This window comes from Dreissena polymorpha, chromosome 3 (assembly GCF_020536995.1).
Source record: "Dreissena polymorpha isolate Duluth1 chromosome 3, UMN_Dpol_1.0, whole genome shotgun sequence".
Classification (NCBI taxonomy): Eukaryota; Metazoa; Mollusca; class Bivalvia; order Myida; family Dreissenidae; genus Dreissena; species Dreissena polymorpha.
In genome coordinates, this window is record NC_068357.1 from 50934589 (window position 1) to 50995599 (window position 61011).

General features: G+C 35.8%; 2 protein-coding genes and 2 long non-coding RNA genes across 4 annotated transcripts; 3 read left to right on the forward strand and 1 right to left on the reverse strand.

Moving 5' to 3' along the window:
• Positions 1-15328: 15328 nt before the first annotated feature.
• Positions 15329-16517, forward strand: LOC127874629 (uncharacterized). The gene is made up of 2 exons (XR_008047029.1): positions 15329-15913; positions 16072-16517. It is a non-coding gene; the product is annotated as an uncharacterized LOC127874629 (long non-coding RNA).
• Positions 16518-24472: 7955 nt separating this feature from the next.
• On the forward strand, positions 24473-30573 carry LOC127874999 (uncharacterized). Its single transcript, XR_008047210.1, has 2 exons — positions 24473-26261; positions 27146-30573. It is a non-coding gene; the product is annotated as an uncharacterized LOC127874999 (long non-coding RNA).
• Positions 30574-31133: 560 nt separating this feature from the next.
• On the forward strand, positions 31134-60742 carry LOC127872223 (zinc finger protein 665-like). Its single transcript, XM_052415552.1, has 7 exons — positions 31134-31371; positions 34056-34165; positions 46295-46374; positions 51907-52055; positions 52530-52688; positions 59109-59261; positions 60338-60742. Exons 1-7 carry the CDS (start codon positions 31146-31148, stop codon positions 60511-60513), a joined length of 1053 nt encoding a protein of 350 aa, XP_052271512.1. The 5' UTR covers positions 31134-31145; the 3' UTR covers positions 60514-60742.
• On the reverse strand, positions 36398-41497 carry LOC127874117 (toll-like receptor 3). The gene has a single exon (XM_052418253.1). It carries the CDS (start codon positions 41160-41162, stop codon positions 38601-38603), a length of 2562 nt encoding a protein of 853 aa, XP_052274213.1. The 5' UTR covers positions 41163-41497; the 3' UTR covers positions 36398-38600.
• Positions 60743-61011: the final 269 nt, after the last annotated feature.

Genomic DNA, 61011 nt, shown 5'->3' on the forward strand with positions numbered 1-61011 from the left:
GAAGCAGTAAAATGGTTTTCGGATTATAACTCAAGAATGCTTAGGCCTGGGATTATGAAACTTTATAGGGACATTGGTCGTGACAGGCAGATGACCCTATAGATGTTCAGGTCACTAGGTCAAAGGTCAAGGTCACAGTGACCTGAAGCAGTTAAATGGTTTCTGGATGATAACTCAAGAACGCTTAGGCCTGGGATCACGAAACTTCATAGGGACATTGGTCATGATCGGAAAATGACCCCTATTGATTTTCAGGTACTAGGTCAAAGGTCAAGGTCACAGTTACCTGAAGCAGTAAAATGGTTTCCGGTTGATAACTCAAGAACCCTTAGGCCTGGGATCACGATACTTCATAGGGACATTGGTCATGACTGGCAGATGACCCCTATTGATTTTCAGGTCACTAGGTCAAAGGTCAAGGTCACACAATGTCTGCCACTACAACTGACAGCCAATTTGGGGGCATGCATGTTTTACAAACAGCCCTTGTTTCATTTTTATTTTGTTTTATGTTTTACAAAAAAGTGTATTAATACAGTGGACAATATACTAAGAACGCACTCACAGTGTACTGAAGCGTACTTATTTTAAGTTAAAGTGCACTTTTCGCATAAATAAATACACCTTGAACGCACATAAGTGCAAGAAAAATACAAAAAAAAATACACCTTTTTGTTGTTGAGTGTCAGTTGTGTGGGTAAACATTCAGTGTGAAGTGAAACTTGAAGGCTCACATGGTTAAACACTTTGGAAGTCAACTGATGATGTAACAGAAATTCATGTGGATGAAAAATGTAAAAAAAAATGGGCTCCATCTTTATCATTGGTTATGATTGCATTGTTATTGTAACATGAAATCTTTCTTGTATTAGGTTGTTTTATTATCTTGTAATTTGTGATGATTTTTTCATTGACGTTGAGGGAAACGCATTATGCTTTTAAGTGGTGTATTCAATCGTGCAGGGAATACTGAACACTAGTACAATGTAAATGTTGTGTACCACACTCAACATGTTTTTAAACCGCTCATTAATAGCATGCAAAAAATCAATTAAAGTTCTACATGTGATTATGTGACTTCAATTGTTGTACCGTGTGACAATGTTTTTTTTTGGTAATTTTCAGACATGTTTTATTAAAAAATTATTTTTCAACTTGAACATTTGCTTGTAATAAGTAACTGTGCTGCAACCTGAGGTCTTGGCTTGTAATAACGTGACTTTGTGAAAAAAAAATTAAGTTCTTTTTCCAGACATTGTTATCAATCTACGCAAAAAGCGTTAAAAATATTTTTACGTTCTTTTTCCAGACATTTTTTTTGCAATCTACGCAGAAAGCGTTAAAAATATTTTTTAAGTTCTTTTTCCAGACATTTGCATCAATCAACGCAGAAAGTGTTAACAATATTTCTAAAATTCTTTTTCTATACATTTTTATTAAAACTCAACTTATTTTGCAACTTGAACATTTCCTTTTTAAAAGTCACTTGGTTGCAGCCTGAGGTCTTGGCTTGTGTGAGGACTCTTGTTTGCTATTTGATCATTAATTGTGCCTGTTATTTTATTTGAAACATATGCATGGTAAGGAGCTAGGTATAAGACATGGAAGCCACTTTTCAAGACCTTGAACTTAACAAGATATTTTTGTAACATCAATAAAAGGCTTTCTGCTTTTACATAATAACTTTAGGGTAAATTTGTCTATTTGAATAAAATCATTGTGCAATATACAGGACTTTGGGGTTTTGGTATATAATCCCATACCTTAACCTTATTGTATAATTAAGTAAATAAGCCTTGCTCTAGGAAAATGGGGTTAATGCATGTGCATAAAGTGTCATCCCATATTAGCCTGTGCAGTCGGCACCGGCTGATCAGAGACCACACTTTTCGCTTTTTAAGGGAATATTTTGTTGAAAGCAAGTCTCTTCTCCCAAGCCAGCGTAGGCGAAAAAGTGTTGTCCCAGATTTGCCTGTGCGGACTTCACAGGCTAATCTTGCATGACATTATGCATATGTATCAAGCCCAGTTTTCCTAAAGCCAGGCTCATATATAATTTTCCTATGTTTAACGTCTACATAAAAGAGTTAAATCGCCATACACGTAATAAAAGCCGGTTAGCGAATGCATCTTGTATGGGATAACATAAGACTACAAAGTACAATACAACACTTATCATATAACATGGACTTACAGTTCTATTTATTTTTTCAGACTTCGTGCAAACTAACCGGACCTTTATCAACAAAAGCAAAACGAGTACTTTGCTTCCTTACCGCAAGCATAAAAGTGGGAAACCTTGCAGCGCTTGCGGTGTGCCCAGTTGTGGTGGGATGAAGAAACGTTACACGCCATCGAAGGAACAGGTTGCGAACAGTACACAAAAGATTTTCACCTACTGTCCAACTACAAGGAAGTCCACCACACCTGGATTTTATAACACATATGAAAGCTTCGAACATTTCAAACAACTTGTTGACCAGTTTTTGCAGGGAAAAAAATAAAAAAAATCATGTTTCACATCGTATTGTAACAAGGCTGTAACATCAATTGCATTTAATAAGCGCTAATCGCATTGGCTTTATGGTAATTGGGATCACTCGTCATAATAGCTTTACAATTTTATTGTCAAATCCACAAACGCCCATACAGAAGATCGCATGGCGCACATGCGCCAAGGGAATTGTGGGACAATAAAAAATCCCTTTGTAGTGGTGCTATGATTTAAATGAAATCCATGAGAATTCTCTCTGTGTCAGATCAGTTAAGAAATAATTGTGTGAAATAATTTGTTGTCATAACCTTTACTAGTTTATTCATAATTATATTAATAATTTCGTGATTTTCTATTGAATCTTGAAACTTTTTATTTAATTAAATGTTGTGACAGCCACTTGTATTATAACATTATACTTTCTAATTTGCTACTGTACATTTTTATGCCCCCTTTTAAAAAAAAGGGGTATATTGTTGTTGGCCTGTCTGTCTGTCTGTCTGTTATTCTGTCTGTCCAAAACTTAAACCAAAATTAAAGTTTTGTGATAACTTTTGCAATATTGAAGATAGCATCTTCATGTTTTGCATGCATGAGTATCTCATGGAGCTGCACATTTTGAAGGGTGAAAGGTCAAGGTCATCATTCAAGGTCAACAATCAAAAAATAATCAAAACGGTGCATTAGGGGGCATTGTGTTTCTGACAAACACATCTCTTGTTGTTTATGTTCATTGATTCTTTGCTCAAATGATCTCTACTGTGTTTTTATTTCAGTATTTGTCTTAGTCAGTTTTATTACAAATTTGTGAGAGTTTTAGAGCCAAATATATAATTTTGTTATGCTTGATTGTAGGACATATGTTGCTGATATATCTAGCATTATCTGTGGAATTCTCATACATATATATATATTAGTGTTTTATCCAGGCCGTTTTAGCGTGGCGCGGCGCCACGCCGCTTTTTTGAAGCGCCTCGCTGCCCCTTTCAAAGCAAATCAGCGCCACGCTGCCCTTTTCAAAGGCCGCCGCCCTGTTTTCCGCCGTGCGCGACCTTATTGATAACATCTTAATTGCCTCTTAACCAAGCTTCTAAGCCAACTATTATCAGCGAAGATTCGCGCGGTTGTGAATACGTCATGCGTGAATAATGTGTCAATATCAATCGATAATTTCAGTGGCTTTGTAACACTAATCGGTCCGGATACAATCGTGCACAGTTACTTAGGACACTTGATGAAAACCTCGATGTTATTCACGTGGAAATTGTGCATTTCATGCATAATTCAGTTATATCAAAACATTTATTTTTACGCGTAATTAAATTTAAAAAAAAACACCAGTTGTATCTGTAAAATATTGATTTGATTTCAATTTAATGCAAATAAAATAATATTAATTTACAGGGCTTGCACTAAGCGGCGTACGGCCGTATATTACGCCCGATAATTGTTTCCATACGCCGATTACAAAACCCCAAGACGTCCACTGTACTTCCTGAAAATTGGCCATACGCCGAAAAAAGCAACCCGTGACATATTAAAGCTGTCGATTAAAATAACGCTCCGCCTCCTATCCAATACAATTGGCGCAGGCTCATATTAAAGCTGGTGATTAAAATAACGCTCCGCCTCCTATCCAATACAATTGGCGCAGGCTCACAGTAGATGTGTGTTGATGAATTGTAGCAGACGACAATCTTAACACGTTTGCTGTTCACGGTTAGGCAGACCGCGCTTAATTGGAGCACGTGCTTGTTTATTGTCACGATGTTTTGATTACAATAACGTGTGAATGTCGGCAAAGAAGTTGAGACCCCGTCTTGGACCCTGTTTGGCCAAAAGTTGTTAATTGTTGTAACAGTAGTAGGCCTGCACCATTGGTTCAATTAAGAACATTATGACCCGTTTGTAACTTGTCAAAATATGTTAATTGCCAAACACAGATATGAATTTTACAAAAATATTTAACTGGTACCACTTATCATTCGTGTTTAGAATGTCGCAACGTACGCTGTCCGATTTTGGCATTCCACTTTCGACGAAACGTAAATTAGAAATTGATGCAAATTGCTTTGTAAGCAAAACAAGTTTATATCGGAGACCAATTAACGTGTATTGAATTAATTGACAATGAACAAAAGACAGTACGGCGCCGTTCCTAGTTACACTTTGTGCGAAATAAAATGTACACAATACATCACGTGGTCATGAAAACAATGTCATTACGCAGAACTTTCTGACTATTCAACAAAGTGTTAGTGTTTGTGAATCTCCAGTTAAGATGCATATAAAGGACTTGTTTGTGCAATGTATGTAACGTTTTAAATATAAATAATTGTTTAAGAGGGTAACTCATTTAACAGTATTCTAAGACTTCTTTGAAAAGCTATAGTTTGTATAAGATATATATCCTATGGTGTTTAATCTTGTTTTTTGTTACTACATGAAAATATAAAAACACATAATAAAATATACATTCTGGATTTTGTTGGTTTAATTATTCAACAATAAATCTCAAAACTATACATACAATGTTTGTGTGTAACAAAGCTTGTTATTAAGTCACTATACAGATATATTTGTGCCCTTTTTATGGATGTCGCGCGCTAAAGTGCCCTTTTTTGAAATTTTGCACCACGCCCTTTTTCCTTCCTGTATAAAACACTAATATATATATTATGAGCAATCTACATTTACTTCTTTTATAATGATATTCCTACATGTACATACATTTGTGTCTGATCATCAGACATTATTTTCCATGATGGTATTTTATTCATATTGCATATTCTGAGACATGTGCCTTACATTCTAGACAGTATTATGGCAGCATTGTGTTATGGCAGCACGTATAAAGTCACTGTTTAACTATGTTTTGCCATTAACAATTTTTGAAATGCATATTATGTTAATACTCAGTATTATGGCCTGCCCATATTGTCAGAAACACTTCAAATGCAAACTCCACCTGGAAAACAATATTCGCATACACACAGGAAAAAAACTATTCGAGTGTCGAATGTGCAGGGAAAGCCTCAATGTGAAGGGAAACTTGAAAGGCACACTTGGTTACGCACGTTAGCAGTCAACCCATGATTTGATACAGTGTTTTCTTTGAGGCCGTTTTTCGGCCCGATTTACAATGTCAAAAAGTATATTTTTTTCCCAAAGGACAGTCTTTTATTCCCAATTGAAGGTTTAAGAACAAAAAAATTGTGAATAAAATGCAACATTTAGTTAATTTCCTTATGCTTTTTATGGTCGAACCTTTGTTATTTTTTTGCAAAAAAACAACAGCAATTTCCCAATTTAAGTCAAAATGACGTGATGTTTTCGACTCCAAATTGCCCGTCTCCCATTTCCAAAATGGAGAATAAAAACACTGTGATAAGGTGACTTCAATTGTTATTCAGTGTGACAATGTGTGTGTTTTCAGACATTTCTATAAAAACTCATCTTATTTTGCAACATAAACATTTGGCTGTAATGAGTCATGTTCCTGTTATAATATATGTATAAATATATACTAAAATATATTTAAAAAATGGCTCTCATCTGGAACAGACAGAACACGCTCAATCTAAGCAGACAGTTATTAAAAATATGTCTTAAGTTATATTTTCCAGACATTACATTTGTATATCAATCTAAGCAGAAAGTGTTAAAAATATGTCTGAAGTCTTCTTTTTTAGACATGTTTATTAAAGCTCAACTTATTTTGCACCTTGACTTTTTGCTGTAATAAATAACTAGGTTGCAGCCTGATGTCTTGGTTTGTGAGAGGGCTCTTGTTTGCTATTTGATCATTAATTGTGCATGGAAGCCACTTTTAAAGACCTTAAAATTAAAGATATTTTTGTAGAATAAATAAAAAGCTTTCTGATTTTACATAATAACTAATGAGTAAATTTATTGATTTGAATAAAAGAAATATGCATTATACATGTCTTTAGAGTTTTGGTATTGAATCCCAACCCTTAACCATATTGTATATACTTTATAATTTTTCAATGTTTAATGTCTACATAATTTTGAAGGCCTTTGCAAACAGTTTGGATCCAGATGAGACGCCACAAAATGTGGCTTCTCATCAAGATCCAAACTGTTTGCTAGTCTGATAGTATTCTTTGAAAAAAATGGAAGAAAACGCTAATTTTAGAAATTCAGCAGACAACATTTTAGCAGACGACAAATTTCAAGGGTCAAACAAGTAATAAAGCCTGTCAGCTTAAGTATGTAAAATATGGGATGACATGAGTCTACAATACAACACTTATCATCGTATGTTGACATACAGTTCTATTTGCTCATTTCAGACTTCGTGGGAATTAACCAGACCTTAATCGACAAGAGCAGCACAAACGCTTTGATTACTTATCGCAGGCATGCCTACGCCTGCCCGTATTGTCAGAAAAACTTGAAATGCAAACTTCACATGGAAAACCATATTCGCATTCACACGGGAGAAAAACCATTCAAGTGTCGAATGTGTGCAAAAACCTTCAATGTGGAGGGAAATTTGAAGGCGCACATGGTTACGCATGTTAGCAGTGAACAGATAATGTGATACAGTGTTGTCTTGTGAGCCGTTATTCGGCCTCATTCACAATGTCTTGATACAGTGTTGTCTTGTGAGCCGTTATTCGGCCTCATTCACAATGTCTTGATACAGTGTTGTCTTGTGAGCCGTTATTCGGCCTCATTCACAATGTGATACAGTGTTGTCTTGTGAGCCGTTATTCGGCCTCATTCACAATGTGATACAGTGTTGTCTTGTGAGCCGTTATTCGGCCTCATTCACAATGTGATACAGTGTTGTCTTGTGAGCCGTTATTCGGCCTCATTCACAATGTGATACAGTGTTGTCTTGTGAGCCGTTATTCGGCCTCATTCACAATGTGATACAGTGTTGTCTTGTGAGCCGTTATTCGGCCTCATTCACAATGTGATACAGTGTTGTCTTGTGAGCCGTTATTCGGCCTCATTCACAATGTGATAAAGTGTTGTCTTGTGAGCCGTTATTCGGCCTCATTCACAATGTGATACAGTGTTGTCTTGTGAGCCATTATTCGGCCTCATTCACAATGTGATACAGTGTTGTCTTGTGAGCCATTATTCGGCCTCATTCACAATGTGATACAGTGTTGTCTTGTGAGCCGTTATTCGGCCTCATTCACAATGTGATACAGTGTTGTCTTGTGAGCCATTATTCGGCCTCATTCACAATGTGATACAGTGTTGTCTTGTGAGCCGTTATTCGGCCTCATTCACAATGTGATACAGTGTTGTCTTGTGAGCCGTTATTCGGCCTCATTCACAATGTGATACAGTGTTGTCTTGTGAGCCGTTATTCGGCCTCATTCACAATGTGATACAGTGTTGTCTTGTGAGCCGTTATTCGGCCTCATTCACAATGTGATACAGTGTTGTCTTGTGAGCCGTTATTCGGCCTCATTCACAATGTGATACAGTGTTGTCTTGTGAGCCGTTATTCGGCCTCATTCACAATGTGATACAGTGTTGTCTTGTGAGCCGTTATTCGGCCTCATTCACAATGTGATACAGTGTTGTCTTGTGAGCCGTTATTCGGCCTCATTCACAATGTGATACAGTGTTGTCTTGTGAGCCGTTATTCGGCCTCATTCACAATGTGATACAGTGTTGTCTTGTGAGCCGTTATTCGGCCTCATTCACAATGTGATACAGTGTTGTCTTGTGAGCCATTATTCGGCCTCATTCACAATGTGATACAGTGTTGTCTTGTGAGCCGTTATTCGGCCTCATTCACAATGTGATACAGTGTTGTCTTGTGAGCCGTTATTCGGCCTCATTCACAATGTGATACAGTGTTGTCTTGTGAGCCGTTATTCGGCCTCATTCACAATGTATTGATACAGTGTTGTCTTGTGAGCCGTTATTCGGCCTCATTCACAATGTGATACAGTGTTGTCTTGTGAGCCGTTATTCGGCCTCATTCACAATGTCTTGATACAGTGTTGTCTTGTGAGCCGTTATTCGGCCTCATTCACAATGTGATACAGTGTTGTCTTGTGAGCCGTTATTCGGCCTTATTCACAATGTGATACAGTGTTGTCTTGTGAGCCGTTATTCGGCCTTATTCACAATGTGATACAGTGTTGTCTTGTGAGCCGTTATTCGGCCTTATTCACAATGTGATACAGTGTTGTCCTGTGAGCCGTTATTCGGCCTCATTCACAATGTGATACAGTGTTGTCTTGTGAGCCGTTATTCGGCCTCATTCACAATGTGATACAGTGTTGTCTTGTGAGCCGTTATACGGCCTCATTCACAATGTGATACAGTGTTGTCTTGTGAGCCGTTATTCGGCCTCATTCACAATGTGATACAGTGTTGTCTTGTGAGCCATTATTCGGCCTCATTCACAATGTGATACAGTGTTGTCTTGTGAGCCGTTATTCGGCCTCATTCACAATGTGATACAGTGTTGTCTTGTGAGCCGTTATTCGGCCTCATTCACAATGTGATACAGTGTTGTCTTGTGAGCCGTTATTCGGCCTCATTCACAATGTGATACAGTGTTATCTTGTGAGCCGTTATTCGGCCTCATTCACAATGTATTGATACAGTGTTGTCTTGTGAGCCGTTATTCGGCCTCATTCACAATGTGATAAAGTGTTGTCTTGTGAGCCGTTATTCGGCCTCATTCACAATGTCTTGATACAGTGTTGTCTTGTAAGCCGTTATTCGGCCTTATTCACAATGTGATACAGTGTTGTCTTGTGAGCCGTTATTCGGCCTTATTCACAATGTGATACAGTGTTGTCTTGTGAGCCGTTATTCGGCCTTATTCACAATGTGATACAGTGTTGTCTTGTGAGCCGTTATTCGGCCTTATTCACAATGTGATACAGTGTTGTCTTGTGAGCCGTTATTCGGACTCATTCACAATGTGATACAGTGTTGTCTTGTGAGCCGTTATTCGGCCTCATTCACAATGTGATACAGTGTTGTCTTGTGAGCCGTTATTCGGCCTCATTCACAATGTGATACAGTGTTGTCTTGTGAGCCGTTATTCGGCCTCATTCACAATGTGATACAGTGTTGTCTTGTGAGCCGTTATTCGGCCTCATTCACAATGTGATACAGTGTTGTCTTGTGAGCCGTTATTCGGCCTCATTCACAATGTGATACAGTGTTGTCTTGTGAGCCATTATTCGGCCTCATTCACAATGTGATACAGTGTTGTTTTGTGAGCCGTTATTCGGCCTCATTCACAATGTGATACAGTGTTGTCTTGTGAGCCGTTATTCGGCCTCATTCACAATGTGATTCAGTGTTGTCTTGTGAGCCATTATTCGGCCTCATTCACAATGTGATACAGTGTTGTCTTGTGAGCCGTTATTCGGCCTCATTCACAATGTGATACAGTGTTGTTTTGTGAGCCGTTATTCGGCCTCATTCACAATGTGATACAGTGTTGTCTTGTGAGCCGTTATTCGGCCTCATTCACAATGTGATACAGTGTTGTCTTGTGAACCGTTATTGCTTTCATACTTGGAACACTCGCAAACTATCATAAGGGTACAGTAAAAAGACAAGTTGCATAACTCTGGTTGTCATTTTTACGGAATTATGGCCCTTTTTGACTTAGTAACTTTGAATATATGGTTAAATTTTGTGTTTCGATCCACTTTACTTCTAAAGTATGAAGGCTATTGCTTTTAAACTTCTAATACTTTCATGCTATCATGAGGTTACTGTACCTGGCAAGTTGAATTTTACCTTGACCTTTGAATGACCTTTACATTTCAAGGTCAAATTATTAAATTTTGCTAAAAATGCCCTAACTTCTTTATTTATGATTAGATTTGATTGATACTTTGACAAAACTACTTTTACCTGACATACCTCAATAGACTCCACCCAAACCATCCCCCGTGCCCTCCCCCCTCCGCCCCCCCTATTTTTTTTTGTTATAAGATCATCTCACAAATGACCACCACACCCTCACACTATACTATACCCCCCCCCCTTAATCCCCCCCCTATTTTTTTTAAGATCATCTCACAAATGACCACCACACCCTAACACTATACTATAGCCCCCCCCACCCCCGAATCCCCCCCCCTAATTTTTTTTTAGGATCATCTCACAAATGACCACCACACCCTCACACTATACTATACCCCCCCCCCACCCCACCTCCCCAATTTTTTTTTTAAACTGTTAAAAAACACAAATATTTATTTTTATTTATTTTATGTTTCAAATACCGTCCAACCATCGCACCAAACAATACCCCCATCCCCCCAAATTCCCCCCCCTAATTTTTTTTTAAGACCATCTCACAAATAACCACCACACCCTCACACTATACCCCCACCCCACCCCACCTCCCCCCCCCCCTTTTTTGTAAACGGTTAAAAAAAACAATTTTTTTTAAAATTATTTTATGTTTGAAATACCGTCCAACCATCGCACCCAAAAATCCCCCAAACCCCCCCCCCCCCCGATTTTTTTTTTTTTGGCATTTTTTTTCCGCATTTTTGGAAGATAATATAATAAATGTCCACGCCCCCACACTATACACCCCTCTTCACTCCACCCCTCCCTTCTTTGTGATTGAAAATGAGAGTCCCTTCACCTTTAAAAAGAAATAGATGAGCGGTCTGCACCCGCAAGGCGGTGCTCTTGTTAAATCTCGGTCTTTTCTTGTGTGTTATTTGCAATTTTCATTTAATAAAACTAATCTTCTACTTGTTCATGTATTTCTTTTGTTTCGAAGATGCGTAGGTTCATAGTAGGTTCAATTTTGTGAAAGTTATTTCGGGCTTTTGCTATACAACGATTGTTATCCCCAGCCAAAGGCGGAGGGATATTGTTTTGGCGTTGTCCTTCCGTCCGTCCGTCCGTCCGGCACTTTTGTGTCCGAAGCCATATCTTGGAAGTGCTTTGGTGGATTTCATTGACACTTGGTATGAGTATATATATGGATTAGAGGATGATGCACGCCAAATGCCATTGTACACCATCTGTTAAATATGGAGTAATGGCCCTTTGTATATATTCTGTGTCAATGCAGCATGTGGGGGTATACGTCACGTCTGTTACAAAGCTCTAATTTTTGCGGGGGATATCAATTAAACGAATTGGCTTGTTTTCATTGCTCTTGACGTCGTTTTAAAGCCGCTATCTGCTTACAGTACATTTATATGTACACATATGATATATTTAAGTCATTATGTAGAGTGAGCAAAATAAATTACTGTCCTACCAATCTTCAATTTATATTTACACACTCATATGTTTATATTTATTTCAGTTATAAACAACACATGCGGGGTTTCCAGTTCAGCCACCAAAGTATTCATATGTAGCTTCTGCGGCAAGGCGTTAGCCAACAAGTGGAAGCTTACAGAACACGTCAGAACTCACACCGGGGAAAAAACCTTTTGAGTGCACTGTGCGTCACAAACGTTTGGCCTCGAAAAGGTCACTGACATATCACATGGGGATGCATAGTTCGTGAATGAAGTACGAAACAGCGGTGCACGAGTGAATTTCGTCATTTTTCTTCCCAATTTCTGTGTTTGTTACAGGCAGTTGTTACTGGTATGCTCAAGTGTTTTTAAACACTAAACGCGAGGTTCATAATGACCGAATTAAACATGTTGACCGCTGTTCATTTTTTTTAATCTCGGTCATTTTCTTTTGTGGTATTTGCATGGACGTTGTCAGTAATCACGTATTAGTAATATAACTAGTCTTCTACTTGTTAATGTTTGTCTTTTGTGTCAAAGATGCTTAGGTACAACTATTGTGATTTTATTCGGGCTTTTGTTGTACACCGATCGTTTTCGTTGCACTAGCCGACGTTTTAAAAAGTCTGTTTTCATTACATTTATATGTAAACATAAAATATACATGTTATATAAATAAGAAATAATGTAAATGTAGCAATGTAAATACATGTCCCAGTATTGAATAACAGGTACTCATCAAACCACTTATTAAATACATTCAAAGCATATTTATACTTTTATTACACGCATTATTCCTATGTTAACCACGCTATTTTTCGATTATGCAAACAAAAATGTTCGAACATTACAATATCGCAAACAGATTAACTCTTGTTGAGATAAGGCTAAGGATATGTATATCTTTCGCCTTGATATCGCTTAATATAAACAATATTAACATAATTAAAATAATGATATTGATGTAGCCTTTTATGCGGCATAATACAGGTTAATGAAGCGTTAAAACAATTTTTAATATATTTTTATTTCCTTTTTAGTAATAAATATGCATTTACATGTTTATTCAGATTCACAATACGTCAAACATAGTTCATCCCGCCTTTAATATACAATACAAAATGTAGCTTATCGGTAGCGCCACAATATAATTGTTTATAAGTATAAAAACTATTTATATAAACAATCACCATATGTTTATATTTCTTCAGCTATAAACAAACGCGGTGTCCCAGTTTAGCCACCAAAGTAATATATATATACAAACACTAATCAAATGTTTATATTTCTTTCAGTTATAAAAAACCCATGCGGGGTTTCCAGTTCAGCAACCAAAGTATTCGTATGCAGCTACTGCGGCAAGATGTTACCTAACAAATGGAAGCTGGCAGACCACGTCCGGACCCACACCGGGGAGAAACCGTTCGAGTGCACGGTGTGTAACAAACGGATGGCCTCGAAAGGGTCACTGGCCTATCACATGAGGACGCAGCATAGTTCGTGAAAAACGTACGAAACAGCTGTGCAAGTGTGAATTTTAATTCATTTCTGTGGTGGTTACAGAAAGTTGTTACTTATATGCACATTTGTTTAGAAACATGTCGATTATGACCTTGTTTAAAATGTTGACCGCTATACGTTTTTTTTAAATCTCGCACGTTTGCGTTTTGTGGTATTTGCATGGACGTTATCAGTAATCATGTATTAGTAACATAACTAGTCTTGTACTTGTTAATGTTGTTCTTTTGTGCCAAGATGCTTAGGTACAATTATTGTGAGCTTTTTTTGCGCTTTTGTTATACAACGATTGTTTTCGTTGCTCTAGGCGACGTTTTAATGAATTTATGTGTTCATTACAAAAATATAAAACATATGTTATACAAATAAGTTATAATGTAAATGAAGCAATGTAAATAAAACTCCCAATATTGAATTACAGGTACCCACTAGACCACCTATTTAATAAATTCAAAGCATATGTATACTTTTATTCCACGCATTTTTCCTATGTTAACCACGCTATGTTTTTGATAATGCAAACAAAAATGTTCGAACATTACAATATCGCAAACGTTTAACATTTGTTGAGATAAGGCTTAGGATAGGTATATCTGTCGCCCTGATAACAATAAATATAAACACTATTGACTTAATTGAAATAATGATATTGATGTAGCCTTTTAGGCGGCATAATCATGAAATGAAACGTTTAAACAATTTTAATATAATTATTTTTATTTCCGTTTAAGTAACAAATATGCATGTTTTTTCAGATTCACAATACGTCAAACATAGTTCACCCCGCCTTTTGTATTATCAAACACATCTGTTGTTTTTTTGTGTGTGAAAACAACAAAAAACAACGGATGAATAATGATGTCTATGCATTTATACCCACATCTATTGAGTTCACTTGCAAACACAATATCACTTATACATTATTCATGTTCAAATAGGAAGAGGCTAACACTCCATTTGAAAAAAAAAGTTTCTTGTAAACACAAATACGGAGTTAACCGTTTCCAAGGCGAAGCTTATCCGTAGAGATACAACATAAACTTGAACTTTAAGACAAATTTAATGTAGCTTAACTAAAAGATATATACAGTCTAACCTGTCAATAAAGACCACCTAAGGGATTTGGTCGTTGTGGTCTTTGTTCACAAGTGGTCTTTATTCGCAGGGTCGATTGAAAGGAATTGGAAGGATTGGGAGGAAATCGTTGTGGTCTTTATGGACAGATGGTCTCTATTAAAAGGTGGTTTCTAGGAGAGGTTTGACTGTATACATATATAAACACTCAAAATATATTTATATTTCTTTTAGCTATAAACACAGGCGGGGTTTCCGGTTCAGCCACCAAAGTATTCACATGTAGCTACTGCGGCAAGATGTTAGATAACAACAAGTGGAAGATAGCAGAGCACATCCGAACCCACACCGGGGAGAAACCTTTCGAGTGTACCGTTTGTCACAAACGCTTGGCTTCGAAGAGGTCACTGGCGTATCACCTGGGGTTGCATAGTTCTTAAACAAAGTACGAAACAGCTTTGCAAGGGTGAATTTTAATTAATTTCTGAGGTGGTTACGGACAGTTGTAACTATTATGAAATATTGTTTTTATTGTGTCGATTATTACCCAGTTTGAAATATTGACCGACACACGCTCATCGTTTTTAATCGGTGTCATTTTTTCATCGGTGTTATTTGCATGGACGTTATCACGTATCATTTAATAAAACTAGTCTTCTACTCGTTTGTGTTTTTCTTTTTGTGTCAAATATCCGTAGGCTAAGCGTAGGTTCACTATGTTAAATTTATTTCGGGCTTTTGTTATACATGTACAATGATTGTTTTCATTGCTCTAGCCGATGTTTTAAAGCAGCTTTATGTTTTACCGTATATTTATACGTAAAATATACTACATACCTTATATAAATAAGTGATTATTAAAAAAGCGCAATAATAAACAATCATAATAGTTTTATATTTCTTTCAGCTACAAACGCACGCGGGGGTTTCAATATAGCAACCAAAGTTATATAAGTATATATAAATACTAATCATATGTTTATATTTATTTCAGCTACAAACGTACGCGGGGGTTCCATTATAGCAACCAAAGTATTCGTATGCAGCCACTGCGGAAAGCTACTAGCACACAAGTGGAAGCTGGCAGATCATGTCAGGACTCACACCGGGGATAAACTTTTGAATGCACCGTGTGACACAAACGTTTGGCTTCGAAACGGTCGCTGACATATCACATGGGGATGCATAGTTCGTGAAAAAGCGTTGCAAGTTTGAGTTAATACTTTGTGGTAGATAACAACAGAGACATTACGAATTGTTGAAGCCAGGTCCGGCATCGCACTGGGAAAAAAAAACTTTTGAGTGCTCAGTGTGCTGACACGGTCGTGCAAGTGTGAATTTTCAGACATGTCTATGGAAGTTAAAGACAGTTGTTAACTAGTTACCTATATGCAAAAGTGTTTTTGAACGTGTCGATCAAGACCAAGTTTTAACTGTTGACAGCCATAAGATCATCTTATTACAATCTAGGTCATTTTCCGTTGTGTTATTTGCAAGGACGTTATCAGCAATCTCTTATCGCTTATAAAACTAGTCTTTGTTTTGCTCGTGTATTTCTTTTGTGTCAAAGATGCAATGGTTTGGCGTAGGTACAACTTTGTGAAACTTTGTGAAATTAATTTCGGGCTTTTGTTAGCCATGAAGGGCTGTCGGTCTTACTACACAAACGGGTGCATAATGGCTTCCAAGGTATCATATGCTCTAAATAATTATAGATTGACAGTTCTGTCGTCTCTGTTCCAGAAAGGGTTCCAGTGGCATCGTCAACTGGCGGCGTCAGCATCAACGTGTTCAGGTGTCCCGTTCGTGACCGCATGACTGCCAGTAAATGGGCACTGGATCGTCACTTGAAGACTCACTCTGCTGATAAACCCTACGTCTGCCACATTTGCTCGAAGACCTTCAAGTATAAGGACTCGTGGTCAAACCATACGAAGATGCACAGCATGAATGAGTCCTTGTAGAAAGGCGTTTCAATTTCATCCGAAATGTTTTTGGATTATAGTGCTTTTGTTTGTGTATTTTTTGTTGTTTTTTTTTTTGTGTGTGTGGAAAACGGTCGTATTCTTTACGATTTGTACTTTTCATATGACCCTTTCCAAATTTTGTATAAAATATGAATATAAGTTATCAATAAGTAGATATCTTTATGAATATAAGTTATCAATAAGTAAATATCTTAATCCATAGTCTTTGGTTTTTTTTCTATATACATTCAAACTAAATGCTTGTCTTGGTACAATTCAATGTCATGCAGTCTGCGTTTTAGTATCGCTCTGGAAAAAAACGGGCTTAATACATGTAAAGTTTAGTGTCGTCCCAGATGCAGTCCAGTTAATGATTGTAGCCCATAGTTTTGTGTTGTTTGCAAGCGTATACTATTTGTTAGAATTTGTTATACTTACACAACATTGTTATAAAAATAACGTTGTTCATTTTTTATTTTATTCTTAAAGTGGGTTATAAAAATAACGATGTTCATTTTTTATTTTATTCTTAAAGTGGGTTGGATGATTTCTTTTCACCGCCGAAATGTAAATCCTGTGTACATCATACATGTATGTCATCTCTCGGTTAGTTATGTGAAAGAATCCAATTACGTGTATATGTTCTCATTGTTTTTCATCAGTCAATTTGAAGAAAAAAACCCAACTAATTATCCATTCGCCTCATGATTTTGCGTCATTTTGTTGACTTTTTCTCACATTTTTGCCTAACTTTCTAAAACACTACCTTCCTGTGTCATATCTTGCCCTCTTTCTAATAAATCCTCCCTTTCTCACACATTGCCTCCTTTGTTTTCAGTTCCTCCAGACAAGGTAAAGAACTGCAGTTTTTGCGGCAAGGCGTTCCCCAGCAAGTCGAAGTTGGATCGTCACATGGTCATACACACGGGAGATAAACCGTACGAGTGCGCCCTCTGCAGTCGCCGCTTTAGCGTGAAATCAAACTTGAAGAGGCACATGGCTATACATTTTTCATTGCCGCAATGTGATGCCACTCTTTGAGACAAAAATTTGGTGCGAATGTATTTTGCAAGTCTTTGTGACAAACATTTAGTGCAAATGAAAATTGCAAGTCTTTGAGACAAACATTAAGTGCAAATGTACATTGCAAGTCTTTGGGACAAACATTAAGTGCAAATGTAAATTACAAGGCTTTTAGACAAACATTTAGTGCGAATGTACATTGCAAGTATTTGAGACAAACATTTAGTGCAAATGTAAATTACAAGTCTTTGAGACAAACATCTAGTACGAATGTACACTGCAAGTTTTTGAGACAAATATTTATTGCAAATTTTAATTGCAAGCATTTGATACAACATTAAGTGCGAATGTAAATTGCAAGTCTTTGAGACGAACATTATTGCAAATGTACATTGCAAGTCTTTGAGACAAACATTCTTGCAAATGTACATTGCAAGTATTTGAGACAAATATTTAGTGCGAATGTACATTGCTTGTCACGCATGGACTTTTTTTGGGACTATGGCGGACGATTTCCTGTACACGAAACATGTGCCGTATTGTAATATCATGGACGTAATTGAATGAGTGCGACATTGAACTCCTTCCTGTATTAATACATCTGAGTAAAGATTTGATTAACAGCGTCTCGAAATGAGCATCATTGTCAGTCTGTTAAAATGTACGTGTTTTTAGTATATTGTATTTCTTGATATTAATATATTTAAGTGTGAAAAGCAGAGCACTTACCCCAAGAAGGAGTTATTATCATATTGCACATTTTACAATAAAGAATCTTGTAATCAGAAAGCAATATACTACTAGTTTTTCTTCTTAGTTTGAGTAATCATTTAAATTGCTCGTAAAGTCATACATGTTTCTGGAAGAGAATCAAGCTTGTGCCATAGCAAGTGCAAGACTTGACTGTCTTAAAGTCATGGGCAATAAACACAAGGTTGATGTTTCATTATCGAAATTCTCAAGATCGTTTTTCATGTTTTAAATGCAACTTGCGCAATGTATACAGTTGGTGAAATATAATCCCGCCATTTTCGGTTTAGAGGCGATAATACATCTTTAATTTTTAGGCAAATGAAAAATAAATTTTTCGCATTTTTCAAAATCTTTGCTTGACTAACAGTTTTGAAACTTTCTCAAAGCGGTATGTAATTCTAATTAAGTTGACTTTAATGATAAGAATGTCCTATAATATACTCGTACTCATACACTATATACGCGTTGGTCCATACGTATAAGTTTGCAAATAATTCATATAATAATGATACATATCTGACGCTTCTTAGCCAGAAGCTGTTTCAGACAAGCAAAAATGACTTGTATTCTAAGGTTATCCTATTATTTGAACGTACTCATACAGACTTTAGGCGTTGGTCCAGATGTTTAAGTTTGTAAGTAATTCTAACTTGCTTGCTTATTCCTCTGCACTCCACCTGGGGCATAGCCCACATGTTTAGCGTATCCCCATGAAAGGTTCTCCTCCCTTTAGTTAGAACGGGGCGACCTCTTTTTTCTTGTTCCTCGACGATCTCATTTCAAGGCGTTCTGGGCTATATTGGGCTGGTTTATAAGTAATTCACGTTTTAATAAATATCTGACCCATTTTTTCAGAAGCTGGTTCAGACAAGCAGTGTCCGTTCTGCCTGAAGGTGTTCCAGTCGCCCTCTCACTGCCGACGTCACGTGGTCGTACCCACGAGGGACCGCCCCTTTAAGTGTCACGTGTGTGACCGGAGCTTCAACGTGAAGACTAACCTGGCGGCACATATGGTTACACACGTAAACATGACCATTTAGTGCCGGCATACAGGGGCACACACGTTAATATGACAATGTAGTGGCGGCACATATCGTAACATATGGTCACACAATCTAATCTGATCATGTAGTGATTACAATATGGCTCAAGAGGATGAGTCTTCTGCTCATATAATTAGCGATAATGATGATTAACATGGTGGCAGCACGTATTTTACTGATGCCAACCTGGTCATCTAGAGCTGACCTCAATCATAGTTGTGTTTACTTGGCGACTACATGAGTGTTTTCTTGGACTCCTTTCCGACCACGTGTACATCGCTTAGGACATGTGCTGGTTTATTCTTAGCTCATATATAAAAGGAACTCCTCTTGACATGTCAGCAGCATACATGGTACCTTATTCCAACCTTGCCATGAAGAGTGGCTTTCTCGACCCTTAATGGTTTACATTTCAACTGCACGCACTTGGCTTTGTGTACCCTGTATGACCTTTCTGGTTTACTGCTACCTCGAGCAGAACTAAAGCAAGAACATAGTATGTAGGAAATCTGACCGTTGTTGAAATGAAGTGACTAAAAACTAAAAAAGAAACGGCGCAAATCTAAACAATTGCTAATTTTGACATGACAATGTCGGTCAAGGACATCTATGTGGAGACTCACATGATGTGTAATTGATTTATTGTGCGAATGGTTACATTGCTGACTCGTTAAGATGATAACGTCCTTGTGAATGGGTTTGAAGTGTATTGTGCGGAACTTCCTGGTTTCATGAGAACTATATTAACATTTGTAGATGTAGATGATACGTTTGTTTAACAATAAGTTAATTGTTATGATGACATACTGATACTGATTTTATTGGGGTATTATGACAAATAGGTGAAACTAATCTTTTTTTAAACAATGTTTTTGGTCTAATCGTAAGTCTTTATAATTTATCACCCAACGATTTATTTCAAACAATAACCTCTTAGCGGAAAATTGTTGGACAAAAAGTCCATAATTAAAGGATTGATTATCTGCAAAAAAAGAATTATACCAAATGTAAACATATTTTGTTCTAAAATAACTTTGTGCAGTTTAAAATCCATATTTTTCCGAAAGTAATTCAATGCATTTGCAAAATGGATCAGTTCGAATGATAAACAATGCTGTTTATTTCACAGAAAACTACTTAAGTTATCAGATATACATTTAAATTATGTTTATGTCCAAAGCGTTATTCTATTATGACACTTTGCACGAATGTAGTACATTTTATTCTGCTGATGTTAAGACTTAAAAAATGGTCTGTTAGAATAAAAGCATTTTTTTTTATTAAATATAATGTGGTAAACACTTTGAACACTTGCAACAATCATTATAAGTTCACACTTTGATTGACATCTTCATAAAATTTTAATAAATTCCCAAACACGTGTCCATGCAATAAAATTCTTTATAAATGCAATAATGTGCAAGTTATTTTCTACGTCTTGTGTTATGTTAAGTACATTGCGCTGTACATGATGGTTGTTCTATTTTTAGATGTTACTAATATAAAATGTAACTTCTTGAATAAATCTCTTTTATCCCCGCTGTTTTGTGCGTCATTTACAGAGGCGTTATAAATTCAACAAAACACAAACAGGCTTATTGCTTAATGGTCCGTTAACAATAAATTCAAAATGAAATGGTTATTTCTTCATGCTTAGCTCAAATGTGCACATCGTGTTTATAAGGAGCTTTATGGATTACCGTCTTGTCCATCGTTGGTCCGTCCATGCTTGCTCGCTTTTGTGTCAAGTATTATCGTTTCAAACACATATTCGAGCTGCTATGCAAGAAGTAAATGCGATATTATCATGTTTATACGCGTGCAGTTTTGTCAGATTATTTACGTATTATATTCCATGTGGACTGATAGGAAACATGTTTCTAGACGAACTAAATTCCCCATTATTGATTGTCGTCAACTGAACTATTCAAGAAGTGTCTTATACTTCTTATTTAGACCATGTTCGTGACTTTTTATACACGCGTCTGTAATGACTTCAGGCCAGTGGACTTGAGAGCGGTACATATTATGTCTACACTTATTTCAATTTTGATCATTGCCCTGTGTCTTGTTCACGTTATTCAGTATTTTATGACCAGTGTCTATATCGCCCAACATTTGATGACTCATTAAGAAATATTGAATCTGATCCATGAACATGTTATAAAATTGAAACATATTTCAAAACTCGTGATTCGAACCACTCATTTATTACTTGTACATTGACCTTTCTCGATACATGTATGTCAAACATAAAATGTGCATGCGTTTGCAACGTTTTTTCTTGATACAATCCGTGAGTTCCTTATTATTATACCAACTACACGTTAAATGCCGTTGATATCTAAATTTCTATAATCAAGTGTGTTGAACAAATTGTACAACCCTTCAAACCTTTTTTTTCCAGACCACGGATTCCCGTGTGATGTATGCGGTCACGTGTTTCGCATGAAGCACAACCTGATGCAGCACATGCGCATCCACACCGGATATAAACCGCACAAGTGTGCAGTGTGCGGCAAATGATTCACTCGGAGCAGCGCAGTGAAGTCTCACATGCTGGTACACATAGCGCCCTCGGACCTGAACGTGTAGTCTGAGGTGAATTCTTCACAATCATGTTCAACCTATAAAATGGTCGAAACTAAGGAAATCCTAGCATTTTACTATGTTATAAACTTATAATGTAAAAAAAAAACGGATCCACGACGTCATATAACAAAACATAGTTATGCAAATAAAAAATGTATATCTTGAGCAGAGGCTGTAAGGCCTCGAACCATTGCTTTATAGCGAGATGACTTCTCAATTATGTTCGACCGATAAAATGACCTAAACCCCAAACCGGAACTCCTGTTTTTAGGCTTACATGCAGTCAGTTTGATACTTAGCACACATTGTTGAGTGCATGCTGCCTAGGATTTGTAAAATACTTTACAAATGGTTAGTGTTGGTATCAACTTAAAGGTATATTTGTAAGCAATAAGAAAATAAGCCATTTTTGTGCTCTACTTTTTGTGTTGATGGTTCCCGGCTTTGAAAGTAGGTCATACTATTTGAGCCCAAAATGGTTGTCTGCACAGCTGTCAAAACCGGTTTGCCTATTCTAAGGTAAATATTTTGAGTTAGCACACATAGAATTTAATAACATGCATTTTTCAAAAGATTATGCATTTATCTTTCCAATGATGTATGATGATAAAGTGTGTATGCGCTTGATCATGGTAAAATTTGATATCGAACTTCAACTATTTTATATGTAATATAGAAGGAAATTAATTGCGCATGCGTAACCTATAGGTCACAACATTTAATTTCTACGGATCGAATCCGGAAAGGCCGGTTGTTGCAAAATCCATATGTATCACCGAGTAATACAAACACGTGTCAAAGTCACATTTTGAAAGTAAAATCCCTAGAATTTGGTATGGATGTGGGTACTTTTATCAAAACCTAAGCCATTTTAAAATGTTAAACAGAACGGATCTAATACGTCATAAAAAGGTACATAGTAATGAAATTTAATTAAAAAAACAAACAAAAAAAAACACAATGTATTAAGGATTTTCCGTTAAGCCCAAATCTCACTAGTGCCGGTGTAGCCCCGGTTCATCCCGGTTTGATAGAGCCGGTCGACCTGCGACTACCGGGATGATCGATGGTTATTTGTTTTTAGCGCGGTCACATATATTCTTGGTGCTGCCCCGGTTTACATCCCGGCAGATTCCCGGTCAGCCCTGGTAGACTTACGGTTTATCCCGGTGACGACCCGGTGAGTCCCGTTCGTAGCCGGTAATGCCCCGGTCGAGTCCCGGTCGTGGCCGGTAGCGTCCCGGAGGAGCCCCGGTGAAAGCATTATGATATTATGCAAGCTGTGCTATCGATCACTTGTAAAACTCAAATAATTCCGAAGTTTTTTTGGCATTTAAAGCGCAGTTCATTTAATAGAAACCTAAATTAACTAGGCTCTGCGGGGTTACATTTTCTTTCGAAATACGATACGTATAGTACATGATGCCTTTGATACAGAACACTGTTATAAGGTTTTACATGATTGAACAACGAAATGTCTTAAATTTGGGATAAACAAAACTTCTCCGCGTACATGTTTTTCTACAGAAGCTTTCATAAATCTACCACATGCAAAAAGGAGTTGATATTTAACCCGTTGCATGCTGGGAAATTTGTCGTCTGCGAAAATGTTGCCTGCTGAATTTCTAAAATTAGCATTTTCTTCGATTTTTTTTTCAAAGAATACTATCAGAATAGCAAACAGTTTGGATCCTGATGAGACGCCACGTTCTGTGGCGTCTCATCTGGATCCAAACTGTTTGCAAAGGCCTTCAAAATTCGGTTCCAGCACTGAAAGAGTTAATTCACAACGATAGTGCAGTGACGCGATCATAGAGCACATGATCATGATTAACGAACAAGTATGTTTAATGCCTTTTTATGTCATTAAGCGTATATCAAAACAGTCAAAAGTATACAGCAATTAATATCCGACAAAAATAATAAATAAGAGTGATATTAAGATTAAATTTTGAAATACTGTTTTCCTTAAAACGAACCAACGTGTTCTGGGAGCAAAATGTGAATCATTCCTCTAGCCAATCAGGATTGAAAAGTAAACAACGTATTTTAACACAGTACTAAACGTAGTGTATAATTATTTTATTTATCACTTTTAATGAGTGTAAATAATTAAAAGATACGTTTCATATTTCTTTAGGAACATGAGTGATACATCGCGTGTTTGAATCTAATATACTAGTAATCTTCTTGTTTTTAAATCTACTACTTTTTTTTAAAATTGTCATTGTGCAATTCTGTTAACAAATCACTATAAAGTAGGCTATCAACGCTTATATGTTTTCCCTCAAAATTTCAATATTGGTGTGCACAATTTATTGCTTATCTTAAGATTGTCGATATCAGCAAATCTCCTTTTACAAGCTTTCAATCAAAATACATGTAGTTTCGACTATAAAGTAGGGTATAGGCGCGTATTTGTTTTCCCCTCAAAATTTCAATATAATTATGTGTGCCAAGTGTATTGCTTGTCTTAAGAATGCAGATATCAGCATATCTGTATGTTGTTCACAAGCGCTCAATCAAAACTTCGTCGACGGGAAGAAAAAGGAAGAGATCGGAAGTTACGAGATAAAAGTGACACGAATACCGGATGTGCCACAGTGCAAATTGTATTTTGTCCCATAAATTATCAAAGCTTTATCGAAGCCCAATCCTTATCTCTTTCCTTTGTTGCAAGTCCCCGTTTCGAGTGCTCTCACTAACAACTTGTCATGTGGTGTATATAAATTAAGAATTTTTTAGTGCACATTGACACTCGTAGGATTACCGGTATGTTTTTTGTATTTGCTTTATTCTTCATTAATTTTATGTCTCCCCTTCTGACTCACCCTTAAAACAGTTTATAGCCACTAAATCCTGCAGTTGATCAATATTCCGCATGAATAGTTTATTTACTGGAGTATCGTGAGTTTTTTTAAAAGATAAAGATCTTTAATTAGTTCTGAATTCTGAAAATAAAGACCTTTAAACGTCGGTAGGAGTAAATAAATTATTGAGTATTTCAATTGCAATTTAATCGACCTTATAATATCCTTTAATATCTCCTGTATTGCTTTTTTCATTTGAATTACGATGCTATCAGGGTAATGTTTATTTAACTTCTGCGTTATCTGATTAATTGTGGGCGAAGTGTAAGGTTTGTAAAGTTAATCAACCGGTGTTTACCACAAATACTTTGCATTTACCGTTCCAGGGCGATGATCCAAGTTGTAATTATTGTATGTTTTATGTCATATCGTATATATTGTATAGCACTGTAATAGCAATCGGTCGCTTACCTTAAAAGCTTAAAAATCCTGTTTCAGCCATAACTTTGCCATAGATGAATTCTAAAAAAATAGGCACACAGTAACATGTAAACCATCATAAGCCGACGTGTTGAGTGTAAGACCCGTGCCCATACCTCAAAGGTCAAGTCTCACTCTTAAAAGTCAAAATTGTCCATAAAACAGCGTGAATAATGTTTTTTCCAGCCGAAATATTGCTATATCTTAATTTGTTTAAAAATAACTTGACTTAAATGCAAACCATCATAAGACTTGTCGTGTGTTACACTCTTCTCCCTGCCACAAAGGTCAAGGCCTGTTTTAGAGGTCAAAAGTATTTTTTTTCTCCATAAAACGTCTTGAAACTTCCTGTCTTAGCATTCACTCTGCCGTAAAATGAACGATTTAAACATAACCTGTCAAACATGTTAACCATTATATGACGTAGTGTCGCGTATAACGCCTGTCATCCTCCCTAAAAGGTCAAGGTCATACTTACCGGTCATATGTACTATTCTGCCATTTAACAGCTTGTCCGTACTGAGACTTTGTCATTCATCATGCAGTTTTAAAATAACTTTTAAATGACAAATGACCACCATCAGGAAACGGCGTGTAGCGTGTATCACCTGTCTCCCTACCTCAAAGGTCAAGGTCACACTTAGTGGTCAAAAGTCAAATTTTGCCTAAAAACAGCTTGTTTTGACTTTGTGGAGTTTTTGAGACAAAAGTGGAATGGTCTATGATCTCATAATATAGAATGATTTATATACACGCGTTCTATGGTCTACTCTAGAATGATTTATATACATACGTCGGTGGTCTTTTCTGTAAAGTGTTTTTCTGGACACAAATGAGTGATATCCGTCTATAGTTGAAGTAAATGATTTATGAAAAGATATATTTACACAATGACATACTTTATTTCAACTTGTGTTTTTTGGTCTGTTAAATTCCCCCAACGTAAACAGCATCACATAAGTAATTTTAAAATAAATAATTACTTTTTACGTGCGTATTGTTGACTATGAAAATCTTGGCAATGTAATTCCTTTTTCGAAGATGCATAGAGACGGGAAAGCATAGAGACGGGAAGTAACATTAGTATGGCTTATTTCGAAGTCACGCGAAACAATTAGATATCTTAACACATGCAATTATCGATTAAATCGATTGCACGTTTTTATACCGTCAATATTGTTACTTTCAGACAGGAAGAGAGTCCGAACAATCAAACATCAGATAAGCAAGACCAGCGCTATAGATAACTTTTGGGGGTATATTGGGTAATCACTCCCTGTTTTTGACAACAATAGGGTTTTTGTAAATTCAGTATTGTTTAAGAAAAAAAAATTCACCCGCTACTTTTGAGCTTAATTGGGTTTTTCATCCCCGGTTTTTATCTCAGTTGGGTAATTTAAGTAATGCCATATATAATATAATAAAAGTCTACTAAGGTTACTATATTATTTATACAAATGGAATTTAAAAAGGTACCTGTACATAACAAATAACAATTACTGAATTTCTAATCAAAGTCTGGTCCTTAAATTGTTCACTACAAGATCTGCCTGATAACATTTTCATGTGAAAAATAAATCAACATTTGTAGCAACATCTCCGATAATAACGGGCGAACTACATTCTCGCGAGTAATGATCACATCTTGCAACAGATCTTTCAGCAAAGTAGCACAGAAGTTTTCGGCTTCCCCAATATTCTGGGGTAAATACCTGTCTAAAGTGTTTGTTTGTGTAACGACTCCCGTTTTACGTCCACGAGTGGCCATTTTGATTTTTCAGAAAATGAAAGTAGAAATCGGACGGGTCTACGAATAATTACAATACTACCCCAAAGATTGATAACCGCTGAAAAGACTGCATTCTTTTCATCATAGGGCGGGATATAAACTATCCAGTACATTTTTGTACGGAAAATAACCAGTCTAAAAAATACGCCCGGGTTTCGTAAGAATTGCGTTTCGTGACGCAAGGTTTTTTACGGGAATTACGTTATTAAATTTGTATTTGCGTTTTTGTAGGCTTTATTTTGAATTTAATTACGTTTTTGGTTATTTTCATCGCGTATTAACGCAAATAAGCTTGTTATCTATAGCGCTGAGCAAAACACATATTCATTTAACTTACACTGTCAATCGTGTTTCTTTCAGATCGTCATGGCGGCTTCCCGTGTGACGTATGCGGTCACGTGTTCCGTCAGAAGGGCAACCTGAATCAGCACATGGCCACTCACAGCGGGGACAAGCCCTTCCGGTGCGACACGTGCGGCAAGAGTTTCGCCAGGCGCACCTCGCTGAAATCTCACAAGCTCGTTCATCTACAAATGATTGTCGGCGATTATATGCAGCACACAGTACCTTAGGAATTATGTAATTGAGCCGCGCTCTGTGAACAGGGGGTTTAATGCATGTGCGTTAAGTTTCGTCCCAGATTAGCCGGTGCAGTCCGAACAGGCTAAGCAGGGACGACACTTTCGGCTTAATAGGATTTTTGTTGAGAAGTGACTTTCTTTACCGAAAAATATAAAAGCGGAAAGTTTCGTCCCTTATCAGCCTGTGCGGACTGCACAGGCTTATCTGGGACGACACTTTACGCACACGCATTTAACCCCCTTTTCACAGAACGAGGCTTAATTTGATTTGTTAAATTCAAGACAATCTTCAATTTTGATTCTTTAAAAGGCGTGACCTTCAGGAAGCACAGTAGAAAGTTAAGTAATAGAAACGTAAATGATACAGTTTTGTGTTAAAGATTCATTGATAGTTTGTATTGAACGGTTTATTTCCATGTATTGAAAATATTTTAATATACAACATGTATGAACAAATCCATCGTTTTCCCACTTGTGTTACTATTGGCTACGAAAGGTATTTTTGTTTCCATTAAAACATATGTTAGCATGCTCGTTAATATTATATCGTGACAAATAGTCGTGTTTATTTGGTTTTGTAGATGTTTATGCCCCGGTAGGTTGGCATATTGCAGTTGAACTGTCAGTCCGTCTGTCTGTCCGTCTGTCCGTCCGAAAACGTTACCGTTGGCCCTAACTTTTGCAATATTGAAGATAGCAACTAGATATTTGGCATGCATGTGTAGCTCATGGAGCTGCACATTTGAGTGGTGAAAGGTCTAGGTCATCCTTGTTGATTCCTTCAAGTCAAACGTACAAAAATGCAATCCAAGGGAAGTAATAAGCTTTGAAAGGGAGATAATTTCTAAACCTGCCAAATGATATATTGAAATTTTATTTCAAAGCGGCGCAATAGGGGGCATTGTGTTTCTGACAAACACATCTCTTATTAGATTTGTTGTTCCAGTAGTTTTTCAGGGGTTGTAGATATTTTGCTGAGCTTTGTCATCGATCTTGTGTAATAGCTGTCGGATAGACGTGTAATATCGCGAATTGTTGATATATAGTTTATGTGTGTGTGTGTGTGTTTCTTTTGTAAAGAATGTCTGCAATTTAAATCCTTTTCTGTAAGGTATAAATGCATTTTAAGTTTCACAGTTTGTGGTTGTAAGTTATTTCTCTAAAAATGGAACTTTAAAAGGATATGTTGTAGAACTTATTAAAACTGTTGGCCTTTTATTTTTCTTCCTATCAATTTTTGGGATATATTCGTCTTATTTGATAAGAATTTGTTTACGATGTGATACATTTAAACAAATATGGTTACGGCCTGCTCTCGAAGCAATGTTCAGCCTATGTGAGTTTTAAAACCGTTAAATAGGCATAATTATAACAACATCAAAGCGTTAGTATTAAACAAAAATGTCCCAAATAATTTTTTTTACCGTCATTTTTAAAATTATAATGTTGTATGCTTCAGCATTATTATTTTATGATTATGATTTTGGTTGCTATTTTTGTATTTATAATTTGCTGAATTTTTCGTTGCAAATTATATGTCTGGTAACGGCCAGTATTTTCACGCTGATTTTTGTTTTATACAGTTTTATTTTGCCGTATGTTTGTAACTTGTGTTTATAGATTATTTTCAAGGTTTGGCAACCTTGAGTGACAAAGAACACATGTTTTCTTGCACTTAATTGTTTTTTTATTTACATCCTGCATATACTGTAAACGGGTTCATGTTACAGTTTAATGCACATTTGCGGACGGAAATGATACACTGTTATTGCGCTTGCACTGCACTTTTAAAGCCCCATTTCTACAAAAAATCAACGAAAATTTCGTACAGTATTTCGCAAAAAATAAAGTTAAACAATTCAACATCAGTATTCCTTATAGCAATTGCCGAAATTTTAACGCCCGATATGGTCTGGTAACACAGATTTTTGTAGATACAAAATGCTCGTTTTTATTTTTTTGTGACACAATGAATTCCATTTTTATTTTACCGCAAATACATGTATATATATTCATACGACACACGACCACTAAATTGGTACCATGTTAGTGTTCATGTGTCGTATGAATAGATATCGTACAATGGAATTAATTATGCAACAACAAAAAAAACGAGCATTTTGATTCTACAAACATCTTTGTTACCAGACCACATCTGGCGTTGAAAATTTGGCGATTGCTATAAGGAACACTGATTTTTAATATTTTTACTTTATTTTGCAAAATACTGTTCAAAATCTTCGTTCATTTTGAGTAGTAATCCGGCTTTAAGCAATTTCTATTATTTATGTAGAGCCTATAATATCGCATGTCGTATATATCTGACATGTTTCATTTTTTGAATCCATGCATGCAGCTTGCAAGCACTTTGGTGTAATTTAATGCCATAAAACACATCAAAGTAAGCATTTTAGAAGGACGTTATTCACATTAACTTGAGCGTCTTGTACAAACTGTTTTATTATATCGGTGTCATTTGAAAATGTTTGTATTTTGCTTTTATTATATTGCGGTGTATCTTTAATATGCATTCATGCACACCTCAAAGTCATAAGAACCTCAATTAATGTTACGTTTACATACCAGAATGTAAATAACTACATTTTCTTCACTTATAATTATGTTATTTGCAGTTTATAATGCTTACTTGAGCAACATAAACTTGTGGTCTTACTAAACTATGTTCAAAGCAACAAACGTAATTTACAAGTAACACCACTTTAGTCTTACCCGTGTATTTTAAATGCATGTATGCTTTTATTGTCGGTAAGAAAGATGACTGACTATGAAAAACATGGAATGTGAAAAAATAAAGAGATATGTGTCAGTATTCTACGAATAAAAATGTATTTTATTTCAGGGACAACCCGGAATATTGTGATGTATATTTTAGTGTTACTATGTAAAACCTCTCGTGTTACTATGTAAAACCTCTCCAGTTTACCTCGCAAATGATGCTTTAATCCCTAACTTGTATCTTGCTTACTCAGGTCAAAGTAGACAGTTATGTGAAATTTGTGAATGTAATGTTTGACTTATATGTGTTCAATAAATGCATATAAATGCATCTATTTGTATGTTAATATGCAAATTCTGTATCGTGTTCTCTTCATCCACGATACTATAACGATAGCATTGAATTTGGCGTAAAACCATATTATTGTATATGTTTCCTGATATTCCAAAATAAAGAACGACTCTAAAACATTTAATCGTTTGTGTCATCTACTTGTGTAGTTTCTTTTTTGTTGTTTTTGTTTGACAAGAAAGCTTTAAGCTTAAATATATTTTTACATCGATGATATTCAAATGCATCTTACGTTTTTAAAAAAACACTATTATATATAATGTTTGAATGCTATATTCATTCAGTTTAGAATTTTAAAAGCAACTTTTTACTAGATTTAAAGTATTGGAGGAAAATCAACATTTCTACCAGCATATCCATGTCCATCATTTAGTACATGTTACCTTAAATAAACAAATATCAAAGCCCAAACATGTCAGATTCCCAATGCAATGTAATCCGCCAAGAACGCTACGATTGACCACTCTACGTTGTAAGTTCAAACGTGTAGGGAAAGTAGGAAAAACGCCATCGGAAAACTTTGTATCTACCGACAGACGGACAGATGGACAAACCGACGGACATACGGCCATGGTGATTCAGTATACCGGTACAACCTTTTCTTCGTTCCGGTGTGGGGGTATTAATATTTTATACAACAAATGAGAAGGTCTATCTTAAATCGAAAAACGAACAGGGATAAGTTTGTTTTATGCAAAACAATTTTACTGCCACGTATATTTCAGATGCTGAGGAGATGAACGCGTGTGACGTATGTGGTCACGTGTTCCGCCAGAAGTCAAACCTGAAGCAGCACATGCGCATTCACACCGGATATAAGCCTTACACGTGCGATGTGTGCGGAAAAGCGTTCAACAGGCGGACCAACCTCAGAATACATGCTCTTACTCACTGTGACAGCATTGATCATCTTCTTGGCTAGAAGTATGGCCATTACAGTAGAAATAGACTTACTCTGACATTCGACAGATGTTTCAAACACTACTCAAATAGGGGTACACACCAAGCTGACCTTTTTAGCTCATCTATTTTTTGAAAAAAAATTATGAGCTATTGTCATCACCTTGGCGTCGGCGTCGGCGTCCGGTTAAGTTTTGCGTTTAGGTCCACTTTTCTCAGAAAGTATCAATGCTATTGCATTCAAACTTGGTACACTTACTATCATGAGGGGACTGGGCAGGCAAAGTTAGATAACTCTGGCGTGCATTTTGACTGAATTATGTGCCCTTTTTATACTTAGAAAATTGAAAATTTTGGTTAAGTTTTGCGTTTAGGTCCACTTTTTTTCAGAAAGTATCAATGCTATTGCATTCAAAATTGGTACACTTACTTACTATCATGAGGGGACTGGGCAGGCAAAGTAAGATAACTCTGGCGTGCATTTTGACAGAATTATGTGCCCTTTTCATACTTAGAAAATTGAAAATTTTGGTTAAGTTTTGTGTTTAGGTCCATTTTATTCCTTAAGTATCAAAGCTATTGCTTTCATACTTGCAACACTTACTAACTATCATAAGGGGACTGTGCAGGCAAAGTAATGTAACTCTGACTGGCATTTTGACAGAATTATGTGCCCTTTTTATACTTAGAAAATTGAAAATTTGGTTAAGTTTTGTGTTTAGGTCCACTTTATTCCTACAGTATCAAAGCTATTGCTTTCATACTTGCAACACTTATTAACTATCATAAGGCGTTTGTGCAGGCAAAGTTATGTAACTCTGACTGGCATTTGGACGGAATTATGGGCCCTTTATACTTAGAAAATAGAAAATTTGGTTAAGTTTTGTGTTTTGGTCCACTTTACCACTAAATTATCATAGATATTGATTTCATACTTGGAACACTTGCAAACTATCATAAGGGTACAGTAAAAGGACAAGTTGCATAACTCTGGATGTCATTTTTATGGAATTATGGCCCTTTTTTGACTTAGTAACTTTGAATATATGGTTAAATTTTGTGTTTCGATCCACTTTACTTCTTAAGTATCAAGGCTATTGCTTTCAAACTTCAAATACTTTCATGCTATAATGAGGTAACTGTACCTGGCAAGTTGAATTTTACCTTGACCTTTGAATGACCTTGACTCTCAAGGTCAAATTATTAAATTTTGCTAAAATTGCCATAACTTCTTTATTTATGATTAGATTTGATTGATACTTTGACAAAACTACTCTTACCTGACATACCACAATAGACTCCACCCAAACAATCCCCCGTGCCCCCCCCCTCCCCCCCGAATCCCCCCCTATTTTTTTTTATTTTTTTTAAGATCATCCCACAAATGACCACCACACCCTCACACTATACCCCCCCACCCACACCCCCAATTTTTTTTTTGAAACGGTTAAAAAACACAACTATTTATTTTTATTATTTTATGTTTAAAATACCCTCCAACCATCGCACCCAAGAATCCCCCCACCCCCCTCCCCCCACCCGAATCCCCACCGTATTTTTTATTTATTTTTTTATTTTTTTAAGATCATCTAACAAATTACCACCACACCCTCACACTATACCCACCTCACCCCCCCCCATTTTTTTTTAGATCATCTCACAAATTACCACCACACCCTCACACTATCACTATACCCCCCCACCCCCCCCACCCCCCCCCCCCCCAAATTTATTTTTTTTTGAAACGGTTAAAAAACACAAATATTTATTTTTATTATTTTATGTTTGAAATACCGTCCAACCATCGCACCAAAGAATCCCCCCCCCCCTCCCCCCCCCCGATTTTTTTTTTGCATTTTTTTCGCATTTTTGGAAGATAATGTAATAAATGTCCACACCCCACACTATACACCCCTCTTCACTCCACACCTCCCTCCTTTGTGATTGAAAATGAGAGTCCCTTCGCCTTTAAAAAGAAAATAGATGAGCGGTCTGCACCCGCAAGGCGGTGCTCTTGTTTTAATCACATAACAAATCGAAACTCAAAACTCCTTTGAATGAAACGACCATTGGTGCATTCAATTCTTCAGCATTGTTTGTACCGAAGGATTAGATATGTTTCCCAAATGATATGGAAGTTTGGATTACAACTAATATGACCGTGTAAATTATTAATTATACTTTTGCCGTTGATCTTATTTTATTCATAAAACGGGAAACTGTCCTTTTCCGACCAATACAGAATGTGTCATCGATTGTGAAATAACCTAACGCAAATAAAGTGTTTCGCCACTTAATGTGTGGAGTGAAACGAGCATGCAATGGCTTTGGTTAAGATCATAATCGCTTAATTTTTAGAGTAATATTGTTGTTGCTTAATAAACAGGTCAGATAAACAGAAGGTTAATATTTAACGATCGGAAACGAATATATGAGCATCGCTCTGTGAAAAGGGGGTTTAATTCATGTGCGTAAATTGTCGTCCCGGATTAGCCTGTGCAGTCCGCACAGGCTAATCAGGGACGACACTTTTCACCTTAACTGGATTTTTGCTAAAAAGAGACTTTCTTTAAACGACAAATATCACACAATCGGAAAGTGTCATCCCTGCATTAAACACCCTTTTCACAGAGTGAGGCTCATACATATTTATATATATCTCATCTCAATAAATAATCTCACATTACCACATTAATTTCAGGTGCCGACGACGAGAACACGTGCAAGATTTGCGGTCACGTGTTTCGCTTGGAGTCAAACCTGAAGCAGCACGTGCGCAGTCACACCGGATGTAAGCCTTACACGTGCGAGGTGTGCGGCAAGCGTTCAACAGGCGCAATCACTTGAAGACGCACGCTCTCGTGCACATCGGCGACACCCAGAACTTCATGGGCTAGATGACGTCAGTAAAAATATGACGTTGTTAGATAAAATGCTTCCGTTTATAAACACGGTGCCAATACCACGTGACTTTTTAAGATCTGTGTTGGGAGAAAAAAGCGCGACCCAGATAACATGTTCTTTTATAATGGAGCTATTTAGTTCCAATGTTTACATTTATCAATTGAAAGCATGGGATGACAATCTTCAAAACATGCCAAAATCTGTGAAGAAGTCCCTTTAATGACAAACTTCAAAACATGCCAAAATTTGTGAACAAGTCCCTTTCACTAACGTGATCTTAGTGACGGGTAAAACCTTGTAATTGCCCAATGCACAGGTATACATGTACACATTGTTATACAAAGACATACATGTGCACTAAATCTATTTTTAACTATGACACCTCCTGCGTTCTTTGCGGGGAAATGCCCCAATCATTCTGCCATCGTCCAACATGTACAATAGCGTTACACCATGAACACTAGCACACGGTGATTTGGCGTTTAAGAACCGAGCATTCGATCGACAAATATGACAGCAAAACACAGACTGTAGAGAGAAAGTCGAATTTAATTGAATATTAAAGTTATTAGCCGAGCAGGAGATCGGTTCAATTAAATTCGACTTTCTCTCTACAGTATTCAATTAAATTTGACTTTCTCGCTATATGTCACTCGGTGTTTCATCTACACATGTACACCATTTTAATTTTATAACGCGTCATCTGGTTGGTTGTTCTGATTGTGTTGGCCAATGATATGGCGTTTAAGAACCGAGCATTCGATCGACAAATATGACAGCAAAACACAGACTGTAGAGAGAAAGTCGAATTTAATTGAATATTAAAGTTATTAGCCGAGCAGGAGATCGGTTAGTAGTGTAATCTCGTTGCTTTTACTGTCTTTTAACGAATCCAGTTGCATTTTGTCGGCAACTGCATGGGAACATGTGTGTTTTCGATGAAAAAGGTTACGTCCAGTGTTCCACAATCTTTCAGCAATAGGCATATAGTGCGTTTCATACCTTGTGTATATATAATACCTATACGAGGGTTATTTTTTTCAAACTATGTTTTTTTGTCAATATTCGGGGTTGAATAGTCAAACCATACACAATAGGTGTACATTTAACAATCTGGAACCCCTGGGGTAAACTCGGGGGGGGGGGGGTAATGTCCCGGGGGGGGGCAAATTTATGATACTGTTGCCTGTGCTGACAGCATACACTATTGCGGACGGCATACACACTTGCTGACGACATACACAATTGCAGACGACTTACATAATTGCAGACGACTTACACAATTGCAGACGCGAAGGCATAAGTATGTTGATGCTTCTATTTAGGTATTTGTTTTCACATATTCGAATGATAAATATTAAATAGTATGAAGTATGAAATATTTATTCATTTTGATTTTGAGTAATTCTCCTCTTAATGAACATGAATACGAATTATTTGGCTACGTCATCGTTGTAGACCGAGTTGGTGAATATGTTTGCATAAGAACGAAAACTCGTCGTTTATTGACAATATTATAAACAAAAACGCAGGCAGTATTTATAATAATACATTATCTGACATAATGTTCCGAAATTGCAATGTAAACTATATGTTGCTGTTTTGGAAGAGCTGTTTATCGGCAATAACATACCGAAATGTATGCTGCGCGCGTGATGGTACAAGAAGCCAGGCAATGCTGAATCTTGATTTTGACCACACCCTGAATATAATCATTGTGTTCATTTGTCCAGGTTATTTGTTGTTGTTTTCTATCACGCGCGACATTAAAAGCGACAGCCTGACGGAACTTGACCCAGCAAACTATTTTGTTTTGTAACATGATATACTTGTTTTGCGCTGTTTTGCACCGTAGTGGCCTTGTGTTGCAACGACACATAATTTTACTCTGTATGCTAAGTTTCAAGTTGTTGGATCCCTACATTTACTGTAAAATGATCACGAATGACAACACTTAGCATGACGAACTAAAATGGCCAACAACTATTTTAAGAAAATATAATCTGGTGGTAAACAAACGTGTAAACAGTTTCAACAGTGGTTTTTAATACAGAGTATTCGTGGTGTTTGTCGAAGCATATTAAAGGAGTAATAACATTTTATATTGAAGCAACAACTATAAAGTCTAAGTGAACCAAACACCTTCACTGACTTGTATTTTATTACATAAATGCATAACATATTTTCATGATATATCGTGGCGTGTTCTGAGAAAACTGGGAAAAATGCTTGGGCGTAAATTGTCATCCCAGATTAGCATGTGCAGTTCGCACAGGCTAATCAGGGACGACAATTTCCGCTTTTATGGAATTTTTCGTTTACATGATGTCTCTTCTTAGCGAAAATCTAGTTTAGGCGGAAAGTGTCGTCCCGGATTAGCCTGTGCGGAGTGCAAAGGCTAATCTGGGATGACACTTTACGCACAAGCATTTTGCACAGTTTTCTCAGAACACGCAACTATCGTTCACCAGTTTAACAGATTTTAAACATACAAACAGACTTATTTAAAAGATTGAATTCGTGTGATAAAAGTACAACCATTTCTAAACTTGATTCGGATGAAATGTTATAATATACATGCATATACGTGTATTATATTGGATTTGTATAGTCTCTTATAATTCAAAATTGAATGGCTATTTACAGATGTTGTTATATATGGGCTTTTTATCTTGTAAATTCTATGTTGTAAATGGATGAGACTGAAATAAAATTAAATATATATGCATAAAAAGTCTTAACAACAATAGTTTGTTACTATTCGACATCGTTGCAGTTCGATAAAAAAACATAAAACAAAGACATTAAGGCAAGATTATATTCCGTTGTGATTATGGCATCTTGTGTTCGACTCCTGACTATAGTATTCGGAAACAATGAAGTAAAGTGATCTTTTGTCCACCACAATACAGTGAAAAATGTAATCTAATTAGTCACATGTGTAAGTAGCAAGAACGTGATTGGCAAGAAAGAGGGGGAGGGGGGCATTTATGAAAACTTATCGTACATTTCATCAAGCTTGACATAATGCTGCAGTTCGTGAAAAACGCGAAGGTTGCTTTTACTAACACTTAAACATTCTTACACCAAAAATGCCAGATTCCTTAATTGTTTAAAAAACACAACAAAAACATGCTATTGAGTCGAATATCAATCAGAAAACAAACGCAATTCAAACAGCATTTACATTTATGGTTTCCATGAACACTGTAGAATATCAGTAAACAATCCCTCGCCCAAAAATGAATCAATGAGTTAACTTATTGATAAGCATAAGTAAAATACTAACTAAAACAAATCAGTTTTTGCGTTTTACCTAGCAATGTATGCGGTACCTTATGTATGTAGCATATAGTAGTTTACAGGATGTAGTATATGAAGTTTTGGTTAAACAGCGTTTCGGATTAAAATGCATGTGCTTTTAAAATGTGCTGAATTGATTGTACATGTATATGAATTTAAATGAAAATGTGAACATTGATATAACAGAGTGTGGTAGTTGATGTAAGAAAATAACAAAGAACAACCAAATAAAAATATCAGTTACACAACATCGTTTACATGTATAAACAATTATCATGCGAATCACGTACGCAACATCAAAATTCATCGCTTAACAGACTACCCTGTTGAATTAATACCTTTCTATGCATTTATCTTATTTATATGCAATTTTCTTTTCGTGGTAGGATCTTTTTCAAACAAACTTAATCCAAAGACTGGTGCGACCCAGGAAACGAATTCGAACGCGTTTGAATAAGCCTGCCGATGCAATCGACCTTAAATAAATAGGTTTTAACCAAAGAAACGTTATCTTAGTTTAATGTTAAACTATGGTTATTATGTAAGAGAAACTGTTTACTGTTACAAAAATGGGGGAAATTATTCATTTCTTTAGTTGAACATATTTACAGAATTTTCTTAACATGACTGTTGTATTTCCCAATGTAGATTTTTTTCATATAAATTAGCTTTAATAAATGTTTCCACATATAATCATTGCTTCAAAATACATTTAAAATACATACCAGTTGATATAAAATGAATCTTTCCATAACAATAAATATTGTCTTTCATTTAAGCCACGTATTTTGTGTTATTACTGTAAAATTGCTCAACTGCCCTGACTTAGTCAGTTTGTTATGAGTACTATACTCCGGTAATCCAAACGTGCTTCAAACAAAGACATCCTTGAATAATCTGACCAACGTCGCCAAATGTCCTTAATATTTATGCTTTCTCTGATATATGTGGTATCTGTTGAATACATAAAACTTCTCAATAGTCTCTTAAAGGCACTGTCCGCCATTGTTATGTCACATTTGTTAGAAACAAAATCACCTTAGCCGTTCTCATTTTGGTCGTGAACATGCCTACGCCTTAAGAAGTTCTGTGGTATAGGGCCCCCAAATACTGAAGATATTTTTGTCTCTAAGAGTTTCCTCTGGATGCTGTCCGTTTCCTCGGTCCAGTCTGCGCTTGTGTACCTCGTTAACCACACACACCACGACTTGCTGACGGACTTAAGATTTATGTCTGACATAAGAATAAACACCACGTCCCACCTGTTTTTACCACCTTTCTTTTTACTGAGGCACGCTATTTCTACGAGGAACTTACAGTAGCTGTCTCGCATGAGATTCTCTGTAACCACCACCACGATGTTCTTTGATTCGTCCATTGCCTCGAATGCCATGTCAATCGCCGATCCACCTAGGCTCCCGTCGCGGTGTTCGTAATGTAACTTGAAGTTGAGCTCCCTTTCAAACATGTCGATCACCTTGGTAACCGCATGTTTGTCTAGTCCCTTCGAGTCACACAGTACGTACCCGTCAAATTTCACGGGCAGAAGTGGCTGTCCTTCCGACTGCTCAAAGAAGTCACTCTCTGGCACCGTGCCAGCTTTGGACCGTTTCCTAATATTATGCCAAAAGTATTGCAGATACCACCTATTCCAGTAGCCTACAGTAGACAACACGACTAGCACAAATATTATACTACCCATTGCGCTATATGCAATTTTAATTTTAAAACGATATGGGTCCTTACATATCTGTAGATCCCCGTTAAAGTCTCGGAATAGTACCCCTTTGGCTTTTTCTAATGCGGGCGAATGGCACTTGAAGTGCTCTGGCCATCCAACCAGTTGAATATTGCCAATGAAACCCTTGCCGTCTCTTTCTGTGATTTGTTCCCTTAACCAGGAACTGTTTTCATAGCAGTCGCAAGAGAATTCGTTGTCCTGAATATCCAAAACTTTTAACGACTTCATCACATCATCGGGAAAGATTTGGTTGGAAAGAAATGCAAGTTTGTTTTTGGCAGCGGATAAATAACTTATATTGGTATAATATCGGACGTGAGCGTCAAATTGACCAGCATCTCTGATAACGTTATTGCTTACATTCAAACTAATTAACCTCATGGATAAGTTGAAAATTTCCAATGGAAACTGTTGCAGACCGATGTGTTCGATTCTCAAGTGTTCGAGGTTTGCCAACGGATACAAAATTTCACATAGACCGGACGCTTTCATCTGGCCATTGAAATTGTACGATAACGTCAGATTTCTAATTTCAGGCGTAAACGTGAAGATGTTCTTCATATCATCTGAGTAAAGTTGGATGTAGTTCCTACTTAGATCCAAGTACTTCAGAGTTGAACTATTAAACGCAGCCCTTTCGATACGCTGAAGACCCCTTGTCATCTGACTCAAATCCAGAAATTGCAGAGCCGAGAAATGTTCAAACGAGTTGTTGTTTAGTTCAAGTATAGACGTTTTATGCAATGATAACTTTTCCAGTTGTGTTAGACATGCGGTATAATTATCGGTCATGCGTCTGATCGGATTGTAGTCTAAATTTAACTCCTTGATATTGTTCCTTGTGCTGCTACTGTTACACATCCTTGGCAAGAATGGACTAAACTCGTTTCTACTCATATCAATTTTTTCCAGAGACATGTTGTAGTCTGCAGCAATTACATCACGTAACCAGTTACCTCTCAGATTTAACGTGTGAAGTTTGACCATTTTGGTAATGCTTCTGACGTTCAACTCCTTTAAGACGTTGTAGTCCAGTTTAAGCTCTACTAGTGTTGTCAAGCATCCCATTGTATCATCTCTGATTTCTCCAATTCTGTTTCGTGACAATGCCAGATATGTTAGCATCGGAAAGAGACTCGTATGATTGCTTGCATTGCAGAAATTAAACGTACGTTCGCTGATTGAATTGTTCGAAACATCAAAGGATAATAAATTGTCCATTACTTCAAATCCGTTTATATTTTCTATTCTATTATTCCTTGCTTCCAATATTGTCAAATTACGAATTCCAGCAAACAACGACAGGTTTAGTGAGCTAATTAGATTAAAGTCCATATTCAGCTTATATATAGAGGTTCTGATAAAGGTAAAATTCCCCAGAGTGTCTTCCGTAAGACCTATTTCAGACAATGTAAGATTTATCTTTTGAACATTTATATAAGCTAAAGCCTGGAACAATTTAATGTGCTGCTTGTCAGTCATCGCTGTTTGTTGAATCTCCAGTTTCTCTAGATGATGTAACGCTGTAAATGAGTCATTTGTTAACTTGTTAAAAACTGTTTTGCAAATGTACAATTTCTCAAGTGTGTTATTTGTTGGAAATATGTCAGCGCTAAGATTTAAGTTGAATCCGTAAATATATAGCGTTTTCACAGACCATGGCATGTTCACCAAGTCATCCAATGTGGCGTCACGGTTATATCCATTACAGACCACTGTTGTATTTTCGAGGTCACCAAAACAAACTGTTTCAGTTGCCCAGGGAAGCGTCTTTATGTCCTTTGGCCACGCCTGGCAATGACTGCCAGCTACAAGCGGACTTCCACAGCATGCGAGGAGGAATAATAATTTAACATACATGATGGCTTGATTATATATGTCCGACTAAAAAATAACCGATTGTCCTCTTGAGTATGAATCCTTACACATTTCAATTTAATTTTGACTGAGTGTATTTTCCTTACTTTATAGATTTCCTGTGCGATGTGGACACTTGACAAATTGCACTATAAATTCTTCGCCCAGGTAAACATGAAAAACTCCAAATTTGTAACACAACTAAGAACGCCAAAGATGATTTTTGTATCAGCAATTTAAATAAACCTCCGACTTCTTAATTTTCTTACGTAACACTGCCGGTTCAATGCTTCTACGCACATTGGTCTTATCTGCTTGCGCATTTCTTCATGCGGTTTCATAACTTTGTGTTCTTTTATTGGACTGCAATAAAAGCGTCACGCGAGATTTGTTTCGCTGGGTATGTGAAGAGTTTTTCAATAACCTTTGGTCTATTTTTTTGTTTTTTACCTGATATTGTTTATCAAGGAGGAAATGAGCACAAACGACAAAGAGATAGAAGTTATATATAGGTTATCAATTTAAATTTGTTCATTAAAAACGCGGCTGTGACAATTATTTTTTTTGAGCTCTAGACTTCAACTGTTGATTTCGTCAAGTTTATATTTCCCAGCACAGTGTTGAATAGCCCCTGAAATTGAAGGGGTTTGTTCACATATTGGCAAAGCAAATTGGCATAGATTCAAAACAAAACATTGATCAATAATTATGCAAATAAACTTAATAGCACTCCTGAATTATTAACAAGTTACACATATCGCCTGATGGATAATTATCAATTCAAATGCCCGACTGCCTCAGTGGTAGCACGTTATCTGAATTGGCTCCCAAATAAACCGGCATACAATACACAAAATACACTTTTATTTTTTGATAGTTTATTTATTTTAAATTATCCCAAATAGTATGGTTTTACTAGTAAAAACTTTGTAACAAACTCCTTTTAAATGTTCAGATGAGATTATACGTTTGTTTTGAATATAATTATTTAACCCGCATTAGGCACTAAAACATATCAATATAGCTGCGTCGGTATTTGCACGAAACTTGTTTAAATAAGTTTACAGCTAATATGGTTGTGTAAACCACATTTAATCCCCGAAAATCTTTAACAGCTAAAGTGGTTGTAGAAAAACCCATGCGCCTTTATTTCTAACTGTAAAATTGATCCAGTAAAGGTGCGCCGGGAAGAGCATAGCATTTGCTCTACTATAATCAATATTTATGCAACTGTAAGTTAGAGTTAAGATATTGCGCAACGTGAGGAGTTTGTTTTGCCCGCACCCATACATATTTCGTCCTATACTTTTTTCGCCTTATAAATCCCAGGTCACTTTCCTATTGTGTTTGAGTTTGTATTCGGTTTACATATTCTTCGTCACGAACAGGTTAACTAGTTTTTTTTCATAAACAATACGAATACAGGACGCGTGGCACGTGTAATAGAATTAAAATCTATTCGTTGAACCAAATTTGTGATACCCTTAATTGTAACTTCACCTGTTTTAATGTAATTTGAATGCTTAAACTTAACAAGCTATTTCCACACTATATGTATTTGTTTTATTCGGCGTAGTTATCTGACCCAGGTTTTATAAACTTTTTTGGCCTTTAGGTTACAATATACTAAATACTTTTGATGTTCAATGCTATACCCTCTAAAAACAAAATCTTCAATTATTTGAAGACACAATTCTCTGTACGGGCACTTGCCATGACTTTGTTTTTGAATATTTCTGTGTTTATGTGGTAGGGAAAACATGGTTGTATACTATAAATTCACTGTTTTGCTTTTAGGTTGGAGACTACATGAGACTTTGACAGTTGGCGGGAAACCAGCATCAACTGGAGAGATACCGGTAAAAAGATGGCCATAAAACAGTGCCCGTTGATTCGCAAGTTTGGCTGGACTAGCTGTCCATTTGGCCATTCTGTATCATATTTTCACACGCGGGTGTTTTCGGTCCGAAGAAGGCGATATTAGGCCTGTTAAAGCTTAAATGCCCCTTTAAGATTTAATGCTGTTGTGTAAATGCCCCTTTAAAGGTAAACTGTCGATTTTATAACGAAAAATGCATTTTTATAAATATGTAGAGTATATTCTAAAACGAGTGGAATCATCAAGAGCTATGGCAAAAAATGTTACGATACTAAAAAACGATGTTTTTGTTTTCCGTAAACCGCCCGGGTATTTCCGCCACCTATTTTGGTTGTGACGTCACAGGCACTCAACGCGCATGAATCGGAAACTCGTCCATTGTTATTACGAATCGAAGCGTGAACACTTCGCGCCTAATGTCAAATTTGACGCTCAATAGATCTATCACGTTAGCATAATACAATTCTTTTACACAAGTTTTATTGAAATCGTGTGTTTTTTTCTGTATTTTTTGCATGACAATCGTTATTCGATATGGTTCAGTGTGTTGCTTTCGGGTGCAAAGAACGTGAGGAAAAGGGAAAGAAGTTTTTTTCCGTTTTCCGAAGGATGATGTTACTTGTAAGAAATGGATAAAGGCAGTCAATTCCAGGAGAGTAATCGATGGGAGACTGGTTGATTTCAAACCGAGTAAGGCATCTAGATTGTGCTTGAAACATTTTGACGACAGCTTTTTTTTTCATCCTCCAAGTGTTATGGCTAGTGTTGGAATGGAGTTAAAGCTCAAGCTCAAAGCTGGTGCAATTGATTTCCAGTCGTTACACCCCCTGGACGTTACACCCCTAGTCATTACACCCTCTAAGCCTGGACATTACACCCACCAAGATGTAAACATAATTCATTAGGTTACTAAGGTGTGATCACACCTACCATGGGGCACACTTCACTTGATTAATGATGTTTCTGCTTTAATGTGTGTCCAATGGGGGTCTGTCCAAGTGTTTTTATTGTTTGTTTGTCTGTATGTCTGTCTTATTGATGTGCAGTGTTAATTAGGAAATAACATTGTTTTGGTGTGAAAAACATTGTTCTTTGATCTTTTCAAATAATTTGTAAATATCAAAGTGTAATAATAACACCTAAAATTAAAGGAGTTTGTTCACACCATTATTATTAAAATTCATTTGAAGATGTTTTTGTTTGATTTTATGAATTCTTAAGAATATTGCATCTTTATGTCGTGGCAAAAGAATATCAAAACATCAAAGGTAACATAGTTAATAAGACAAATACTCAATGCAAATTGTTTTTACTCATTGTCCCCATATATACCAGAACAATTTTAGAGAATATCATAATATAGGTATACATTGTTACTCTGTCAAAATGCCCCCAAAACAAATATTTTGGTGTATTGATTCAAATTGTAAAAAAAAAGCGTGTAAATAGTTCTGATTTTGCTGTTTCATGTGATAATTGTGGATTATGGCAGCATATTAGATGTGGTGATACCGGTAAGTCATTTTCTTCTTCCTATTATAAACATTGCAGATCTATATAATTGGAGCTCCATGACATTATGCGATTTTGGACCTTAGTGCATTTTCCGTTGTTATCAAATGTTCTTGTAACTGATAAATAATTTAAAACACCAACTTGGTTTAAGCTTATAAGCTGCGCCATTCTTGACCAATCTATTTTTGTAAATACTCATTTATAAACTTTAACCTACACAATTATATAACTTATATAATTGTTAGTCTCTATAAAACCATATCCATTAATTATTAATAATTAGAAACTATTTGTTACATATTAACCAACTACATCATGCGGAAAGTTTGGAATCCTAATAATATTATACTTTCTTATTTTTACATAAATGAAATTCATTTTAATGGTCTTATGGACAATACTGGGTATAACTTGGTATCTGTGTTTTATCTGTTTATATAACTTATATAATTATTAGTCTCTATAAAAACATATCCATTAATTATTAATAATTAGAAACTATTTGTTACATTTTAATCAACTACATCATGTGGAATGTTTGGAATCCTAATAATACTTTCTTATTTCTACATAAATGAAATTCAATTTAATGGTCTTATGATTAACATTTTATTAACAAAAATATTATTTTTCTAAAAATATGATATGATATGATATAACAGAATGGTATTTATGCAGGAAAAGGGAAATGGGTAGAGACATGAGGGATTATACATGTAACATATATTTTTGTTATCATTCAAATAATTAAGTTGATCTTATGTTGCATTAAGACTCATGCCCCAATTTAGTGTTTTAAATCATTGACACAGTTTTGTGTCATCATTTACGGTGCGGCTGAATATAAAGTATAGAAATTGTCTAGAATTGTGAAAACTCACTAGCAGAAGTGTATATACTGTGAAGTGAAATGGGATTTCTTGGCAATATTATTTTAGTGTTTTTTTTTCAATCAATCATAATTTGTATTTTATTTTCAAAGTTATTTCTGTCTGTATATTCCTGAAAAAAATGTATTAATGATTTAGATGCATATTATTAAATTTTGGTGAAATAAAAAGAAATGTATAAATTTAAGATTGTGTTTTGTTTATTCTAAATATTTTTTTTATTTATATTTATTTTTATTTTATTTTCAAAGTTTTTTCTGTCTGTATATTCTTGAAAAAAGTATTTATGATTTATCTGCATATAATAACATTATGGTGAAATAAAAATAAATGTATATGAATTAAGATTGTGTTTTGTTTATTCTAAATAATTATTGTATTTATCATTATTTTATTTTGTTTTCAAAGTTTTTTTTGTCTGTATTATTTATGATTTAGATGCATATTATTACATTATGGTGAAATAAAAATAAATGTATATGAATTAAGATTGTGTTTTGTTTTTTCGAAATATTTATTTTATTTATCTTTATTTCTTCAAGTTTTTTCTGTCTGTATATTCTTGAAAAAAAGTATTTATTATTTAGATGCATATTGTTACAGTCATTCTGGTGAAATAAAAATTAATGTTTTAAACGATGGCTGCTCAATTAAATAATTTGAGCAACCATTAGTCTCATTAGTGTCATCTTACATGACAAATCCAATTAGTGGTTCATAAGTTGATTACACCTTTCTAATCTTATCAATATCTTGGTGGGTGTAATGTCCAGGCTTAGAGGGTGTAATGACCAGGGGTGTAACGTCCAGGGGGTGTAATGACTGGACACCGTGCAATTCCAACGATACAGGAAACAGAGGCATACAAAGCTTCAAAGAAAGCTCCACTAAATCCCAACGACCTTGGACCAGGGAAGCACAACCGAGCGAAGTATGGCGCCTATTCTAAAAGGAACCAGAAACCGGTAATTATGTTTCTAATGACTAATCTATGCTTGTTTATTTTGATATTCACAGTGCTTAATAATTTTAGTCTGATTAGTCAGCATATTATTACAAATGATTTCAAGACATTTGTATTAAAAAATGCGTTGACATCGGGTTAGAAAATAATGCACAATAGTCTCCGATGCAAGTTTATTTCAAATACTGGTCAGGCTAATACAAAGGAGAGGAAGCTATACTGTAGAAATATTGTTTGACCTATAGACTATAGTATTCTCACACATTGTTTTGTCAAACATTTGAATCCGCAAACAACTTATAAGTATTTCTTCACAGTATTAACCATGCATTATATTTAAATAAATTATATTTTATCAATAACATAAAGATGGTCTTATAAGCGCAGTGGTTGATATGTGTCCTTCTCAGCTAGGTGACCTGAGCTCAAGGCCATTTCCTGTATATTGTTGAGTAATGTCAGAGCTGTTGATGGTCAACATACAGGATGGATTAGGTTTTTCTGGATAATGAGCCTTCCACTCAGAACACATCCGCAAAAAAATGGAAATCTTTCTGTACCAAGTAGCTGGAAAATGCTGCTTATATGATAATTCCAATTTCATCCACACTTTAAAAGTCTAGTCAGTTTATAAGGAATGCTGGGGCACACATGGGTTCGATCATGTACAGCCTTATGCCCAGTATGGATATGCCTAATTATTTTACCTTTTAATATATATTTTTCAAAATTTTCTTATATTTTGTATGCATGTATGAATTAATGGCTTAGTGACAAACAATTAATTAAAACACTTCTCTTATTAAAGGGATCTTTTCACGCTTTGGTAAATTGACAAAATTGAAAAAGGTTGTTTCAGATTCGCAAATTTTCGTTTTGGTTATGATATTTGTGAGGAAACAGTAATACTGAACATTTACCATGCTCTAATCTAGCCATTATATGCATCTTTTGACGATTTTAAAACCTAAAAATTATAAAGCGTTGCAACGCGAATCGATTGAATAATTTGGAGAGTTCTGTTTTGTCGTTAAATTTTGTGAAACTACGAAGATTGCTTATATAAGGTATAAAATACGTTTAGTATGTGTTCTTGGCGGAATAGCTCAGTAGGTTAAAGCGTTTTTACTTCAGGACTCTGGCAGGACTCCAGGGGTCACTGGTTCGAAACCTGCTCCGGGCAATGTTCTTTTCCTTTTTTTAATTTTATTCTTCATTTTTTACTGGAGCTTTTACGATCCAATGTTTACATTTATCAATATAAAGCATTTAATGAATAAGTTAAAAAATGCCAAAATCTGTGAAAAGGCCCCTTTAATAAGGAAAAATAGGTTAATCAGTGGAACAGCTTTAAAACTGACAAAAACATTCCATTTGATAAATAAATAAGACTATCTAACTCACCAAAAATATTCAAAGTATAAAAATAATATTGGGCTTATTTCAATTACATTTCCATAAGATAAGAAAGTATGAGAGAATCAAAGTGCTGGTAAAACAATAATTATGTAAACTTTCTTATACTGATATATTGAACAAAATAAAAAAAGTACTGTCTATTACACAGATGATTAAAAGACATTGTAAAAGTAAATTAGAATAGTATTAATAAAAATATTAATAGTATTTACTAACACCATTCAGCATGCTGTATTGAATTATTCAGATAAAAATGTAAATTGAGAAGGGTTTTGTGCATGGACTGTAATTATTTGTACAATTTATTATTTCTTAAACAATGAACAGCTTGGCATTTCTCTGAAATAATATTCTCTAGATTCAATTAAATATAACAAAGCACATGATTGCTTCTTAGTTTCTTAAGTTTCAAGAATGTCCATGGTTACCAGTCAAATTGACACCAGTTACCAGTGTTGTGTATTAATCCATACAGAACTGCCATCAGTGTCTTGGAGTTTATGGCTATTTAGTTGTTGAATAGCGCCTTATCTTTGGATATATCACAAGATTATGGTAGAACACAGTATGGTTTCAAGATAAAAGATTATTCCTAGCCCAATTAAATCAACAAACAATCATAAAATGTATTACTATCAGACCAGTGCCCTAGCTTAGCTAACCAAGGGGTGCAGTTCCAAGTCCCACTTATGCCCTACACCATGCTCTTGTGTGGATTTTATCATATGATTATAAAGGAAGTTGTATTTATCAATAAATTAATATAAATGTTCAAACTGAAACTAGTTTTATTTATAATAGAAATTGTGTTTTCAATTAACAATCATGCTATTAGAAATATTTACTTAGTAATTATAATGAAACACATGCTTTTATATAAAATTATGCAAATGAGATAATATGGCTTTGTGCACTGAAGAGCTCTTTTTAAGAATTAGCACCCTTCAATTACAAAATCCGAAAAGGAAACTGGTCAGACTATCCCCACTACCACTAAAAGGCTAATGATTGCAATATATCTATCGCGTTCTGAGAAAACTAGGCATAATGCCTGTGCCTAAAGTTTCGTCCCATATTAGCCTGTGCAGTCCGCACAGGCTAATTAGGGACAACACTTTCCGTCTTAACAAGATTTTCAGTAAGAAGGGACTCCCTTTAAACAAAAAATACCATTCCAGCGGAAAGTGTCGTCCCTGATTAGTCTGTGCGGACTGCACAGGCTAATCTGGGACAACACTTTACGCACCTGCATTTTTCCCAGTTTCTCAGAGTGCGACACATACTATTTCAAAGTTCAATAGCATAGTTTGGCTTATATTAAGTGATATAAACATTTGTGTCATTCTGTCATTATTCTGTGTGAATTTATAAAAAGTAACATGACAATTATTTGTAGGACCCATATTCATCATGTGTGGAAGAGCCAGATGTCTGTGAAGAAATGTCTTGTGAACAGTCGCCTGTTCGGGAATGCCGGACAAAAACCCTCCCGGATAAAAACCCTCCCGTCAGTTTTATAGGGGCCGGACGAAAACCCTCCCATGAATGAACGGGGACGGACAAAAACCCTCCCATTAAAAAAACGGGGAGGACAAAAACCCTCCCATGAAAAAACGGGACCGGACAAAAACCCTCCCGTGAAATCTGAGCCACGAATTCAAGTACCAACGATTATTTATGAATTTTTAATCCGAAATCGGTCATTTACGAATGTCATTTCCGACATTTGTATTTATTTTGTAGTCGGTTATCCGAGATATTTATTTTTTGTAATAGTGACTTCACTTCAGTAGGTAACATTACACTATATATTGACTAATCAAAATATTTCCGAATTGAAATGTTATTTTACACCCATTTGACGTCAATTATATATGTTTGAACTAAGATTTTTATTATTACATAGTATGATAAGAACTACGATATTCATGATTACTTAGTATGAATAACAAGTAGGGTGTTTATATAAAATACATAAAATATCAAATTGTGCGCCGGCCAGTGCATTAAGAACATCAAAGTCGTGTTTCTTTTTTATTCATCATCGCAAAAATAACGAAGGCGGACACAGGCTTCCCAAGACATTCTTTATTTCGTTTGTCTTCACGCAGCTTCATCGCTTCGACGTAAAACTGATCTCCCTCATGGTTGTGACTAGTGGTTGAGTTTATTGTCGTCATATTTATGTCCGTGACAACAGCGCCCTTACAAGACTTTGCCGCGCGTTGAGAACATTTCCAGCGTATAGTCGATTTTGACGTTTTCTTCTTAGTGTAGACGAAGCCATTAAGCGCGAGTCTTCACTTCCATTTCGGATGAATGCCTTTACACAAACAAATTGCTTTTTATATGTTGCAGATTCACAGTATGATATTTTGAGCAAATGTTGTCAGCATTGAGTGATTTTTTCGGATTAATGAATGCAACATTGTGTGAAGCAAATACATTTGTCGGCGTTTAATTGCTTTTAATTGATTATGTGGTTAAACTATTAAAACTCAAAGTAGTTGTAGATTCACAGTTTGCTATTTTGAGTATATTTTGCGGATTAATGAATGCAACAATGTGTGAAGCAATTACATTTGTTGGTGTTTAATTGCTTTCACGGGAGGGTTTTTGTCCGCAGTTGCAGATTCACAGTTTGCTATTTTGATATATATTATTGTATGACATTAACTAGTTAATTGTTATGATTAGCTGATTAGTGGGCCTAAATAACCGAATCATTGACATATTTGACAATACAGTATGCTTTATATATTGTCTGCAAAAATGCAATTGAAAACGTTACAGTCAAAATTAAATAAAATAAGTAATTAAGACACATTAGTTACATGCTAACGAATTGTTAGTTGTTAACAGAATTTTTTTTCATTTTCGCAAAGTTTTCAGAAACTTCCCGGAAAGCACGTTTTTTTTTTTGCATGAATGAGCGTATAACGCGATAAAACGTTGCACTGTATCGTTTTGCATTCAATCTAAATTTAAATTCACTTGTCTATAAATGGCCTCATTTTATGTTTTAACTGATGTTGTTATCATATTGGATTATCGGATATATATGCACATTAGAAAGCGATATGTTTGCAGTTAATGGATACACATTTTCTTTCAATTTCACACCCCTGAAAACACAATACACACAATGGGTAATTTTGTCGGATTAATAAATGCAACACTAAGTGTAAAATTTCTTTTACGGGAGGGTTTTTGTCCGCCTCTGTTTTTTCATGTAAGGGTTTTTGTCCTCCCCCGTTTTTTTCATGGGAGGGTTTTTGTCCGCCCATGTTTATTCATGGGAGGGTTTTCGTCCGCCCCCTATTAAAATGACGGGAGGGTTTTTATCCGGGAGGGGTTTTGTCCGTATTCCCCTGTTCGGATCAATGATCCTGAATCACATTTTGATAATTTGTATTCGCAGTCATCACAGACATCTGAGGTTCGTAATAATGTCAATTAATAATTAGTTTGTTTAACAATCTCCAAACAATGTCAATTATTAATAAGTGTGTTTAATTATTTCCAAACAGCCTGATTTTTATGTGATAGGAGTTACATATTTACATTGGCTTGAAAAAAAATCCTCAATTCTTGTGATATAGTTTTTATTCTTTATTTTCTGTTTCTATACATGGGAAAACTTTCTATTTTTTTATGCTCCCAAAGGGTTGCATATTATAGTTTTTGAACTGTCCATCAGTTCATCCGTCTGTCAGTCTGTTAGTCTGTTCGAAAACTTTAAAATTGGTCATAACTTTAGCAATATTGAAGATAGCAACTTGATAATTGGCATGCATGTGTATCTTACGGAGCTGCACATTTTGAGTGGTGAAAGGTCAAGGTCAAGGCTATCCTTCAAGGTCAAATGTCAAATATATGCTTCAACGTGGCGCAGCAGGGGGCATTGTGTTTTTCTGAAAAATGCAAAATGTTCATCATTTCAGACGGTTGTATTTTGGCCAACAGAACATATGGGGTTCACTGTCAAACCACAGGGAAAGGACAAAAGTGTTAGGGCCTCTGTTGTGTGTCTCAGTTCATATTGTAATTCATTTAAATAATGTTACTTTTAAATTGCAGACTACATCTTGCTGCTTTGCATTCCGTGGCAAATGCAAACCGCAAGCAGGCTGAGACCAGACAGGGGGAAAAAAGATACAGACTCTCCTATCCTAAGTACAAGGCTGGACACCATGTGGTTAAAGCAGTTAAAGAGAATTGCACTTATGGTAATGTATTCATAATGAATTTTATTGTATAAATAATAACCACAGATAGCAATATTGAATTATCTTGTTGAAGAATTTTGTTTTTGCACATAAAAAATACATTACCGCTTACAGAAATCACCTGAACTTGTCCAATATGTTGAAACAAAATTTAGAAATTATGAATCTAAAATCTGGTGATTATTCTGAATGTAAAACAACATTAAATGTATTTGCATTTTGAACTTGTTGAGTTTTTAGAATAAGCTTGATACAAGTCTCTTTTTCTGAACAGATAGTGAAATTATCTAAGATATCAAAATAAATACATGAGTTTACATGCAATCTTTTATCAAAATGTTTGGTTTCTTAAAGCAATAGATTTCTGTAATACATGGTAGAAGACAACAGTACAAAAACATTCATTGTTTATTATTCTCTTATAAGAAGGAACAATTTATCAATAATTATAATTTATTTTAATATAACTTTCAGACTATGTTGATGAACTAATGGCAGAGCTGCTTAGGATGAAAGAGGAGTACAAGAGCGATGCCAATGCAAGGGCTGCCTCTGGCAACATTCTGTTTTCACCGCCACCCCTGTCTTCATCTGCAAACAGAATCCTGAAGTCAGAGGCTGTGCAGAACCATCGTTCGCGATTTAATTAGCGAACAGGGATGGAAATTAGTGGTTGCCCGTTTTGTTGTATAGTTATCTATTACTTTTAAAGAAAGTATTGGTTACACATGACACTACATGTACATAGTACTGGGCGCGTTAAGGCTTACGATGGGAAACCAAAAAACTATAGATGGTTGTCCATGTGGGAAACCAACTGTAAAACGTTAGTTTCCATCACTGGCGAAGCAAAATCCAATGTATGAGTCGGACGGAAATCTCTGGCGAATGGCTGCCACAGCGCTTGACAGAAGAGGTCGTCGGTCCTTCCTGCTCAGACGGTGCCAAATCCAACGAGCCAGTCTTCTATATGCAATGTATCTGTATACTCTGAAGTTATAAATGTATAAGGATACCATTATGATAAATATTAGTATGTTTAGTAAAACAAAGGTACTTTTCAACCTGACAATTACACAAGCCATGCTGTAGCAGATTCTTACTTAAGTTTACAGTTTAACAAACTTATTCAGCTTGAATATAATATTATATAATATATATTTTACTGAAAATATGTCAGAAATCAGATTTTGTAAGCAACTTCACATCATGTTGTAGCAGGTTGTTATTGTAGTGTACTTTTGAAAAAATTAAACAGCTTGTATTTATATTTTTATTTCAAATGTTGAAAAATAATAATGAACTGGCATTTGTAAGTAACCAAAAATCATTGTGTAGCAAATTGATACTTCATTTTACAATTAGATAACCCAGTCATCTTGTATACACGCGTATTTTAATGTTGATTAAAATTGTTGTCTTTTTTATGTTATTTTTATTATTTGTATCAAAACATATTTACAGTATGAAATACAAATGACAAGTTCACACAAAACATTGTGTTATTTAATGTCTACAGTGTATTTTCTTTACAAACAATCTGTCCTGGTTTCATAAACATTTTTAATAATTAATGACAACTTACTCATGTATTGGATCTTCATCACCGATGGGACCATTTACATCAAGGAACTCATAAAACGAAACTTCAATGACATCAGGATGGAGAAAGTTAGCTTTGAAGCCAGTATGCTCAGTTATGCACTTTACCCCTGCCTCGTCCATCCTTTCCATCAGCTCTGGGTATTCTGTGCAGCATTTGCACTCAATCTGCACACGATATGGTGTGCAACATGAACATGCACACCTGAAAATAAAAGAAATACGTCGAATTGCAATACAAACATTCCTTCCTAATCAGAACAGGTTCAAGTATCCGTTCTAATTTATAATAATTAGACCATACAACCTAGTCATATTCAACAAGCTTGTACTGTAGAATAACAATCAAAGAATAATTTTATTTTGTTTTTTGCCGACACCTGCATGTAACAAAATTATATATTTACCAATCCGTATTCCCAACACGATGGTCGTCTTGGGCATCGGCAAAATTTTCCTCGCTGTCTGAGTCAGAATCAGAAAAATCTGATTGACTGTCACTAAATTCTGGCTCATACATATACGGTTGAACGGAAAACTCATCGTAATCGCTATCATCTTCCATTTTTTAACATTTTTTTAACTAAAGTTGCAAGATATAATACATCCGAAGCCATTTATAATGCCGGCTCGTAATTGAGTCGTTATTGAGTGCCTGTGACGTCACTTCCGGTTTGAATGAAAATGGCGAGAACATCGGAATGTGTGAAAAAACGCGACTTTGTTCTTTTCGTTCTCGCTAATAACACCGTATTTGAAATGAAGTGATGTGCGAAATAGTTAAGATATGCACTAAATTCGATAAATAAAGGTGTTTTACGGGTTTTTAAAACCGTGGCAGGTGAACTTTAAGATTTAATGCTGTTGTGTTCAATATCTGCAATAAAATACCAAAACAAACCAAATAGACATGCAAGTAAGGCTTATGTGAGGTGGGGAAAGAATGAATTTGTTAGATATTTTCACTCTAAGCAATTTTGAGAATGTCTTTTTTGTGTGTGTTTTTTTTTATCGGCCCAAAAATGTCAATTTCAAAGCAAAAAAAAAATTTCATCCAAAACAATAAACAAATTAGTCAAAATGAGAGATCAAAGATATTTTGAAGTGTAGAAATCAATAAGCTTCCAATAACTTGTTATTTCACACCAATAAAAGTGTGAAATCTTGAAAGCGCCTTGTCGATCGGTCCCCATTTATTTACCAGCCGCCAATGATATATTCTAGCATATTATGTCATGGGTGCCTTTAAACTGCAGCAGATGGTCAATATGCATTGCCAGCTCTCATTTACAGGTTCAAGAGAATACACAATTTCATATTTTGGGCACAAAATAAGTACTTTAGGCTATTTTTATGGTGGCAATCTGGTCAAAATGGGAGTTTGTAACCAAGCGAAAGCAAAAAAATGGGAGGTTTAAGCTGGAAGGAAAAGTTGAAATGAACAAAATACACATATGTAGGCAAGCATTATAAGCTTAGCAATGAGGTTCCATGTAGTAACAGGGTTAGAAAGGCAGTTCAGATCAATGCAGGTGTCTTTAAAGGGGTTTCTAGTACTTCTTTTGTGGACACAGCTTCCTGCAGAATTCTCAACACAACACATATCATTGATTCATGTCACCTTTCTTTGCAAAGACAATCGAATAAGGACAAAACTGCCCTTAAATAACTGAATGAGAGAAGCATGTACCAAATAAAAAAAAACAAGTTGCTGAAAGTGCCACATTTTGTCAAAAAGATCCCTCTAAGGTAAATGATGAAGGGACACTTGCTACAACAATCCTATGTTTAAGTAAGGCGTGACATCCTTTTAAGCCGGAACCATGAATATAAGCATATTGTGAGAAAGCAATACCAAAAACAAGCTAATTGTAGGGTTACAAATAGCAAATCAACTCAGCTGTACTGCATTCATGCTCAGGAACAAGGATAAACCTGTTAAATGCAAACTTCAGCTGCCCACAAAGCACGAGCTTTACGTGTCAGGACGCGGAACTATCAATACAAACTGCACGGAGAATTACACGACGGCAAGGGTTTGAGTGACCACAAACATGATTTTGACAGTCTTTCACACCTAAAACATAATAAATATGCTTATTTGCTTGTGTACATGATAATAAAATGATATTATTACCTGTTTTGCCATCAACAACCCTTATCCAGTGGCCCTGTTGACAATGATCATGCAGTCTTTATGAATGACATCTCCAGTTGTAAAGACACACCTCCGCATTGGACCAATGAAATCACTCGTTTGTTTAAAATGTCAGTTGAAATGTATGAAAACAAAGGTTTCAAACGGCGCTGGACAGTTAGTCTTGATGTATAATGTAACGACAAGAACGGTAATAATATTTTTTCATACGTTTTATTGAATTATGGTATCGAGGTACATAAACTTTGCAGGGAAGATGCCCTTTACTCCGTGAAGATTTCAGTCTTAAAGACTGAATGATCATTGTCAACTGGGTCATGCGAGTTGTGTATCGTGTTATTTCTTAAAAGTTGACCCAGCATTTGTAAATATATTGCAAGACATATACATTTCCAGAAAGGAAATTTATTTCTGCGTTGAATAAGACCGAGATCATGAAAATCGCTGCACAATTGATGAAGATATGGCTGTTCAAAGCGATGCACCCCGTTTGGGAGTGATTTTGAGTTGCATACCTTGTTATATATATAAATTTGATAGTGAATTTTTTTTCCATAAAATTTAATTTTTCGTTATAATACGATTATTTATCATTCAAAATGATGTTTTCACTAATTAATATCATAGCCACACGCTAACCACCTGTGTTTGGGAACATAGCCGAGAGAAATGTGGAATGGTGTAATTTTGAACATGTACAGTCAAGTTACCATTACCGGATCATTACCCATAGCGGATCTCTTTGATGTTCAAGACTGCATATCGCGATAAATAGTTGTCATTTTAAGATGATATTTTGCACACAGCATCTTCAAGGCCTGTTCTTTAAGAGGCATTGATTGAGTCGTAATCTGAGCTACTCTTTGTCAAACATTTCGGTATGTTTTACTGACATGTATGGTTGTTACTGATTGAGTCGTGGGTTCGGTTTGATTCGTGGGTATAGAAATCGCGTAAAATCTCGCGATAGAACGTTCGCACATGATGCAGTTCGTTACGGAAAAATGTTTTGACACGGTCACCATTTATTTCCCATCAAAAATGCGTCAAAAACAAGTAAATAGTGTAATTCATCATAACTTGATAGGTCCTTATGAAATATTTCCTCATTGGTCATATAGTGTTTCAAACTAACACAACATCGTTTATTTAGGAGTATTTACCATGCTACATCGTCTGTTGACATTTTTTCGCAAGAAATTAATCTGTCCTGCAAGGTCACTTTAAAGCCTTTTTATCGAATGCAAATCTTGAAATTCTGGCAGCCAATCAGAACCCACGAATCAACCGGAAGCTTATTTTCATGATGGTAGTTTGACACTATCAACACAGTCGATTATTTTGATGTTTGAAGACGATAAACATTTGGAAAAAAGCAACAAATCTTAAAGAAGAAAGGTTAATAATTATTTTCATAATGATTCATGGTCATATATTTATAAAATATTTGTGATGTAACAACTTTATGAAAATTACCCACGGCTCAACCAGACTAAAGCATATATACGACTGTGTTGACTTCCGTCTCGTTTCCAAATCGATGTTGAACATTTTTCGCGGCCACATGCAATAACTCTGTTGGAAAGTGAGAAATTTACGCATTAGTTTAAAGGCCATTTAGTAGTCTTTCTGCCTGCAAAAGTCCATTTCAATTTTGATTTATGTTTAAGATTTTGCAACACCTTAAATAAAATGAAGAATTAGGGCAATAACGGATCAAGCGTGATAATATGCGTATTGATAATATATAATATTAAAATATATGCAAATCTTGTTGATTCTTACAATAAATTATCTCAATCTAAATGTTTTATTTATGGTCCGTGTTCACTATCGATGATTAGATATGATTCAAACAATTGACATGGTTTATAAGATGCCCATATCGTTTCGATCTATTTATGATTCTCAACAGATAATTCACACAAGAACACCATGCGTTAAGTGTAGATACAAGATCACATATAGAAAACAATTAATAACAAAAACAATGAATATAATTTATAACTGGCAATGAAACTTGGTCATTGTAAACAACACAGTTCATGTTTCGACAGTTGAAATAGCGTGCTAGATGCCCCCTGAGTGGTTTGGATCACGTGATCCGTAATGGCTACAACTGATCCGTTAATGCATGAATTCTGCGGCGAAAAAAAGGTATCACAAATACATTTTGCCTGCGTTTAAAAAAAGACTATGTGCTAAATCAGTAAGCAAAGGTAATATTTAATCAAACTGGTGTAAAACATTTGTTGCTTATCACCAGAACAACTTAATTACGCTACTGATCCGGTAATGGTAACTTGACTGTAGTGCTTAGTTTCCATTTGACAATAAACCAGCAAATGTGAACGCAGCAGCTCGTTTTATGTTGAAAGCAATCTTTTGATTTCAGTAGTGATTTAATTGTATAGAAAATTGAAATTAATGGTCACTGAAAACAGCCAAATATTTAGGAAAACATACAAAACTTACTCACCATGTAGAATTTTCCGTGCATTTTTTTAACTATCGCTCCTAGCACCACCTCGGAAATAGCATTGTTAATTAATGCATCTCAAAAAAGAGGTGGCACCCTGTTTTACGGCCATGTATTAAGAGATCGGCCGTAGAAATTTACTGTGATAGCGTTAGTTACATTTGTTATTGTCTTGTAGCATTTACACATTTATTTCACTGGTAACTCACTAACTGCATGTATTTAGTGGGGATAGTGGTCTTTTGGTATGATGCGGTAGGAATTGAGTTGTCCCTGGCTCAAATCTGGCTCAGGCCACAAGATATTTCTGAGCGAAAAGGTTTTCCCACGCCTACTCGTCTCCACCCAGGCCTTAAGATGAAATAAGTCAATGTGCTGTGGCTGCATACTGCGCAGAGTGTAAACCGACGACTTACATCCCAGTGATCGTGGCTGGGGTGTAAATGTGCAAGACAGCTGAAGATGTTGCATAGTATCAATATCAGACTAAAAACCAATATTTAACCTTTTTTTCAGCTAATGCCTACTGCGCCAAGTGAAAACAGACGGCATATGTCCCAGTGATCTGAGAGTTAATGTGAATGTCTGAAGATGTCTACATGTTATCAATATCAGACTATAAACCGATCTTTAACCTTTTTTTCAGCCTACAATGCGTGTTCCTTCTGCGGTTATTTGAAATCAGCGATTTTTATGAAACACACAGGAAATCCATTCTTCCATCACTATGACTCTTATTTCCGTAAGTGTTATTTTGTATATTGTCAACTCCCTACTGACAAGCATACCTAACCTTGTCGTAATTGTATTTCAGACAAGAACGCCTGTTCATTCTGCGGCAAGCAGTTCCCATCGAAAGCCTCTCTGGAGATGCATGTGAGGGTCCACACTGGAGATAAGCCATTCCAGTGCAAGATGTGCAGCAAGTGCTTCACACAGAAGGCCTCCATGAAGTCACACATGTTCAGTGTGCATAAATCACTGGACTTTTGGATTGAAGAAACAGTGATTACTGACATTTTCAGGGGTCATTAGTTGCTGGACTTTTAAATTTGAAACCCAGTGATTACTTTTGTAATCCATGAAGTAGCACATGTTAAGCGTTCATAAATCACTGGACTTTTGAATTAAAAGGCCAGTAGTTACTGACATGTTCAGCATTCATAAAATCACGTCACTTTTGAATTGAAGAACCAATGATTACTTTTTTGCTTCACATAGAAGTTCTCCGTGAAGTCACACATGTAATCTTTTGAATATAATTACTTTTTTAAAACAGTCCAGGGCTGATATTCACAAAAGGTAAATCTTACCTTGTACTTTAAGGAAAATTTCAGATCAAGTTCTCTGTTTCGTTCTGCTTACACAATATTAAAATAATTCTCAATGTAATTTTCCTTGTTTAAAACATGTTAATGTTAAAATACCTAAAAATAAATTAGCTAGAGACTTAAGGAATTTCATTTATTTAAGGATTTCCCTAGGTTTTCCTTAAGGAGGCGAGCCCTGTCAATACGGCCCAGGGCTTATTTTCTTTATGTAAGGATTTTGTTAAAAAGCATGTTCCCCTTAAAAATGGCTAACAAATAATGTTTATTTAACAAATGATCACAGACCAGAATTTGTTATCTCCACTTATGAAAATTGTTTCCCCAAATTTCCCAAAAATAAGTTTAATTGTAAATTTAAGGCCTCATCCTGAAGATTTGAAAAAAGACACTTCTCTTTAAGAAATTAATGAAGTTGATTATTAAATAAGAAGTGTGTTAGTTTAGTTTTACATACATTCAGCTTTATTTTAGTTTAAGAAATAGTTTACTAAGTAGAAAAACTGTTTGTAGTTGTTTTGATGAATAAATAATTGCATACAATTTTGTTTTGCTATTTTTATTTTTTTTCAGAAAAAATGTCATGTATGTAGGGATTTTTTCCCCAATTTATATACATGTGCATGTACAATTTTTAATTTTTCACAAAATATCAGTTCACTTATATATTGAAGTGTTTCCAATTTATATAAATGTACATTTTTTAACTTTTCAGATAAATTTCACGTCTGCCTGGTGTGTAACAAGGTGTTCCCGTCCGCCTCGAAGCTAGAAACTCACATGCGGATCCATACCGGAGAGAAGCCGTTCGAGTGCCCGGAGTGCGGGAAACGCTTCAACAAGAAGAGTAGCATGAAGTCCCACGCGTTTGTGGTGCACACGAGGATTTAAAGTGCGATGTAATTTAGCCTTGCTCATGGAAAAAGAAGGAGATTGAAAGTACGATGTAATTGTTGAAATTGTGCAGTCAGCACAGGTAAATCGGGCACGACACTTTATGCTTTTATTTTATTTTTGGTTAAAGCTTTAATCACTGAGCATTGAGCGCGAAAAAAGATATAGTTTACCCAGCGTAATGTGTGGGGTACATATACAAGTGATGTGTCGAGCACATGATTGGTTTAAAGTACAATGTAGTTGAGCCGTCCTCTGGGAAAACTGGTTTTCAATGGTTCAGCTTCGCTTTTGGAAAACTGGGTTAAATGCAGGTTCCTACAGTGTTGTCCCAGATTATCCTGTGCATATTGACAGGCTTATCAGGGATGACACTTTCCACTTGAATTGTATTTTTCGTTTAAAGGAAGTGTCATGTAAGCAAAAATCCGGTTTAGCCAGAAAGTGTCGTCCCTTATAAGCCTGAAAGCCTGTTTCCTCAGATCGAAGCTCAGT

Bases quoted from the DNA above. Each gene is read 5' to 3' on its own strand.
- LOC127874117 (XM_052418253.1), bottom strand. From the start codon at position 41,162: ATGTATGTTAAATTATTATTCCTCCTCGCATGCTGTGGAAGTCCGCTT.
- LOC127872223 (XM_052415552.1), top strand. From the start codon at position 31,146: ATGCAAAACAATTTTACTGCCACGTATATTTCAGATGCTGAGGAGATG. The intron at 31,372-34,055 runs GCTAGAAGTATG...CATTAATTTCAG, and splicing joins CAGCATTGATCATCTTCTTG to GTGCCGACGACGAGAACACG. The intron at 52,689-59,108 runs GTTCGCGATTTA...ATTGTATTTCAG, and splicing joins AGAGGCTGTGCAGAACCATC to ACAAGAACGCCTGTTCATTC.